Source organism: Parasteatoda tepidariorum, chromosome 5 (genome assembly GCF_043381705.1).
Source record: "Parasteatoda tepidariorum isolate YZ-2023 chromosome 5, CAS_Ptep_4.0, whole genome shotgun sequence".
Classification (NCBI taxonomy): domain Eukaryota; kingdom Metazoa; phylum Arthropoda; class Arachnida; order Araneae; family Theridiidae; genus Parasteatoda; species Parasteatoda tepidariorum.
In genome coordinates this window covers 43,573,384-43,633,164 of record NC_092208.1, presented here as the reverse complement: position 1 = coordinate 43,633,164, position 59,781 = coordinate 43,573,384, and the positions used below count along the sequence as shown (strand labels likewise).

Genomic DNA, 59,781 nt, shown 5'->3' with positions numbered 1-59,781 from the left:
TTGTCGAATTACTTAGAATTCAATCTTAACAGTTCAAACAGTTCAATCTTAACAGTTCAAACAGTTCAATCTTAACAGTTAACAGGCTAATCTGAAATGTGATAATTAAATTACGAAATCAGACACAGAAATGCACTTTCTCTGAATGAACAAACCTTTTTTTCGACGGATTCACATTTCTGACCCCTAAAACGTGAGATGGGGAGGTAGCCGCAATCTAGGAGATCTGGTCAGTAAAATGATCAGAAGTTTTGACCTCTTTATGTAAATTTTACAATTTGGCATATAATAATAACTGAATAAAAAATCTTTTGCACACAATTATAAAATTCGTTTATCTAAAGATTATTCCATGCAAAAAATAACTCATCGTAAATATTGTTTTAGTTTTTATTACTTTATTTAATAATAATCGAAATTTTTTTGAATTGTAAGCCATACATTTTTTTTACATCGTTCTAAAGAATGTAATTTTACATGGCTAAATACAAAGTTTGAGCGAAATCGGTCGAATAGTTCTTGCGAATTACATTCTTTCGAATAATTTTTGAGATATAGCGAAATACGCAAAAAGTAAAATTAACATTAAGAGTCCAAATCTTGGATCGTTCACCTGATTAAACTATTGAGACAATGTTTCACAAACTGCGGCAAACCCCTATATCTAGGAGGTTATAAATCCGAATCCGAAAGTGTGCCTTTGTATCTGATTTCGTAACTAAAAATACCCCGTCTGAACTAATCAATCCATATATTTGAGATCCTCCCATTGGAACATTCAGATTGATTTTTAGAACGAGAAGATCCGATAATTAGATCAAAGGTTATTCAGGGTGATATATTTATGCTTTTTGGTCACAATGCATTAATTTTGAAATTTTTATTTCCTTGCACAGAGCGAAAATGGAGATGTGGCGATTTCTTGTAATCTGCTGCGTCATTTTAAGCATGAGCCTCATCGGAACTTCAAAAAGCATACAACGCCACAGAAGAGATCTGTCTCAGCAACTTCCAGTTACTCACAAACAACTTGGTGGAGGACTCAGTGCTCTGGGAACATTGGTGTCCCCTTTACTATTTCTAATGGGTATGGGATCTTTCATCTCTATGTTGCCCCAAATGTTCCAGAATGTGCTCAGTGGAGTTGGTTCAAATCTTATCCAGTCATTTACAGGTGGTAATAGCAACAGCAACAGTGGCGCTGGCGGTGCATCGACTCGTCTTAAAAGAGATACCCTGGATAAAAGAAATTTGCAAGAGGAATTAGAAAAAAGAGTCAACATGGCGGTACTCAAATATGAAGGATTGCGAGGGATCTAATTTTAAAAAATTTAAATAAAACTATATTTATGAACTGTAAATGTAAGGAAGGGTATTTTACTGAATCGAGTATAAAAAATATAATAGACATATTTTATTAAATTAGTTGATTTTTTTGTAGAAAATAATAATTTTATGTATATTTTTAAGCTTAACTAAAAAAATGACTACTTGGTAGTAGTCATCATCCTTTAGCAATGCGCCAGACTGATTAAAAAAAACTATTCATTATTTTCTAATTAATTATCTTCCAATCACTATCAATTACTCTAATTACTACTAACTATTAATTATTTTCTAATTATCCTGACACTTTTTGGACTTATAGGAATGATCACAGATTTGATAACCAACTAGTAGAGCTCACGTGCGCGAATTATAAAATTTATTTTTAATGCTTATTTATTGCTAAATCAGCCCGATTTTTTTCAAATGATTTGCAATAGACACAGAAAAGTGAGGCTTTAAAAAAAGTGATCTAATTAATAATTCATTGCAATATATCTATGCAAAATAAGTATGATTGAGTCTTTACTGTGTTCTTAATTAACCTAAAGAATAAAAACTGATTATAATAAGCCTAAATATATCAGGCTCATTAAAAAATGCTGAAGGCTCTTTCAATCAGCCATACATAATTTAAAACAAGTTTTTTTTTTTAATGTCTACGAGTTTTTGATATCTCTAAAAACTCCTCCTGCTGACGAGTGTATAAATTAAGAAGAAATTAGAAGAAAAAAATATTGTATCTACTAAGGGAAATTATTAAGTATGTTATACGTGAAAGTTTATTTTGCATCAATTAGTCACAAGATTCGATTTCAAAAATTATATTTATTATTTTTAACAAAAATATAAAATATTTCAATTTTAAAGTGAACTTACTTTTTTATTTTCATTTTTATTTTTGATGTGCAGGATATTTTATGGGGAAAAGATTTTTTAATAGCAACGTTAGACAAAATTTTTAACTTATTCTTATTTTACTCTTCATATTACAAAACACGCATTAGTTTTTAAATTTAAAAATTTGATTTATGTAAGAGTAAAACCATGTTAAATTATAAAAGCATAAAAAAAATTTCCAGCAAAATCTTAAACAATAATTATTTTAGTTAGAAAAAGAAGAATATTTATTTTTATTCATTAGCAAGATTTATTTCTAGATATATATTGCTAATAATATTTTAATGCCTTTAAATATAACCTTTTTTATAAGTCCTGGCACATTAATAACTAATATCAATAAACTGCGCCTACAATTTGAAATTTAGATAAAATATTTTAAACTATATAACGTTTAATTTTTATTATTAACTCTTTATTGTTTTATCCGTTCTGAAAAACGTTATTCATAACTCAGTTTAATACTTGATCAGTAAATATGCTCTTCTTGATTTAAAAAAATGCCATAGCATTTCATTCAACATTTGGATTTGGCTGGCCAGTCTAAGCGCACATTTGGGAGATAATTTTTGATTTTCATCAACTTTTAAGCTTTGTCGAAATATTATGAATGGATTTAAAACTTATCAATATATATTAAAATGAGTTAAAATTCGTCAAAATGTAATGAATAGATTCAAAATGCATCAAAATATAATTAATGGATTCAAAATGCGTCAAAATATAATGAATGGATTTAAAATTTATCAAAATATAATAAATAGATTCAAAATTCGTCACAATATGATGAATGAATTCAAAATTCGTCCAAATGTACTAAATAGAAATGAATTACATGCCAAACATTAATTAATTATCAAGTTTTTCTTTATCTATACTGTTAGTTTAAACTATAGGTAGAAATTCAGATTTTTAAATTAGACGAATGTCTTATAGATTAAAAGAAAATTTAGAATGAAGAGATTTATTATTAGCATTCGATAATAACAGACAATTATATTTTATGTATTTGATTAACAAAGCCAATTTATTAACAATTGTCGAATTACCAATTTCTTTAGATGGCTCATATTTGAAAATGAAATTAAGAGATTTCTTAAGTAAGGTCTCTGAATTTACAATTGAATTTTGTGCTATTCATCATTTTGAATTTTCATGTTCTACAATATTTTACATATGAGCTTTTATGTTTAAAATGTTTTCTTTATGTTAGTGCAATGTTTTTATAAAAATGTTAATGTTTCTTTGTAAAATGAACAAATGATTTTACATATCTTGTTTTGATGACATTTATTGTTTATGTTACATATCTATAGATTTTTTGTTTTGTTTACTTTATGTCTTTGAATCTTAATATTTGCAATAAAAACATTTATTACAGCATTTATTTTATTTTATTAATTTAATATGTTAAAAATCTAATATTTTACTTTACAATTTTCTCAATTTTTAATTATACTATACAAACATTTTTTACCTTGAATTTGTATTTTTTTAAATTTAAAATTTTTAATAAAAGTAACTGCAACAAAACATGCAATTTTCTTAAAGTGATATTAAAGAAAACTTTTATATTAAGCTTTCTACAATTGTATCACATAAGCTATTCGAATAATTTTGCATGTTACAATAACTTGTAATTGAAACTCACGGAAAATTTACTATTAAACTTTTAAATCCGGTTATCCCACAAATGATACAGTGTAAATAATTCTGGTTAAAAGTACGCTATTAAGTAGTGACACTTTAGGTGCATCATCCGTAAAAAGTCCGTTTTTACAGTAAAATATTATACCATAATTTTTACAGCAATATTTATTTAAATAAAAAATTTAGTGATTTTATGGTAATTATTGTAGAAATTACGACTTGTCAGATATTTTGTTCCGTAACATATAACGGTAAAAATAGATTTTGTGGTAAAAAATACCAGCACCCTAAGTACCAATACTATTTACTGTATTTTGATCCCGAGGTTTCTACTGTGCAGACAACTTAAAAACGACATGAAGATATGGCTTATTTACACTTTTATTTGTCATGTAGGTACTTTTCATATTATTCCATGCATAAAATGTTTGAATAAGTCGGATTTAGGAAAGGTTATTTATGAAACACCTTTAAGAGGAAGTTAAACTCTTTATAATTTTTGATTCGAAGTTGTAGTGAACAAAAGAATTCATTAAACCATGTTACCCATTACGAGAATTCTAAGAGAATTTTTCATATCTGAAACAGGACTGTTTTCACATCAAGCAGATGTTTTTTATTCTTTTCAAAAACCAAATGGTAGCTAACAGAAGAAAATATTTATTTCTTTGCAAAATATAAAATTTTTCTAATTGGAGCATTTTTCTTTTTTGCTTCACAGCATGTAAAAGATTCAGGCGGTAATGGGTTTTAAAATGTAGCTATCTTGCTTTATGCAGTTATATGACTCTGAGCATGCTTTCCAGCTGCGATGGAATTTTCGTCTCACATACCGAAAAAAGAGCCATGGTGGCTCAGGGGATAGAGCGATCACCTCTCAATGAAGTGAACCAAATTCGAATCCCAGCGCTGCCTGGTTAATTCGACTCTTGGATTATACCGGCCACAGTGCTGACGTAAAATATCCTCAGTGGTAGACGGATCATGGGTTAGAGTCCCCTTGCAGTCAGGCTAATCGTATAAGGTTTTCGTGGTTTTTACTAATGTAATGGCCCTAAATGTAACGCAAAAGCGGGTTTGTTTCATCAAAAAGTCCTCCTAGTTTGCACCAAAGCTTGATCCAGAAGTTTCCTTGTCTTCTGGATAGGGTTCAAAATTACAAGGCTACAGAGTTGAATATTGACAGTCTTAAACTCAAAATTGGGTCAGCAGTTAAATCTGAAAAAAAAAACACTTTCCGAAACATTTTCCTTGTAGTCTGGAACGTTAGAAATGTTTATTCGGTTTAAATGCTAGAATTTTAAAATACTTTAAAGATTTGTAAAATACCAGAAAAATGAAGAAGCAAAATAAACTACCAAAATACTAGTTCTTAAATACCATAAGAATGTTTATCAAGAGCAGTCTGACGGAATCGAAAAGCAATCTGAAAAGGATCTGACTGACCAGTCTGTCAGATCTTTTTCAGATTGCCTTTTCAGACCGTCAGTCAGATCAGTACACGAATTATAACTTTTGAAAAGGTATAGGTAATGGTAACAAACAAAATTTTCATTTAATTAATAAATCAAGAATTACGTTAAAGCATACATTTTTCTATCATTTGAAAGAATTTTCCACAAAATGAAGCAACTTGGTATTCAGGTTAATGGATTATGTCAATCTACAGTAAGGATTGTAAGGGTTTGGAAATATAATTACTAATATGAATATTAAACATCTTCCTTTCAGTGCCAGCAGTGTTCTAATAAAAAAAATGATTTAAGAGAATTATGTCATTTTCTTGAATTAATTGATTTAAGTTATCATATTTATTTTTAAAACCTTAAATTGAAGTGAAAAATGAAATTTAATTATTTTGTTATGCTAAAACATAAAATTGCCATAATTTTTCAATTTTAGATAGGACTTTATAACAACTGAAATTTTGGACGATTTATATGAACCAACACTTCTGATCAAATTATACTCAAATTATTTAAGCTTAGGAAAAATAAATAATGTGTTCTATTATTGATAATTGGTTAGTGTTATTTTATGCCGCAATTATAAAAAAAAACTATTTAATAAATTTTAATGAAAGTAATATTCGATATCCGTAAGAAATGTGCTAATTGTTTAAATTTATTTAAAAATAAAAGTAGATTATTTTATATTAATATTTCCAAAAAATTCAATTTTATAATTAATAAATGGTAAAATGACTGTTTACGTGAATTTATTAGGCCTTAGAATTTACTAATTTAAAATGCGATTTTTAAATCAAATAATTATCTTTAGAAACGTTCAAAATTAACATATTGAATCCTGATATAAAATAATTTATTTAATATTAATTTTAAATTTGTTTTATTAAAATGTTACAATTTTTTTTTAAAATTTAGAGTCGAAATATTTTTAATCAGAAATATAGCAACCGAATTTATAGTACTCATTATCTGTATTAAAAAAACGCAAAATATTATGTAACCATGATAGAAGTGCTCATCAGTTATTCAGATTACAATTGTATGTCTTTTTCCAATCAGTAATTTCTTATTTTGTGATATTTTTAATTAGTTGAGCAAGATACTCATTCCACCGCCAAGAGATGGCGCAACGAAACAATGCTTAACAACAAAAACTTAAGCATCTAAATTAGCTTATCGTATAATAATTGAATTTTGTTTGCCATCTTATCTTTCTTTCCTATCTTTTCCTAGGTGATGCTATGCTAGGTGGATTTATTAACGCAAAATATGATAAATAGTATTTAATTGCACTGATTCTCGTATAATAATAAGTAATAGCACTTTCCAATAACTATTTTATTAGGTTTTATTTGTATCAACAATTTGAAATATCAGTGAAATATACAACAAATACAGAACGTCTATTCAATGGTGTCGAAATATCCTTATTTCTTAGGTAATGATTTCCAGAAGCATCCTATAAAAATATAATAGACGACAATCCATTCGTAATTTTTGTAAAAAATGGACAAAAACCGTTTTTCCTCCTTGATTTTCAATGATGAATGAAAAACAACTATAGGAATTATACTAGGAGCGAAAGGTACAGGTGGCGAGGATTCCTTCTTGTAAAATGAATATGAAAGGATATAAATGACATTTAATACTTATGCTTTACTACAAATTTTAAAAAACATCGAAACCATGCACTGTTTTCATTAAAAAAAATAATAAGCAGTGTTACAAATTAGATTAATTAATTATGCTTCACTACAACTACTAATTATGCTCCAATAAAAAAATGTTACGAATCACATTTTATGCTTATCTTCCAACATTTGAGGTTTGTATTAAATTTATTTTCTATTGGTACTGAATTAAAGCAGAAAATGTTACAGCAAATAAAATTTCAACAAAACTTTTATCAGATCTTGTGAGTATGACCTTTGTTTATATGTACTTTTATATAAATATTTAAAAATTATTTATACATATTGAAGGTAAAAACTATTTTAATCATATTTAATTAATATATTAATAATTTACTTTAAACATTAGGACACAAATTTTCTGAAACTACGGAAATTTCGTAGTAATTGGAGAGTATGTCTAAGCTTTTTTACAAAGAGACATCTTAACAAATTCACCATTTTTATTTTTAAAAAAAGTAAATGATGATACAAATTAAATTTGACAACTATACTTTATTACATCTCTTATGAATATTATACTAATTGTCAGAATAAATCAAGATATTAGTTGTTCAGTTCAATATAACATTCCTGAAAAGTGATAAGCTTGCATACATTGTTCTCATCCCACTTTCTGGTCGTACCTTACCCTTCCCTGCATTAAAAGAGTGTTAATTATTACTTAAATGTTACGCTATTATAAGATGTGAAAGGACTACGACTTCTGTCAGCATTTTATATTCGGTTCAAATTTATTTCAGAAAATGAACTGTGAAATAGAGTTTAGTAAAATTTTTAATCCCCCAAAAAATTTTTAAACTAAAAAATTTTCTCGGTCATGTTTTGTAGATTCAAGTTATCAGAAGAAACGTATATCATAAAAACGTATTTTCAAATTGAATCTCTGTATAAATTAAGTTGTATTTGGATTTTTATACTTTAAATGAGGACCTAAATGACCTTTAAGGTCATTTAGATCTTCATTTAAAAAATTATCACTAGAGAGAGAAAAGGAGCTCAATTTCACCCCTGTCATTTTTTGTTCTTCTCTAATTCGAAAAATAACTTACTAAAACCCTTTAAAAATGTATATATACAAACTTAAACCTAGAATGACAAGAGGGGCTAGACTGCCTCTTTAGGCATTTTGGTTAATATTCTATAACCCCAGGTAGTTTTGTATAAAACTTACCTTTTGGCATATATAAGGAACCCCTGTTGCATTAAAAAATCTATCAATATATCAATGTGTTTTAATTGTTATTTTGTAACCGCCGTTGCTCATCCGACCCAATTTTAAGTTTATGACTACCAATGCTCAACTTAGTAGTTTTGTAATTTTGAACGAAATATAGATGACAAGGGAACTCCTGGATTAAGTATTGGGTGAAATTTGCTTCCGTGGAAGACATTTTTGATAGAACTAACCCGCAACAGCGTTACAGGATGAGGCAAAACCTCTTACTGCTAACCTGGCAGCAAGGGTGCTCCAACCCATGATACGTCTACCATCGAGGAGATTTTACTTCGGCACTGTGGTCGTTGCGTGCCGGGTGCGAAATTCGTATCTCCAAGTCATCACTGGGATTGATGCCCGGGTCACCTAGGAGGGAGGCAAGCGCTCTATCCCCTGAGCCACCACGACTCTTTAATTCTTATTTATAGAGAAAAGATAACTGAATTATCTAAGAAATTAATGTATATGTTTAATTGAAAAGCCAGTGCTTCGTTTAATCAAATATTTTGCAAATCGAATAAATACCATAGAATTTACATGATCAAGTTTACAATATGTTTTAAGTTAATTAAGATTTTGGATGTCTACACGCAAACAATCTGGGAAGAACCAAAGTGGCTCCATCCGTCTATCTAGGCATATAGCATTGCTCTGTCTTTTTAGTCTTAAACTATTAATTTTTAAAATAAGGAATATTACATTAAGCAATATGTTCCACAAAAGCTTCTAAGGAAGACAGTTGCTAATATTTTTAAAGCTCACAAAAGCTCGTTTCTTCACGTTCAATATTAATCTCGTAAAAAACTTTAAGCTATAATCTTTAAACTTAGTTATAAAGTTATTATAAAGGAGTTGTGCTCCAAAGCAAAGAGCTTTTTTCAGCATCTAAATTTTAAACGTGATTTTAAAAAAATGTATGAAAATAAATTAAATATTAAATAGTAACGTTTGCTGCTATTTTAAGTATTCAAGAAAAATCTCTTCCCAAAACTAGAAGTAGGAATTTATAAGTGTATTAGGCTTGATAATTAATCATTATAAAAAAATTTAGGTTATGAATTCACGACTGTATTTTTAGACAAATATCCATTTTGATGTTATTTGCTTTTTTATAATTTAAGAATAAATTTGAATAGCATGTTTCACATTCACAAGACGTATTAACATTAGCCCCTGAGATAAAGAATTTTTTTTTACAAAAGAAATGGTTATTAAAAAACTATCCATCCAAATTTGTCTCTCTATAATTCAAAATGAAGATAAACGTTCAAATTTTAATGAAAAAAAGTGCAAGATATCTGCAAAATAATGATTAGCAAGCTTTTGAGAAATTTGTAAAAAATGTTTCCGCTACTATAAAAGCAAAATTTTTTCGGTATAGAAAATCTAAATCATAACTTTTATATTCTGACGAAATAAAAAACATTGCTTAAGGTTTAAGGTTAGGTTAAGTTATTTAACGTTTTATTTTTAAAATATTGTGGAAAACTAGAAGTTTAGGGTTGATTACCGAAACCGAGAAAACGTCAATAAACTAAGTCTATTGAAATTATAAAAGCAGTTAGTGTCAATCAATCAGATAAATCAAGAGAAACAAGTAAAATTTTTTTGGATCAGTGTTTATATAAGTTGAAAAAGATGATCATTAAGTAAAAGATGATGAAGATATATAAAATTTAAAAAAACTTATTTTGTAAAATTTGTATAAAATAAGTAAATAAATTTAAAAAAAACTGAAATTAATAAAAACTTTTTAACTTTTCTCGAAACTGAAAAGTTCCTTGATTTGATTTAAGCTACAGATAACCCCAGGACTGCCAAAAACTACACTTTTTGCCAACTACTACGCTTATAGAGTGGTCGACAATTAAAACTAAAGCTTTTGGAATTTTAGGAAGTTTTGCCAATATTTTATAAGTCTCACCATGAGAAGAAAGAAACAAAGAGCCTTTTTTATATGAACTTTTGAATTATTTAAATATAGTAATGTGGAATGTAACTTTAAATCAAATATGCGAACCAAACAATTATGCATTAAAAAACAAACCTAGCAAAGATAGAAGAAATTTCCCCCCAAAGCGTAGAAAGAAGGTAGCCCTAGAAAATCCTTTATAAACATTGTAAAAAAATTCCGGATAAAATTACAGTCAAAAATGCGGTCACACAGGGTTTCTTATAGATAAGTCTGTTAAATAATGCGGATTGCAGAATATTTCTTGAAAATGTACAAGAATTTTTTTTTAAAAAAATTATTTTTTCCTAATATGGTCAATATGAAAGAGTAATCGAATTTTTTTTCCATTAGTCCAGAATGCTTCCTTTATAAAGAATTTATTAAAAAATTACTTGTATTTGATTAAAATGCAGCAGATTTTAAAAAGTTATACTGGTAATTTAGAAAAATTTCTAGAATTAGAAAAAAGTTTAATAAGACACAGAACAATTGATACTGTTTCTAAGAATCCCACGAAAGAAAATACTTCTTTTAAATTATAGAGTGTATATTACTTTGTCAAATTGCGCAATAAGGATAATTTCCTTTAATTTGTACAGTAGAGATTACTTCTAAAAACGGTGCAGTAGAGGATATTTTGTACAAATTACTAATTTTTTCTTTAAACTGGAAAATAAAATATTTCCTTCATATTGAAAAATAGAGAAAATTCCTTAAAAAAATTCTTAGATTCTTAGAAAATTTCTTAAGGATAACCTATTGAAATGGAGGAGATACAATATACAATAAAGATAACTTACTGAAATTATTCAGTATAGAATATTTCTTTTACACTGTATGATAAAAGCTATTGGTGAAAGTTGTTCAATGGAGAAAATTTCTTTAAAATTATAAACTAAATTATACGATGGAGAATATATCATGAAATTTAAATACATATTGCTTCCTAAAATTGTACAATAGAGACTATTTCGTAAAAATTGTAAAATAGATATCGTTTCTTAAAATTGTACTTCAGAATATGTTTCTCAAAGTTATATAATAGAATTAGTTTTTTTTTAAATTGAATAATGAAAAATATTACTTAAGCATTATACAATAGTGATAAATTCTCGAAATCGTACAGTAAAAACTATTTCCTTAAAATTATATGATAGAAATTGCTGAAAGTTATTCAATCGAGAAAATTTCTTTAAAACTATAAACTACAGATTTCTTCTTAAAATTGCACAGTGGAGAATATTTCTTAAGAATTGCAAAATAGATATCGTTTCTTAAAATTGCAAAAAAGGAATATTTCTGTAAATTTGTACATTTAAGATCACTTCTTAAATCTGGGCAATTTTAAAAATTATGCAATTGATATGATTTCTTAAAATTTTTAATTTCTAAAAAATCATTTCAATTGCTCAAAATTTCTTAAAAATTATATAATAAATATTTTCAATTAAAAAAGGATAAATTTTCGTGGTAAATTCAAAACACGGAATGTTAAAAATCTTCAAAATATTAATATTTTTTTAAAGATAAGTACAAAAATACTTAAGTGCAATTCATTATTAAATAAAGTTCACAAGCAAGTGTAGCTAAATTTATTTTTCCATCAAACCATGTTTTATTCTTATAGTATGAATGATAAGAGGGGAAAAAAGCATACATTTCATTAAAGCACTTTCTTCACATGTGGGTGTAATTTTCTGCTTCCTAAGGTCAAATTGATAAAATAAAAATTCTTTAAGAGCCATTACACAGTCATTTTCAACGAAATTCGGGCATTTTAGCAATGTATTTAGAATGTAAACAAAACTGACCGGTTCCATGTTACGCAAAACTCCTTTAGGCGTGGTGATGACCCGTTTTTCCAGAAGATGTTATTTGATCTATCTTTGCTTCCGTGCCTATGTCATGATAAATATATTCTACATGAACCACTTTTAGAACAACGGGTGTCAGGCAATCATTCCAATGAGGTGAAGCACGCGGGCGAACACTGGTGTTCTAATGAAAACCCATCACTTCTATTTCGATAGAGAACATTTCATACTTTAATGCTTTTGAAATATGTGGAAAATTACAGCAAAAAAAAAAAGAAAGTAAATAGAATGATTGTTCGAATTATTAAATATTGCAGAGGAGATGGTAGATCACACTGAGAAAAAAAGTATTATTAAAACTACCAGAATATGGTAAAATCTGGCTCGACAAAAAGACAAAAAAGCTCTATAATTTTCACTGAATTGTTAGGTAATAATTTTGGTAAATTTAATAATAAATATGGATTTATAACACGCGATAGAATTAGAAAAATGTAGTGAAAGTGGTAATTTTTATCATGATATTTCAGAGCAAAGCATAAAAATATTTATTTGGGTAATAAGAACGATAATTTTAAAAACCAGAATTTTTAGCAAATAGTTTTCATATGAACCAAAAAATTACCAAATGAATGCATTAAACAAAGTATATTTTGGCTTTATTACCCAGAATTATGCTTTCTTTATCAGAATTATCATTACTATTACCATACAGTATGATATTTTAACCAAATTACTTTTCTCCGTGCAACAAGTGTTAATAAATTACTTCTTGTTTTGCTTTTGAGAGCAAATACCTTTCATAAACATGTACTGATTTTAAGAAATAACATTTTCATTCACCTGATATTAATTCAAAGCAATAAGCTATTTAAACACTCATTTAAGTCATAGAATTCACCAAATTTTATGTAAGTTACTTCTTTTCGTAGGGTAACAAATCAAAACGAAACAATTAAATCTATCTATTCATAATCAAAACAAAGCAATAAAATCAAAGCTCGCAGCCGAAATTTCGAACAGCTTTCGAACTACCTAAAGCATTCAAGATATCAGACTGAGATTGGTGCCTTATACCAATACGAGCTTTAATCATTTCGTGACTAATGCAAGCACAATTTAAAGCAAAACAGAATTTTTTGCCGATTTAAATTAAAAAGACTAATATATACTATGCAAAAAATATATATAATATATTGTTTTCTTCAAATGAGAAAACAATTAATAAAAAAAAAATTTAAAGCCCATTTTCTAGAATGAATTAAAAACGAGCTACAGAATTATATCTTTCATATCTAAAGCAAAAAACGGGCTTTGGTGTTTGCAACAACGTTTATCGCTACCTACATTGAGAAAAAGTATGAACAAAACTACTAAAATATGATAAAATTAACCATGTTTCTAACTAAATTAATCATGTTTGGAAAAAAAATCTTCTGAAATTTTTACAGATGAGCATTGATAATGATTTTTGGAAAAATAACTAGAAAATAAGGATTTATATAAGGTATGATATATTTGGGAAATATAGTAAAATTTGATAGTTTTATTATATTACCTTATAGCATGGTATTATAATCATTCATAGGGTTGCATTTACTTCCCAGTTTTGTATATTTTACGAAATGTGTGAAAATAAAAATTATAATTTTGAAAACCAGAATTACCGGTAAACTATTACCATATGAGCAGAAAAAATTACCAAATGAATGGTTCAAATATCCTATATTTCAGATATTTTAACCAGAATTTTGTTGTTTTTTTTAAGCAGAAATGCCATTACCATACAGTACGATATTTCCATAACTTTTTTTCCGTGTAAAATTTTCCCCTCCCCTTTCAAAAATCACGCACTTCACGTGTTTCGATTTTACGTAAATTATAGACTTATAGAATTATTTTCTGATTTCTTAGTCTCTTAAAAAACGTGGGCTTTTTTTTTCTTCTTTTGTTTAATCTAAATTTTGTGCCCCCAAAAATGTTCAGAAAGCATTTTATTAAGAATTATTATTACAAGAAATTTTTAATACAAATTCCTATTTTCAAGGTTGGAAATGTACGCAAAACGAATGTCTCAAAATTAACCAAACATTTAAAAAATCAATGAAATAAAAAGGAGATAAAAATGTAAAAATTAAAGACTTAAATACGAATCAGACATGTTTTGCTCATTAAGTAATAATTAATTTGAACTACCATTGCGAAAAATATTGAACTAATTAAATATAAGTTTCTCTTTACCTGATTTCTTTATTTTTTTAAAATTTTGCATATTATTTGATTAAAAAAAACACACACAAATATAAAACCTTCTGTAACAACTTTGGAAACAGCCTATATTTATTTTTAAAATAGTCTTATAAAATTGAATCCAAACAAAAGATAAGTCGAGGCTTAAAAAGCAACCGAAGAATGTTTTTTTTTATTTAATTGTAAACTGATTTTTTCATTCACCCATATAAGTTTTTAATGGTTTGTTAATTCAGTTATTTTCTTATTCATAATCATTGCAAACTTTTAAATTTGATAATTAACTGACTCTGTGATTCATTCATTCACTTCCTTTCTCTTTTGGATCAGACTGGTGCAGCATATATCTTGTGCCATAAAACTTCTACATTCAATCAATCAATCAATCCTTTGGATCAGATTTCCTTATTCCCGTTCTGTATCAGAAATAATTAACATCAATGGCTGCTACAGAGTTATTTATTCAAAAAAAATATTAAGCTTTTAAAAATGAGGATTAGCATTCTTAAAATTAGTTAAATCTAAAAATTGTTTACAAAGCAAATACAAACCTTGCATAAACACGCAAAAACAAAAACCTTCCATAAACACGCACATTAGCATACCTACTAACTTTTGCTCGAACCGTGAATGATTATTCCAAGCAGTAGTAAAATGAAAATTAATGACAATTGTAGGCAAAAATATTTTTTTTCATTTTTTCCGGAAACTAAACACTCTATCGTTTAATTATCATGCCTTCATGTATATGTTTAATTTATTCATATATATTGGTGATCCAAATTATTTTAAATTAAATTTAGTGATAAAAATTATAAAAAGAAAACATAAATTTTGAAACTACTTTAAATTTTAAATAAATAAAGTTTAATTAATTAATTTGACTAAAAATTCGCAAAACTTGGCAGCTATGCATTAGGAACAACAATAAACAGTCATCATAGTAAAATAAAATATCTGATGACTCTCCTTGTAAAATGGCCTTTGCACTTACATAAATGATGTTTCTAACAAAATTCAAACATTTCATAATAACATAGATTTATCAGCAGACAAAATTTATTTCAGTTTTCTGAGTAGAACTTAAAAGTGCTCTACAGTTTCCCTTGTTATGTCATCAATGTGCTGCGTGTAAGTAATTAACATAATTTTTGAACCATGAAGCGGAACCTTACTGAATACGAGTTATACAAAAATGCGTTCTGACTAATGACTATTTTTAAGCACAGCTGTTATCATTTATAAAATTCTTATGAGTGAAAACTGCAACATTTCAGGACGATTTCGTGTTCCTGATTGTTGTGAGTTCGTAAACTTGAACTGTAATAATAATACTTATTTGGTCTTTTTTATCCATAGGAACACGCTTATTTTTTTCGTACGTTTAAAGGTAAGATTTTTTGACATGACTTCGAGAATTCTATTTCAATGTTATATTTTATTTTAAAGCAACCTATTGAAGACAAGGAATAGAAAAGAATGAAGTTTTGCGTAGTTTTGTGATTTTTTTTATAGTAGGCAAGAATATTTCATACTACTTTATAATCAGATGCAAAAATAATTGTCACTACGCTTAGAGCGAATAAAATATACGTTAGTAAATATATGTATTATCGATTTAGGGTTAGTTCAAAAGCTTGTACACTTTTGTTCAAATCATGATAACATGATTAACTTTTTATTTATCTATGGAACTTAGGAATAAAGCAGATGTAGTTCTAAAAGTCATTTTGGGTGGTTCAGTTTTTTTTTTCACAATGTAAGTTAAATGTTGTACAAATAAATGCTGAATTCTAACAGGTTCAAGAACTAAAGAAAAGTATTGAAGATTAAAATTGCTCTATAAAGCTTCGTATACAATAAAAATATAATAAAAATATATGCAGTAAAAACACAGATAATTAATTTATTTATAATAATATAAAAATATCTAATTGTTCAATCTTTAAAATTAATATAAAAAACTAAATTTCGAAAAATTTAAATCTAAACTCATTGCAATTATTATAAATATCTTAATTAAGATGAAACTTTTATCTTGAATTTCATACGAAATGATTTTTATTGTTAAGCTATACCTTTTCTGACTCTTGTGATAAAAGGAGTTCTTTAAACTGTAAAGGAATGCTAAGGACAAAAGTACGAAAAAATTAAGAAGTTAATCATGAATAAATAAGGATTTTTTAGTTTTAATTTTGTCTCCTGTCATTTTTACTGTATTTTATTTTTTGCTGAACTCTCAGGAGGAACTTACATGTCTTACTTTAAGCAGATGCTGCAGATTCTGTGATATCACAAATTTTTTTTATAATATTAGTTTCTGAGATTTTCACAAGAAAAAAGAAAAACTTCAAAATTAGTAGATAGATATTCCGAATTCAAAACTTTCGCTATAAAAACCTTATTCAACTATCAGTCTACTTAACATTTTAAGAATATATGCTTTGATATCATTAGCATCATAAACAAGTAAAATGTTAAAAGCTAATGTCCTAAATTAATGGTATTCCGTTGTTATTGTTATAAATCTGATTAAGTCATCTTAAATGTATGGCAGTGTGTTAATCTTTGTTTAATTATCAGATATATTTTATAGCTTAAAATTTTATCGACGAAATAAAGTTTAAAGAAAAAAACGGCAACATTATCAAATATGGTGAACATCACTTACTTAAATCACCGCATTTTGTGCATTATTTACTTATCAAAGTAATCATCCTTTTTTTCAACTCTTCTTTATTACTCATTATCCATACATTTGAAATACATTCCTTTTTTTTAAATTTTCGTAACTGGTAGCACAAAAATATACTTTTTTAATTAGCTTTTATTATGTCGCAATAAAAGAAAACAAAAAGTATGGTCGAGTATTGTAAAATTTACCTTGCTTCTGGTGCTATGGGAACACCAAAAAGCACGGTTATTTTTACCGAAGTACTTTGGTAATGATTTTGGTAAAATTGACAATAAAATATGTTTTTATAATGTGTGACAAAATTTGGGAATTGCGGTAAAATTTGGTAATTTTATCGTGATACCTTAAGCGAAGGCATATAAGCCATTTATTAGAGTAAATTTATTTGTAATTTTTAAAAAAAAATTTTATTAAATGTTTTTATTGAAAACCAGAATTTTTAGTAAACTGTCACCATATGAACAAAAAATTACCATATAAATGGTTTAAGTATCTTATAGTTTGATTTTAATAAGCAAAATAATTTTTTTAACCAGAAATGTTATTACCATACAGTATGAAAATATTACCAGAACATTTTTCTTCGCGTAAGTTACATAATTGCAATGTTTTTATAAAATGAGTTGATAATCATAAAATTGGGATATTTTATACTTAGTTGGTTCACTATAAGAAGTTGCTGAATAAAGTACATGCACTTTGGGTGCATCATCCGTAAAATCCGTTTTTTACGTAAAATAATAGACCGTAAGTTTAACGGTAATATTTATTTACTTTGAGTGATTCATTGATTTTACGTTAATTATTACTGTAAATATTATGGCACATGTTACAGTGTATTTCTTTTTCCGTAACATGTTACAGTAAAAAATGAATTTTACGGTAAAAAGTACCGGAGCCTTGAGGGTTGGTGCTTCTTACTGCAATTTGATCTGGAATTTTATCAGAATAGCTAATACTATAATGTATCCACTTAATTTAATCAATCATTAATGCATTACAGATCTTAACATAATAAACTTCATTCACATCTTTGCAGGGGTGAGCTCAGGGTTTTTGATGCCCTGGGAGAAACATTAAGGCATTTAATAGTGGTTAATAAAAATCATTTTTTGTTTAACAAAGTATAAAAAAACGTTAAAATTATTATTTAATTATTGCAAACTGGTTACTGAATAAATAAAGTCAGTCATTATTAATTTGTCAAGCTAAAAATATTAATAAATTGCAAAGACAAAGATCCAGCTTTTCGAATGAAGAGTAAATTAATTTAGATCAGAAAAGCATTTTCAAAAATACGTTATTCTTAGCAGAATAAGCCTTTATTTTTTATTTACAAGTGAATACTTAATGAGTTTTAAAATTACTTGTATTAAAATAAATGTATGCAAAATTAAAAGGGCATAATTGAAACACATTTATTGATAATAAAACAGCAAATTATTTTACATTGAGCACATTAAAATATGAAAATGATATAAAAAATATAATGAAAAAATATAATTTTAAAGTTACATACTTATCTACATTTAAGCTCTTAAAAAAAGATTTATTTTGAATCTTAAATTATAACTTATTTCTTAATTTTAGGAACAACACAGTTATTATCAATGATATTTAATATCAATGGTTTATTACCACAGCCTTAAGTATAATATACTAGTTAATGGAGTACAGTATAAATAATAATTTTTCAATAAATCTGTGATTTATAAAAAAGAATGTGATTCAAATCAATGATTTCTTAATAAAATATTTTTAAATCATTCCAACCCTGCAACCCCCAATTTTATTTTTCTTGAAAATTTCCGCAGCAGTTTTTAAGGGAATGCTCTCAACACACTCACCAATAAGAAATAGTTGAAAATTTTAATACAGTTAATTTCTATGGCATTAAAGTTAAAAGTTGACAAAAAGTCCCATGTTGCTATTTTAAAAATTACACTCGCAATGTAAAGGAATATAAACTGAAATTAAATTCACATTTGGAAATACAAATTATAAAAACTCGTATGAATTATATATCAAAGGAATAGTAAAAATGTACCCAAGATATAGCAATTGTTAGGAAAAACTTGTATTAAAACCATCAATCAGTCCGGAATTTTCGCGGCCCTGAGAGGTCGCCCTGCTCGCCCACCGTTATTCACGGCCCGGCATTTTAATAACGTAAAAATTTAGAGTTTATTTAGTTATAATAAAATAATATACGCAGTAACCCCTCTTTCCTACATGCTCAAGCAATTTTCTTGTTTTCTTAAAGGCTAAGAAATGCTTCGAGACAATAACAAAAGCTCATTATTTTTTTTATTTAATAATCCCATCACGTGATTTGCCACTTCCAAAAATTGCACTTAAATAAAACTTGAGATTTTTACATTTTTGACAACTGATAAAACGTTTGCAAAACTATTTTTTTTTCAGCGAAGTTATTTTTCTAACTATCAATAACAAACTTATGATAGTCAAAAATACTTTTAATAACTTCAAAATGAATTTTAATCCTGGTTTATTAAATTATAATGTATTTTGTTATTATGTTCAAGTTGTAAGTTATGTAAGTCAAGTTATGTTTTGTCATTATGTAAGTTAGTCTAATTTACGTTATGTTAGTTAGTCATGCTGTTAATTATTTATATTAGTTACATTGTCATTATGTTAGTTATATTATTAAGTTGTTTCAACTTAGTTGCAAAAAAATGACAACCACTATTTTTAATAACATATTAAAGCAAAACTTTCATTCAAAATAAAATTTACTTATTACTTAAAATTAACTTACACGCATTTTTTATATTTTATCTACGTTTAATCAAAACTATTTTATTTAATCAAATTTGTGAAAGAAATTTGAGCTTTAGTGTCTAATGACAATTAATAATCAATGTTTACTTTTAATATATTTTTTGCTTGTATGAATTTTCTTTTCCTTTCTCTTGAAAATTTAGACGAAGATGAAGTATTTTCATATATTTTTACAAGGACAACACTGATAAAGAAACAAATAAAATTCTTTTTACAATAAACATCAAATATTATTTACAAAAAAAATTCTTTAGAAGACGTTTATAAGCTTAATGTTTCTGAAAAACTTAAAAATTATAGTTAATAAGGTTTTGTTTTACAATTAGCTTATTTCTAAGTAAAACTATTGTGTGTAAAATACTTAAAAAACAGTGCTGTGGTTTCTTATGACATTTGATATCCCTGTTTATTTTTTAAAAAATCACATATTGTTTGTTTATATAGCTTTTCTTACTTTTAAGTATTAAAAAATGAAAAAAATAATAGTTTTCATACTTTTTCGCAATTATGAATTAGCAAAGTAAGAAACAAAGCACTAATCTACAAAAATATTTTTTGCATGCAATTCCTACAAAAATACAAAAAAAAAAAATATTTACTATAAACAATTATTAATTTAGTGTAAAAACGATTTTCTTAGACTCCAGCAACTTCTTGTATTTCCGTAATTCTTTTATAACAGTTGTGCTCTTATAACATATAAGTTCATTTATTTTTTTCCCCGCTTTTTTTAGGTTAAAATAGTTAGATTTCGAATTAAAATATTCAAAAAAAAAATTAACCCTCTTGTTTCTAACACACTTGCACATTTTTTAAATATATTCTTACTTTGTTTAGTTTCTCTTTCTAGTTGTGTGTTAATCACTCTAGTTGTGGAATGAATAAAATTGAATTATCTACAGAAAAATATTTATGTGTCATTCCTACAAAAATGCAGACGAAATATTTTGCAGTGAACAATAACAGCTTTTGATTTTTAAAAAAAAAATGCAGAAAAGGAGTAGTTTTTGCATCTGTGTCAGACCTGAAATAACTGTATGATTAAACTAAACCTGATAACAAGCAAATAATTTTTTGATATAATATTTTTTTTAAATAAATCCATCTCGCATCAAAACAATTTTAAAAAAATAAGTGCTCTGATTTTTCAAAGCATTCAGTAACCCAGTTTTTTAATATATTTCAAGTAAGTATATGTTTTCATTAAATAAAATGAATTAAAAAAATAAATACAAAAATAAAATTAAATTAAAAATAAAATAAATTTTTCATATTTATTTTACAAAAGTAACTTTAGTGAACAAAAAAATACATAATTGAGAAGAAAGCATGTGAAAAAGTTAATATACAAAAAAAACTTTTTTGAAAAGCAAATAGTTCCTGCTTCTTAGGAAATAAACTTTTTTCCTCTTTCATTTCGAAATTTAATAATTGAATATGTTCTGTTTTCAGTTTTTAGTTTAGTTTAAAATTTATTTTCCTACTTTTAAACTTACTTCACAATACTGAATAGTTATATTCCAAATCTTTATACACAAAAATTCCTCATTTGTGGATATTAGATTTTTCATTTTTTTTTCTTTATAGAAATGTCAGTTATTTAAACAGGTTGAGGTCATTTTGAAATACATTCATCTTTTTCAAACGAACTTCTCAAGCTGATTTTATTTTCCAAGGCGAGTGTTTTGAACTATATCCATATTTTAAATCCGTATTTCATGATTAGTGAAGTCTTTAATGTACTGTTTCTGAGGTACGTTCGAAATAGATGGTTTCCTATGACTTATATTGTTCTATTTTTTTTTATCCTTGATAGTGTTAATTTTTAAAAAAGAGTTTTTTTAAAGGAGTCTTTTACAAGATCAACATTGGATCACGTACCACGAATTAATTTATCACTAATTTAAAAAAAAACAATTACTCATTAAAAAAGATGCGAAGTCATTTAAGGAATTTGACTTGAACTAACTCATGAACTAAAAAAACTTTAGGTTCCATCAAATTGAAATTGACCATTAGCTTGATGAATATATGATAAAACACCGAATAAACGTATATTTCGTAAGCCAACTCATAATATTATTTCATCAAATACTCAATAAGCATCGAAGTTGTTTATCGACATCATGAGCTAAAAACAAAAGGAAGAACTGACCGGATTATTTGTGAATTGTGGCATCATAACTTGACCTTTCCTTTTATTTCCTTCAACAACTTCTTTTCTTTCACCGTTGAAACAAATTTATAACAAGATTCAAATTTGTTTATTTTTAAAACTTCCTAAATAATTTTATGTAAATAAAAATTTTCTTAATATTATTTAATTTCATTTCTTTACTAGTTTCATTTTTTTCTAATTTGATGGATTTTGGTAACTTCTTAAGCCAATTAGAGTAAATACGCTCCAAAAGCTGTTGTGAAATTCCTTGCTCGGTAAAACTTCGGATAAACTTTTTTCATTGTGTGTGTTTAGGTTTGTTTTCATCCTTTAAATTGTATATGGAAGTTAGATTTGGTGTTAGCTTGAAATAAAGTGTTCCTTCATACACTTCTCTGAGTTATTTGACATCGAATTTTAAGAGATATAACACCAAAATTTTTACTATGTACTGAGGATATTAATTCACGTTTTTCTAAAAATTTGGCTCGGTTCCTTGCATTACTTAAAAATCAACTCCGTTAAACATTTTAAATATGAATGCAGGCGTAATCCTGATGAGAATTCCAAATTAATTCGAGTTCTATATAATAGTAAAAAGTTTTTGAGTAATCAGAAGATTCTATGCAATGCGACCTGAACGAAGAGCTACACCAAGTTTATCATTATAGGCCAAGACTACTTATATCATGATGAGCTTATTTAATAACATAAATTAATAAATTTGATTAGTTTGTTGATTTACTTAAAGAAAACCTTTAAAGAGAAGTAGTAGATCATTCATTGTATCAAAACATGCATAATTTTGAATTATTTTTGTAAAAAGAACATTTTATATAAGCATTTTGTATCTAGTATACATGAATAAACATAAAACACATCACATAAATATTTTTAGAATCAACATGTATATAATCAATATGTATATTTTTAATAAGAGATAAATGTACAGCAAAGTTAGTTTTTGCTATAAGACTTTCATAATTTTTAGAGTTTCTGAGTAATTTTGAAATAAAAGGTGAATTGATATAATAGCTCGAGATATAGGTACGTACAAGAGAATTAATTTTTATTACATAATTTTTTGCGCTTTTAGAATGTACAAATATTTAATGTTTCTTAACACTATTAAATAAACGTGAAGCAAAATTAATTTTTATTTTAATAATTTTATATGTTTAGAGATTTTTTTAGCATTTTTAAAATGAAAGTGAAATTTTCTTTTTATAATTTCAGAAATACTCGTTATAAAATAAGTGTTTGATTAAAAATATTACCATTTAATTGTAAAAACTCTAAATGAACTCAAAATTGAAGGCTACTAATAATCCTTTTAATTGTAAAGGTATAATTCTTCATGCGTAGCAATGTCTCCTTCAAACAATAAGAAAATTGATGATCCATACGTTTTAGAAATCAACACTTCTTTTGGAATGTCACTGGTAAAGAAAAACAATTAAATAATTTCTAAAAGTGTTTCAAATGTTTAGCAAACATTATTTGAAAAAATCTTTTTTTTAATACCAAAAAATGATTTTTTATAAATTCAGAAAAGGAATTACGAAACTATTTTTCATGTTAAGCAATTAAATTTAGCATTTTATAATTTGAAATTAGTATTTTGGCTTTAACAAAGTAAAAAGAAAAATGTTCTCAAATATTGAAGAGAAGTGTTGAAGAATGTTTATTTATTGCAATAGAATCACTTTATTTTAAATAAAAATGATTTCTTTATTCACTAAGTTATACAACTGTAAAGCTAATCAAGAGGTAATTACGCTGTTAAATTGCACTGTCAACTTATTAAATGATTATCGTCAATTTTATAATTCTTAAAAATTAAAGTTCCTCCAGGGGTGCCACAGTTGATAGGGTGTCCTATTGTATTGAGAAATGTCCAAGTTACTAACCCTTCCTCTCCTGAAATTTACTTATTTTTGCTTAACTTATATTTTGTGATGCAAAAATCATTTCATTTTTAGATTATTAAGATAATTACTTAATTAATGTAACTCCGGCTGTTTCACAAAAGTGCGATGAAAACCACAAATAGTAAATACCTAGTTTAAAGAACAATTTACAAGGATAAAACGCACCTCCGTAAGAAATTTTGGATCAAGTTACGATAAAAAGTACCAGCACTCAGGTTGCCGGTACTTTTTATCATAAGATTCATTTTTATCGGAACATATTACAGAACAAAAAGTCTGATATACCACAATTTTTATAGTAATAACTACCGTAAAATCACTGAATCACTCTAATTAAATGAATATTTATGTATAAATTACGGTAAAACATATTTTACGGATGATGTACCCAAAGTAACGGTACTTTATGGCGTCATTTGATCAGGAATTTTTATTATAGAGTATAACGAAATAATCATGATTGTTATTGCATGATAACTGGTATTTAAAATGGTAAGATAATTTAAATTACCTAAAAACAAACTGTTCAAACTTGTTCAACGAACAACACACTTGATACAAAGCCATCAAAACATCATATTTTTTTCTGCCCCTTCTTAGACACGATTGTTTTATTTTTTGATCATACTTATCGCATTTTAACTTGTCTTTGAATAAATGCCGACTAATCACTTTAATGATTTATCCAATTTCATGCACTCAAGAAGTAGGATTCGAATTTCTTTAATAATAGCTTCTTGGTATATAAAAAATGTTGATAACAAGGAATACCTGTCAATGGTGTAACAAAACTACAATTATTTCTTTAGCTATTATGAATCTAGTTCCAGTCAACATTTATCTGGTAGAAATAAATAAGAAGCCTTGTTCAAATATCAACTCTTGGCATTTTTGATTGACAAGCCCTGCACCATTTACATATTATTTTCTCAGCGTTGTCAGTTGGTTTATTCGATCAATTACTTGTTTTGACTGTAAGTATGTCTTGATGGATGTGTAAATAATGTAGTAATTAACTTTAAGCGTAAAAAAAATTTATTTTTATTTCCAAAGACACAGTGAGTATCTGTTATACTAAAGATGACAAATTAGCATTCAAAATAAATTATTCTAGCGCATGATGTTGTTCAATTTTTTTTCTTTTTACGTCACAGAAACTATTCTTTTTAAAAACAATATTCAGTATTTAAAAAAAAATGTTTATCTCTTTTGTACGACAGTATGTAAAACTCTTAATGTATACGAAATATTGACTCTCTTTGTCACAAGGATGTGTGCAAGCAGGGCTGGTAGCAAAATGGTAGTAAAAGATGAAAAATAGTAATATGAACATTTCAAAGCCTACCTTTCCATCGGGGAAAGAAAATGCTTCCTGGTTACCACTACTTATTAACGGGTATAATTTACTGTATATGAGTTAAAACTGTGAGCAAGAAGTAGTAGTTCTAGCTAATTTACTTCTCTCGAAAGAAAGGTTCAAGCGAAATGTTTTTCCTACCAGTTTTTTATAATCATTTCTGGATACGTAGCAGCGCAATACACTGTAAAGAATTCCGAATCTAATTACAATAAAAACTACCGGCACTAATACCAGTATTTCTTACCATAAAATCCATTTTTTCCGAAGCATGTTAAGGAACAAAAGATTTGATATACCGTTATTTTAACAGTAATAATTACTATAAAATCACTGAATCACTTTAATTAAATAAAAATTGTGATATAATATTTTACGGCAAAAATGGATTTTGAGGATGATAACGGTAATTCATATCGTAATTTGATTTGAATTGTTTTACAGTATGCTAGCTGTTGTCATTAGCTCTAAATATTATTATTTAAAATATAATTAATTTGTTGAAAATGTGTGTTACCCTCAAAAATTGAAATTAATTACTTACTATCACTGAAAAATTAGGATATTAAGTAAAATTAATTGTTATTTTGTTACAAACAATTGTGTAATGATTTTTTTTTAAACTTTTTAGTTATGAAAAAAATATAATTACCATTCTTAAAAAAGAAAGTTTTGTTTCATTTTGGAATACAGTCTTGTGTTATTCCGGAAACATAACTGCCAAATACTTATCATACTTCCTTTTAATAAGATAATTTTTACAATTTCAAGCTACAATTATCTTTCATTTGTATAACAAATTTCACATATTTGAAACCAATTAATAGCAGTGCTCAAATGCATCTACAAATATTTATAACGCATAAATGCATACTATAGTATATTTAATGCTTATGCAATGTATTATATAAATATATTATTTGTGTCATTATAATTAAGTTAATAAATATTTTACTGCTTTCTCTACAATTTTCAATATTGATTATATTAATGCACATTTTTTATTCAAGATAATATATTTTAATTAGATTATTTTTTTGTATTCTGCTTTGAAAGAATAATGATATATAATTTTAATTAATTATATGCAAAAAATTCGTTTAAATAATTTTCTGCTTGTTTTTATAAGTACTTATATGTATGAGGTGAAAATAAATTATAGAAATGTAAATTAAGTGAAAGCAAAAGCATAATTATGAATGCTTAAATATGGTAATTTTCAAGTAAGTGTTTTGGATAATTATAAAATAGGTAAGCCGACAGAAATAGTCATTAATTTAGAAAAAGAAGTGTGAAATGTTTTCCTTAGAGAAAAGAATCACGGAAGTTAATTTTCTATTATTGGCCTATTCTGCTCTGTTTCACACTGTAAAAATTAATCGTTCGAAAAATAATCTATTCTCACGCTGTAAATTAAACGCGTTCCAATCTCGCACAGAAATTCAGTAGAGCGATTCAGAGAATGGAAAGACAAGAGATCTTGATTTAATGATTTGATACAGCTTAGCAAAGCAAACGAACGACCTTGACCATGAACACCGGACCCGCTAATCCCAATTGGCTTTGAAATAGGCGCCGAATGTGAAATAATTTCGCCAAACTAAAGAAAGTTTGCGCCAATCGGAGGACAAGCTAAAATACCTTTTTGAGAGCCCCAGAATGCAAGGTAACTAAATAGTAGTTTGTTTCTTCAAGTGCAAAGGGGCCTACATAGGTAGGTTGGTGTAATGTGTTTTTACTTATTAATTTTAGGAGTGCATTTGTTTTTGCTATAAAATATTAGCATTTTTTTTATAAATATACTTCTAAAAAATAATTTCTGTATTACATCACCAAGTTAAAAAGATGGTTACAATATTTTGTGAATTAATATTAAATGTAACTCAAATGAAAAAATACAACAAATATATATATTTTTTATTGTTTGTTCTTTTTGTTGCTTATCTGCTTATTTGTTTATAATTTTTATTGTTTATCCGTTAATTTAAAATCCTTTAAAAATTGCAGGCACAATATAAGTAATTAAATGAATAAAATATACCAAATTTGTGGTATTTCAACAATTGAAAATTGTTGTTTACGTTTTGTCTTTTTTAGTGTTGAATATTTCCAAAAATTTGGAGGACAAGTTTTGTGAGTTTTGGCACCTGAAAACTAATTAAATGTTAATGATTTTTATTCATTTAAATATTTGTTGATTGCAAATCAATTTTCATTTGCAAATCATGAACAAACTTAGATTTTTTCCCTGCAATACGAAAAGTTACTTTCGATTCAGTTATGAAAAAAAAAACATTATCAACCGAATGCTTGCGACATGATGCTATAGGTAAAATTTAAACGAAATTAATAGGTAAAAATAAGTTAAAATGAGTTAAAATATATATTCTTTTAAAAATGAGTTAAAAAATATATTCTTTTAAAACTATAATTCATTTTTGACGTTAAGCTTTGAAACTGCTGACTAACCAAATGAATTGCACGAAGCTGATAAATTTTGAAAGCATGCATATTAACTATTGCAAAACTTCTGAACAAAGTTGTACACATTCTGAAGTTTATTTAATGAAAATAAATTTTTAATGGCTACCATGCATTATTACACGCTTAATAAATTGTAAGCAATAATCTTCACGTAGTAAATTTCCTATTTTAAATATTCAAATAAATTTAGCATTATTTATTTTAATAACAGTCACAATTTCACTAAAATTAGCATTTGCGTAGATAATTATCGTTTATTAAATACCTGGTTTTAATTACATTCTTTTGAAATTTATTTAATTACATACGTTGGGGAAAAGTTGCACAAATTCAGAAGTGTATTTGGTGAAAATAAGTTTATAATGACAACCATGCATCCTTTCACGCTTAATAAATTGTAAGCAATAAACTTCATATAGTAACTTAACAAATTTCATATTTAAAATATTCAAATAAATTTACCATTATTTAGTTTGATAACAGTCACAATTTTACTAAAATAAACTTTCATAATAAGTTTCAATTAGAAAATGAAAACTTTTTAAAATATAATTTCAAAAGTAAGAAATTGCTTAATTGATTTAAGTTTTTTTAATAATTTTTTAAAATAAAAAAGTCAATAAAAGCTAATGGAATACTAAATTAATTATAAAAGCTTATGGAATAATGAAGAAAAAATCGATGCTACTATAAAAAATGCTTGAAATATTGCAGCTAATTAAAAATAAGATGGAGTTTACACACATTTTGAGAGAAAAAACATATGAAGCAATTTAAATTTTTTTTTAAAAAAATTCAAAAATTCAAAAAAATTTTGCTGTAAGTAACTTTCACAAACCTTGTGGTTAAACTACAAATCTTATGTTGAAAAACCCTTAAATTCTGATTCAAATAAATATGTTTAACGAAATACTTAAAAAGAATTAATAATTGTTTTTAAACAATAAAACTTAGTTGTATATTGCATTACGAAAATAATGAAAATGATTCTTGTTGCAATATTTCCTGTTGCATAAATTATAGACTCTTAAGGTCGGTGACTAATACCATACAGTGGCTTAGATAAAACACACTTTTAATATTTTTATTAAAAGGAATTTCAGACATTTGAAATACATTATATATTGACAAAACAAAGTAGGTACAGACAAAACAAGAATTAATAATTTATTAATTTAAAAAGATTAAAAATGTACGCAGCAATAATAATCGCGAGTTAAGATTTTTGTTTCACAATCACTTTGATTAACTCTAACTATTAAAAAAACTACTAAAAAAGGTGCCTGAAAAAGAAATAATGCATCGTCACTTGGATAAGTTATTGAAAATCTTATAAATCTCGTTTGAAGAGACATTTTTTTCTAAAATTTTTTCTGTTCTCAAAATTAATTTTTTTTTCTTTGGGGGGGGGGGTTATTATTTATCATTTTGAAGTATCAAAAATTGCATAATTATCTTTAAAATGCTTATCTTTCAAAGCTAATAAAAATAAAGATTATTTTTTTCTGTTAATTCAATTCTGTAAAAATAAACTTAAGTTTTACCATTTTTAGATATTTAACATTTATAACAGTATAGGATAAATTTAAAATAATTATAAACAAATGTACTAATGGTTGGAAATAATTTTAAACAAAAAGTACAAACGACTGAAAATAATTCATTATTTAATATTTATTATTTAAATAATAAATTACTTATTTAAATATTTATCTTTTAAATAATAAATTGCTTAAATATTTATTATTTAAACAGTAAATTAATTATTTAAATGTTTATTATTTAAATACTAAATTAATTATTTCAATATTTATTATTCTATTAACAGTGAAGATATTATTATACGAGGTATTAAGGCGTAGGAATTTAATGCTCTACTTAATCAGGGTGATTGGAACATTAATATATTAAAGCAGTTAAATCTTAAAACATTTTAAAACGTTCAACTGATTTAGCGTTGTAACCGACTTTAGATAAGGAACTGAAAGTTTTCCCTCTTCCAAAGAAGAATACCTTCGTTCGAAATAATGAGTTATTGTCCGTTCTTGGCCCTTTTGAACTTAGATATGTGACCGGACATTGTCCGCACGAGAAACTGTATTGATAAACAATCTGAAATTTAAACTAATAAAATTGATCTAAACAAACATTATCTAAACAACATTTAATTAGCGGATTCGGTGATTTGCATCACAAATGAGGATACATCAATCAGAATTCCTGTTTTCCTTTAACGAATTTCAGAGGATTAACACGGACACGTTGCACCCAAGGGAGATCATAAAAATGTTATTGTTTATTGGCGAAAAGAACATGAAAGCAATTTAAATTAGGGAAAAGGACATTTATTTTTATCTTGTATGCGGGCATTCATAAAAGATCTCTTGTTTATGTGTTTTGCGTGAAGTAAATAAATAGAAAAATGCTTTCATAAATGCGGATTGAAATTCCTTGACTTTTTTTATTGCACGTAGCATCGCATTGGCAATTGCCGCTGTTGTTGTTGTTGTTTACAAGGATGACACAATTTCTTTTTTACCTTTACTACATAAGTTTCTGAAGAAAATGTAGTGGAAAAATGACGGATTTTCTACTGTTCTACACTAATGGCTTATGTAGTGGAAAAACCATAAGCCATTAGTGTAGAACAGTGGAAACTAAAGAAATGCAAAACAAAACTTATATATTGATTTATTGTCTCTACCAATAAAATTAAATATTCAAATGAAGAGTGTACAAAATTAAAAAAGTTAACATCCAGGATAACTTTTGATTTAAACGGATTTTCAATCCTTGAAACTCAATCTCAACGGTTTGAGGATTACCTAAACTTAAATATGCTAATTGATTAGAGAAAACGATATTTTAGGTCACGAAATCGGGCACAAAAACGTTCTCCTCTGAATAAACTTAAATTTTTTTTTTTGCTGGATTCAGATTTTTGATCCAGTGTAGATTTTTTATTTGAGTTGAATTGTGTAGATTTTAGATTTAAAAGCCTAGCCGCAATCTGGAAAATATGATTCTTTACTTTATTAAGAAGGGCAGTCGAAGGAGTTTCGACTTAGTATTATATTTTACGTAATATGTTCCGAAATTTATTTAAATGAATCGAAAAAACTGCACGCACGTTTTTTCCAGATTCGCTAAACAAAGCTTCATTGAACACTGGGAAATACTCAAAAAAGGAAATTAATCTTTAGAGGTCCAAGTTTTTGATTGCTCTCGTTCCTGATCTATTGCGACCATATTTTCCAGATTGTTACTTATTCCCGTTATTTGGAAGTCATAAATCTGAATCCGTCTTAAAGAAAGTTGTTTGATTAGTTAAACCAATAAAATGTTCTCTTAGTACGTGTAGTCATTAAATCAAAAGTTATTTAGGGTGATTCTTTTTCTTCGAGCCCTATACATTAAAAGTTGTACAAATAAATGCCATCTTCAAGAATTAAAGAAAAATACTGGTCTAAAGTTAAAGTTCTATTATTACAGTTCTAAAGTTAAGGTTCTTTTCATGCTGGGTTTACAACGTAAATCACGTGTGTTAAGCTATAATTTTATTCAAATTGGTTACAAAATTAATGTAAGTGCTAAGTTGAAACATATTTTCGTTCTTCATAAACTAGATTAGATGATAATATGATATTACATTACGATATTACATTCAGCACATTACTAAAACTGTAGCACATTCGCACTGTAATATTATTTGATGATGAATCAATTTTTTTGAGTTTATTTATGTGTCATCCATTTCTTTAAAAAATTTACCGTTAAGGATTCATCAGTTAAATGTAAGTATTTTTTTCTGCAATTAATTATTATTATTATAGTAACTAAATTTTGGAGAGAAAAATAATTTGCCCATATACTTAACATTCAGACTTTATCTTGTATGATATAAAATAGAAATTATGTTTATTGATGTAAGGTAAGGTGCACTGATTTTTATTTTAGAATTTAAGAAATAAACATTTATTAGTATTGCTCTAACAAGTTTAAAAAATGCTATATCTTTTATATTTTAGTCTTCTTTATGGTCTGACAAAATATCAGAAATTACTGCGATTAAGGTTGATGGCTCATTATCCATTAATTATAGAATCGAGAGAAATAAAAGAGAATAAATTACATTTTTCAGATAATTTCCAGTAATTATATTTTTTATCATACATGTATATATTTGAGTAAGAGGTAACTACTTATAATAACTAGGAACTTAGTGATTAAAGATTTAAAAAAAGATATTAATGAATTTTGAATCATTGATTTTTAAAATCAGCTGTATAAAGGTGTTTGCAAACTCAATTTCCAACATACATCAATTAAGATCTATGTTTTTAATTTAACATACAGAGAATAATTATGCTGTATAGATCCAGTTCATCATATAGTGATTTGAAAACAATCTTTTCATATATCGCTAGGTACCTTCTTACGCTACGTTCCTTAAATATTTAAGTTAAAAGTATATTTATTTAAAACGAAATAAACCCTAAATCATAAATAGATAAATATTTTAAAAGCGTTTCATATAAGCTGTGACGTTTGTAAATACGTTTGCAAAAATAAAATAAAATTTTATTAATTTTTTTCAATTGTCATAATGAGAAATTATTACAGATTCTCGAAATAGTTCGCCATCTTAAAGAATTTATGTAAAATCCTTTGCATTTTTAAGTTGCATAAATTATTATTTATAATAAATATATCAATATCTAACGTTCATGTTACTAATATGAAGATGTTAAATGGACGATATCTAATACAATTAAGGACAATAAGTAATTTGTCATTTCATCGATTGTCAAAAATAAGTAATATTTAAACTATTGATTCGGAAGATAAGAGGTAGTGCTCTTATGTAGGACTGTAGGTAACGTCTCTTTTGTTTTTAATTGACTCTTCATTTCCTTCAATTGTTTTCTTTTATTATTATTATTATTTTTGAATTTGTGCCAAGTACACTCGATACATTTGAGAGCATTTCCTTATCTAATACATTCCTGAGTATTTAAAAGGTATATTTCATCATTTGAAAATTTATTCTCAAGAAAAATCCTATTGATTTCTTATACTTCTGCAGTTAAAAATAATCTCTAGTTTTTTTTTTCAATTTCTATTATTATTATTTTTTTAAAAAGATTTCGTTTTGCGTTTTAGAACAAAAAGATTTATTTAAAGCTAAATTTAGCGAATTTTAAACAAAAGTATTTTCATGATTGAAAAAGTATATTATGAGAAGTATATTAGTATGATTAAAGCTTATTTTAATATGAAACCCAACTAAAACGCTTATTGAATCATTTTTGAAGAGGTGAGATTGCGATTTAAACATTTAAAAGTTCTTGAAATTAATTTAAAATTCATTAATTAAACTTAAAATTAATTAATTAAACCTAAAATTAAAAATTCTAAACATTTTTGTCTTAATTTTTAATCTGTGCATAAATTTTGTCTTTTTATATCTAAATGCAACTCTATAATCATACTTTTTATACTAGATTCTATAAGCAGCAAAATATTTAGAATGCACTGTCATATTAAAAATATCTTTTTGAAAAAAAAAGTTAGGCATTAAATGTTTGCACTCATGCTTACTACCAGAGAAAGAAAAAAAATTTATTTTTAAAAAAGAATTAAAAATTTATTTAAGTAATTTTTAATATTTACGAATTTATTTATTTCCCTTTAGTCATAAGTTAAAATAATACTATATTTTTCCGAAAGTTAAACTTAATACCAGAATTTTTTTATCATTAATTTTTAACTATGTGAAATATCAAGAACAGGAAAGAGTAATTTAAAAAAGATATTATGAGATTTTCTTATCTCTCTTAATAATATTACTATTATTACTAGCATAGTTAACATAAACATTCCGATTGTTAAAAAAAATTTAATCAACACATCAGAACAAGGTTGAACTATATTCCAGAATATTTTTGTTAAATCATTCATAAAATATTTATGTGAAAATTAAAATACTTATATGTTTACACTTTTCCTTTGATATTATCAGCGATGATAACTGATAAAAAATTGATGCATGTTTATGGCAAATACGCGTTTTCATGTTCATTAAATGTTGATCTTTAAATAATTATTCCTCTTTTATTGCCTTACAAAGGAGATGGAAGGAAGTAAATGGAAATTTCTTGCTTATGTCAATCTTGATATCAGTTTTGATCATAGTATATAAATATTGAACAAATAAAAAGAGGCAAACATTTAAAAAAACCATTTGATGCAACTGATAACAACTGGTTTCAGAAATTGCTGTTTTTTTTATATTTTTTTATAGATTTTTTAGCGTTTTTAGTACTCGTGTTATCAATACATAAAATATTGATCTATATTAATTTACAATAAATGCTCTTACGGCAGTTAAACCAGTAATTAGTTTTGTTTAATTGTATACTGAGATTGTGTTAAAGCAGTATATATACATATATATACTGTTGTTTTTCGTTATTGCGCAAAAATAAAACATGTTTTATTTTTGTTTTAATGACAAATCACACGCAACGCGAATAATGCCCATAAAGAAATGAATTTGATTTGTCCTATTTTATGCATTTATAAAGTCTTAAAAAACTATTATAATCACTACAATCGTCCAAACTTAAAATACTGTCAAATTTTGGAAATGATTTTTTTTTTACGCAATTTTAATGATCAAATATTTTTCGTAACTATTATTTCCATTTGTAAAAAATAAATAAATAAATTTGAAACTCTAAATGAATGCAAATATACTGCATTAAATGAGTACAATTATTAATTTAAAGCGTAAATATCGAGTACATTATAAATGAAAATTATAATTTAAAATATTGTCATAAACATACTATTTTCATTTGTTAAAAGGTTGAATATTCATTTTCTGTCTTTACGAATTAGGCAAAGTCTTTGAACTAATAAATATTGGTAACGTTTCGCTCACTTTTCAAGTTTTCTATATTAATCAAATGTTTTTAAAATATCACCATGAAGCGGAAAATTATATAATGGGTTTGAACGTTTTAACTTTACAGTTGAAAAAAATGTAATGCATCATTAATGAATTAGAACATGGCAAAAAATAAATTAATTTAAATTAATAAAGAAAATTAAAAAAAAATTTCCCTACTTTTATACTATTGGTGAAAAATATTTTCCGCTTATAAAAAATAAAAGAATTGAAAAAAACCTTTAACCGAAACGTTTCTCTTAAAATTATTTTTTGATATCTATGAGAATGTAAAACGTAAATTCGTTTAAAAAGTAGTCTACAAAGACAATCTTTTTTCTGTACTTTTAAAAGTATTGTAGAAAATAGGGTGGAAAAATTATATAAATAAAGATTGCAAATTATTATTAACTGGAGTAAAGGTAAATTCGAATCTGACGAATCACAGCTGAGAAAGATAGATGTACGAAACTCAAATCTTGTTTGATTACCAATTGAAATTCAATGATGTTTCGTATAATCGCTTTTCTGCTCTGAATTGTTTCATCATGCAATCTAACAGGTTTTGGTTTCAATAGTGTTTAAACTTTTTCCTGCCTTAAATATTAATTTTTTATCCCTCATTTGTATACTTTTCAGACTGTATTCTAAAAATATATATCAAAGGCAAACCTTGATATGAATTATGAAAATCTTGAATATACTTCACTTATGAACTTATAGCCATATTCAAGTAGTTTTGACCATATTTATTTTCTTAGTGCACGATAAATTTTATAAATTTTATTTTCATAAGCAATTTTATCCAATTCTGTTTTTAATTATCATATTGCGTAAAGAATAAGATTTTTTATTCATTATGCGTGCTTTGCATTATTTATGAGGTATTTATTAGCATCTTACTCAATTTCACACTTTTTTTAATTAATTTCAATTTTATTAAAATTTATCAATTTTGAAAGTACGTACCGTACTCGTAGTTCCTTGTTATTTATTAACAACACTAAAAATATAATATGTACATTCTAGAACATTGTGTAATTTAATTTTCTCAAAAAGTGTAACTATAAAATGCATTACAAAAAATGTTTTTTTTTTTTATTTTAAATTTAATGTTTCAATAACTATCAATATTTTTTCATAAAAACTTTTTTATTCAAAGTACTAAGTGTTATCACGTAATGACTGAAGATTTGTTTTTCACAATTTTTAGGCAGTTCAAGTAATGTTCTTCATTAAACAATGTTTAATTCGTATTTTTTATGTAAAATGTTATTTTTTTTTAAACACCGATGCTCTCAAATTCAATACTAAAATAGTTTTCTTTTACTTAACCACCGTTTCATCATTTACAAGTTCGTTCGTTCTAAAAAAATCTTTTTATTGATTTGACAGTCTGACTGTTAATTTCAAAAATGTACCTAAGTGTGTTAGTGTGTTAATGTGTGTTAATAAATGTATACAACTTATTGAGCAACATTCCTCATGCAATTCATTTAATATGCTTTTGAAATAATATCGAAAATGCAGAAATAAAATTGAAAACTGATTTTTATATGTTATTTATTGAGTTTCCTCAAATTCTTTGCAGGTTTCTAGGAGAAAATAAAAAAGCTTCAGGGTGAGGATTGAAAATCAAGACCGCTACATTCTATTTATTTCACGAAGCATTTTTGATTGGTCAAAATTGTTCAGTCAAGATACAAAAGATATACAATACATACAGGTAAAAACATATTTATCTATTTATTCTATAGAATTTTATCAAAGAAGTTGAAATCTTTTCCCTTAAAAAAATTATAAACAATAATTACTTTTTATTTGACATAATATAATTCTACCATTGTAGAAAAAATTAGTAGCAAAGCGTTTATGAAAATAAGTTGTTTTAATTATTTTAAAAATTGTGAGATAAAGGGAATAAATTAATTTCACGCAATATAAAATTTNTATAAATTCGGGAGTTTCCCTTCGGGACTTCCCCTTCTGGTCTGGCTGGCGCCTCTCAATGTCAAGAGGATGATGCAACTTCCTTTAATATTACAAGATGGTGGATGACGTAATGTTCGAAGTTGTTACACTATGGTATTGAAACCTACATATATATATAAACTTAAAAATAAGAAAAATGATGAGATTTCAAAATATTTTAACTTAATTTAATATTTAACGTTTAAACTTGTCTACATTAACACACAGAATTCCTAAAGAATTAACTTCTAAGGATTTTATGGTTCTAAAATGAAGCAAATAACCGAACGACTTTTGATAAATTCATGAAGTTTATTAATAATAATAATAATAAAAAACAATAAGGACATCCATCTAAGTAGCAGTTAAACTTTTTACCGTAGCATGGCGCTGAAACCGTCTTGATTACCCTTCGCGAAACCTATTACGTAGTCTAACATTAGAATGGAAACTTTTTATACATTTCTTTGTGCTATGTTATGTAGAGATAAGGTTTTTGTTGAGTTTCTTTTGCTTAAATTATAGAACGAAGCATTGAAATAAAATAAAGTTTTAAAAAAAACTAACAAAAAATTACGCTTGTTTAATCATTGAAATCTAACAATTTCAAATTACAAAATCTAAATATTTTTAACATTTAATACAAGTGACCCTTAAAATTCAAGTTGAATTCCGACCGAGAAAATGTACGCTATTTTAAACAAATCATTAACCTACTTTTTTTAATTGAATATATAAATCTGGTGCTTATTGTAGCAACATGACTTCTTCCAAGGAAATAAAAAACAAACACAATAGATTTTCTTAAAGAATGGCGTGTATAAAGACATCAATTTCGGAATCTGTGATACCATAAGGTTACACTAAAAGATATCATCAAAAGAGTTACGATTAAGTTAAGTAGACATTACCTGATCCGAGACAGGTAGTAAAGTATGTGCTTCTCGCAATGATATGGCATTTTAATGATGAAAAAAATTTTCTCGTTATTTTTATTTTTATTAAGTTTAGAAATTTTTTTTGCCTCGAAAAATTGAGGTCGTAAGTTTTTTTTAGCAAATCATTACCAGTATCAAAACTAAGTAAGAATCTTGTATGCAGCTACCTTTGTTCTCGAATTGTTTTACATAGTATTTTAATTAGTATACTTTTTTTTTTTGATTAAGTCATAAAATTTTTTGCGTGATGGATTTGTTCAAAATTTACATTTTCCGCATGCGTTTATTATGAATATCTTGCCTATGATTTTTAATGAAGAAACATTTAATATTATTATTACATAAAACATTTTAAGTTTAATTTTTTTAATAATTTAAACAAATAATGATAACGATCATTTTAAGTTTCAAAAGTTATTTAAGTTATAAAGTATGTTATAAAGTTATAAGAGTTATAAAGTTATGCTAAGTTATATAAGTTTTTAAAGTAGAAACAAACACTAAAATGAGGATGCAAAATATACACTGCAAAAAAAACAAGCTTTTTCCGAATTAAACAAAAATGCGTCAAAATAGCTTCGAAATAATATCGCCGAATGTAAAAGCCTATTTTACTCGTTGTCGAGTACGTCCTCAAAACAGCATATACTCATTTTTCAGTGCCTACCTTCTTTTAACGACACAAATTAATCAAACTGTGTATATGATGTTTCTTTTTTATACTAGGCATTTTGCACGAAAATGAGTATATGCTGTTTTGAGCCCGTCACTACACTCAATAATGAATACATAATGTTTTCCGATTCTACACTATGTTGCTTATATATTTTGACACATTTTTGCTCAATTTTAAAATACTCTTTTTTGTGTATCGTATATACACAAATCAACATGTATACAACGTGTATACAACGAAGTATGTATCGTATATACAACGAAGAGGAGAACGTACATAGTGGACACCCTAAAGTTAGGTGCAGTGTTATACTTTCAGAAAAATCAGCTCAACGTTAAACCATACTATCGACTTCGTGAATCATTGATAATGAAACATTTACAGCAAATTTAATTATGCTTTAATATAACCTTGTTTTCTCTTAAATTTAACCACACTGTAAAAAAAAGTGTTTCTCAAAATGTGTTAAATTAGCTCGAAATAAATATAGCCGAACATGAAAGCCCTATGTGTTCTTCATTGAGTATAGTGGCATGCTCAAAATTGAAGCAGCGCTGAAAATCCATCTCCATGTGTAAATAAACATGGAGGGATTGTAAGAAAGTGTGGATTATATAAAAACTTTATTTATTCGTGAAATAAATTTAGAATGAAGGTAAGTGCTGCAAGCTTTTATCTAATTAGATTTACTTTTCGAAAGTTCGATCATAATAAACTAATAAATGTTGAACTTGGTCCCTTTCGAGGATGAAGTATCATTTTGAACATGTCAATATGCTCAACAATGAGTAAATGGGTTTCCAAATTCGACCATATGTATCGCAGAGCTATTTTAACACATTTTTGCTGAATTAAGAGAAACCCTTTTTTACAGTGGAATTGTTGTATTTATTAGACAGACTGTTGTATTTATTAGAAACTGTTGTATTTATTAGAAAACCACTAAAAGACTGGAATTCTACTAGTTTTTTTAGTAATACCTACAGTTTCTTTTTAAGTTGTATAACAGGATCATACTTAGAAAGACTCATCGACTTCCTAAGTAACCATACCAAGAAACTGTTAGTAGCATTATAGACATTTCTCTTGTATGCTTAGCAAGAAGCATTTAGTACGTTTACTAAGGAACGTTGTGTAAATATACAAGAAAAAACATTTGTAACACAATTAAGAAATCTTTAATTCTCCAATCAAAAACAGTGCTAAGCAAATATATTTTATTTATTAGTACACATACATATGCAGGCTTGTGTACTCAATTACATAAATACGGTTTATAATCCTTAGTTAAGTAGAAGAACAGATGGAACAATTCAAAGAACAGCGAGAAGGTACATCAAGGGTTACGGCGTGATTTAAACCCGCTACCTTCACGCGTTAGCGCTATTATCGGCGTGTTTGGCGGTCCCCGTAGTATGCAAAATTTATGCTAACATGATTTTTCAAATCTCTTTCGCCAAGAAAAATAAAAAAGCCGCGTTTTAAATGCCTTACACGAAAAACAAAGCTTTCATTTTACACTATGTATAACATCTGGCATTGAAGAAGTATCTGGGCTTAAGAATGGATAAACTTAAATTGTTTAAAAGTTATTGAAAATTTTTTAAAATTTACCAAGTTGGCGGCATTTATTTACCAAAATGAAAATTATCAAATTAATGGCCTTTTTCTCAGTTTTTGCAAATTTTTTTGAACCCAGATAATACATCATTGGAATAAATTTTTAAGTATTAAAAAATTAGTCCTCAAATGCTTTTCCTTTTTTAATTGTAGCCTTTCTCCCTATTGACGTTCTGAGCCTTTTTCAAAAGAAAGCATAAGTAGCGCTCACTATAGGTGAGCTAAACTTGATCTAATAGTCATAAGTAACTGTTGCAAACTCATATCAGTTATGAAAATGGCATATTATTCGCAAAAAATCAACATTTTACACGACGACGCAGCCTTAATTCAATAGCGCCAACCTTAATTTAATCTCAAGTATTTCGAAGTAAACATTAACTCACGTTTATTTTCTGGAACATTCCATTCTTATAGTTTGATCTTTTATTCAAAATGTTCCCCATAATTTTAGTTTGATTCAAATTCTTAACCAGAGGAAACCAAAACTTTTTACTTTTTTATGAACTTAGTAAAAATGTTTTTCAATCCTTTGAATAATAAATATAGAGAGTCCATGATGTGACGTTTTCTAACGTGTAGATCATTTAAATTGCTAGAGAATTTAGTAAATTTTAAGATAAAATATCTCAGTTAAATATAATTTCGTGTTATAGTATTTATTTTTTTCAAATCAATGCATATTTTCAAGTTTTGGCTAAATTCAATTTTTTTTAACTTTCTTTTTGAATTCCAATAGCTAAAAGCTCACTATATCAAAAAAATTGAGACAAAATATGATAACAATTTTAATTTCAAAACGCTTCAACTTGAGACTGGCGGTTCCAGGTTCTTCCCGGTTCGTTCAACTTCGTACATACGCATCTTTTCAATCACTACACATGCTTTTTTCCACTTTGTATTCATTATACACCTTGTTCTTTTTTTTTCCAGATAACTAAGAAGAATGTCTTGTTTACCATCTTCCGTTGAAACCGTGTCTTCTGATGACAAACGTCTTATACAGATACGACATAACAGAACATTCAGCTACATTTACAACACTTTGTTTCGCAGTACAGATTCGTGGATTTTTCCTGCATTGTTCGTTATAGCTTCAGGAAGTCTATGTCGGATGTTGCTCAATGGAATCCATATGTACGTCAACTCAAAGACGTAATAACTTTTCATCTAAATGACTTTGAACTTTGAAGAGGAGCTAGCGGTAAAATGTAAATATGAAGCGCTTGGTTTTAAAAGCAGCTCAATTATTTTAAAAGAAAACATAAATAATTAAAACTAGTTTTTGAAAATCGCCATTTTTTAATGGAATATTAAACAAAATTTAAACTCAAAATATTCTATTTTCTAGAGAAAGTGCAAGTCAATCGAAAAAAAATTATATTTTTTACTAGACATTATTTATTATTAACTGCTTTTTGCAATGAATTCTACGTGGAGTTACAGATTTTTATATAGATTGCCATATCGAAAGGATACAAACCAATTTTTTGCTTTAATTTTACTTAATTTCTCTAAAAATACTTTACGAATTTTGCTTTTAACGTATAACGAAACAGCGAATACAAATCAGAAATACAAAATAGGGAATGTAATCGAATAAAGATGTCTAAAATGATGTCCTTTACCCATGCACTGGTCATTCAGTTACAGAGCAGCCAATAGGAAAGCGTTTTCTATTTATATAGGAATACGAATAGTCTAATGAGAATAATGCAAACAACTAGTTGTCATTCACAACTACAAAATGGCGACGTATAATTGATTTGATCCACTCAGTGATACAGTTCAGCCTCTGTCTCGGATTTCTCTACAACCAATTTTTCATAATAACTTGAACATAATAACTGAACCCTAAAATCAGCAAAATAATTTTGTTGTGTGTTAAATCATGATCTTTCAAAATACAATTTTCTTTTTTCTCTCAATTTACAAGAAAATTTTTTTTCTTTTTCCGGCGACAACCAAAAAAAAATTTGAAAATGAATTGAGCTGATTTTATAACCAAGCGTTTCATATGTGTTGTCATATGTGTTCAGCCTATGTGTTCACCCTATGTGTTGTCTGAGCACTACGTCGTATTCAAAACTGCAATACTAAGAATAAATTTATTGTAAAAAAATGGAAGTAACTGACTGAACGTTACTGCAATGATGCATTTACTGAGTTTTTACAATCTGAGTACTCCGGCTCTGACTGCGATTACAAATGTAATCCATTACTATTTTTTTAATAATACATGATCTACGATTATACTTTGTGTAATGCTACGCAATTACTAACAGTTTTCTTTACTTTTATTCGATGTATAGTTAGTATAATAAAGATATATTTTGTATTTACATTTCAAGGTTTTTCAATGCTTCAAAAAAGATATTTTACATGAACTTTAGTAAAAAATCTATTCAATAAATAATGCTTAAAAACAAAAGAATATTACTTTTAATTTTAATTAAAAAAAATTAATTAACGAAGAATGCATTTTTTTGCTTACTTATTTGGAGTTCTTTATTACACTAAAAACAGAAAAAAATAAAAATAAAAAAGAAATGTATGAGAAAATATTTTATTATTTTATGTGTTACCGATTAACCTCGTATGCCATTAATATCGCATTTCCTAGCCAATCTGCAAATTAACTAAGGAGATCCATTGAAGTGTAAAATTTAGAGTTTCCGCGATTGACCCAGGAAATGTGCACATTATGGTCCTCGTATATCGTTAAAGTTCAAAAATTAAAAAATTTTAATTAACGAAGAATGCATTTTTTTGCTTACCTATTTTGAGTTATTTATTACACTAAAAACAAAAAAATATAAAAATAAAAAAGAACTGTATAAGAAAATATTTTATTATTTTATGTGTTTCCGATTAACCTCGTAAGACATTAATATCGCATTTCCTAGCCAATCTGCAAATTAACTAAGGAGATCCGTTAAAGTGCAAAATTTAGAGTTTCCGCGATTGACCCAGGAAATGTGCACATTATGGTCACCGTATATCGTTAAAGTTCAAAAATTTATTTCTCTTATTCTAATAGCTAATTTATTGATTGTTTGTATCGACTTCATTCCTTTAAACTCTTTATGATTCTTCATGATTTTTCATACTTATAAATATAGAAAAATAAATGAAGTTATGTTAATTCTCTTGCCTGTATCCTCTTGATCTCCATTTGATTCTTTGTATTATGTTTGTAAAGGGAATGATAATTGATTGATTGATTCTATCAACTATTGCATTGATAGTTTGAGAATAATAACTTGATGATCTAAACAGCGAAAAATAAATAAACTACAGTATGCTAATTTGAGCTCAAAATTAGGCTGGCTGTTTACCAACAGTTATAAAATTAAATAAAACTATTGAGTCTGGTGAAAATAATAACAAGAAANTATTTATTTCCAATAAATAATGCACAATTTATTTAATACTGTCCTTATTTAATTGAACTTTGTTGTGTCAATTGCGAAGGAAAAAAAATGTAGCAAAATTTTAAATTTATTTATTTCAATAACAATATATTTCATGAATTATGAAAAGGTTACGCATTTATAAGAATCGAATAAATATTTGTCATTGAGCTTGTTAATTCGAGAAATAAAGTAACTAAATTCAAGATTAAATAATTACGTTATTCTGATAGCTAATTCTCATCTCTTATATCAGTCTTTCTTCTCTTTTTTTTAAACCATAATTTAATTCAAACATATTTCAAACCTTCAAACCAAAAACCACAAGTTTTATTCATTTTCAGCATCTGCATACACCAGAAAAAATCATAACATTGAATATTTAATTCTACAAATTAAAAATATTCGAAAATAATTGAAAGTCTTTTATATTGATAGTATACTCACAGCTCCTAATGAACTTTTTTTATATAATGCTGGGGGTTTCGCCAAAATAAGTTCAATCATTTATGGTTCCTTATCCATATAATGTTCCATATCAACATATCCTTATAACCGCAGGAATAATGCATTTTTTATATCGTAGAAATGGTTCAGTCGCTTAGAACAATGGAAAACAAATATTTACTAAGTTTTAACAATATTTATTTTTAAAATATTTTTAAGTAAATTTATATTATATAATATTTGTTATTAAAAAAAGTGCAAAACTTTTTGCTGTTGGGAAAGATATGACCAGTGTTCTTTAGTTTAAAAGTCATTTAAACGAAATGTAAGCTATAATTATTTCTATTTTGATTAATATTTTTGTTATTGCTTTTTAACCTTTTGAAGCAGATGTCGATTGTCTCTTTTTCTATATTTTTTTAAGATTTAACAAATTTTGGTACTTTTTAAGTATAAGAAACAGTCTAATAGTCACAAAAAAATCTATTAGATTATCGGAATTATATTGGTACTAAAATATAAAATTCAAATAAAGCAAATTTAAAAGAGAAAAATTATTGTTTAGAAGTGAGTTGTGTTTTGAAAATTTTACCCTTTGCGCAGAAAAAGAAGTATTTCATGCTGTATTTGGAAACCATTAATTATTAAAATGCTAAATATGATATTTTTCATTCATTTTGACTTAAATTATACAAAATAATAAAAAGAAGTATGAAAGAAAATATTTAACAAAAATTCTGAGTTAATTTATAAGGAAAAAATGAGAAAAAAATATCGACCAAATTACGGTAAAAAGTACCGACATTTAAGTGTATCATCCGTAAAATCCTTTTTTACCGTAAAATATTGTACCTTATTATTCAGTGATTTTCAAGTAATTATATTAGTGAATATCGTTTTTTTTTTTTTTTTTTTTTTTTTTTTTTTTTCATGAACCGGTAAAAATTATTTTACGGTAAAAGTAGCGGCACTCTGAGTACTAGTACTTTTTACCATAATTTGATCGATTCTTACGGTCCACAAAAAATACGAAACTGTAAAATGCTATATATTTTAAATAAAACATAAGAAAAAACATAAACATAAGAAAAAAGACTATTTTAAAAAATTTATAGTTCCAAATTAAAGAGACATTTATCTTTTTGAAAATAATTGTCGTCCTTTGATGGTGATATCTGAGTATATCCCTGCATAATTAAACAATTGCTACACAACCATAATTAAACAATTTAAACAAACAAAATTTTTGTTATAATACCATTTATTTGACTTTTAAATATTTTAAGTACATAAGCTTTAATATTCGTTTATTTACATGCTGCAAAATTAAGAAAAATAAAATAAAAATGGGAAACCTTCTTGTGGGGAGACTGAACAAAATTTCTAACGAAACAGTTTTACGAAAAAAATAATTTTAAAAAAAAGCTGTGATTTTTCAGCAGTAAAATTGCAGTAGGCTGTGGTAGGCATAGACATAGTTCCGCAAACTGAAGGAGTTTTTTTTTCAATTAAAATAATAACAAGTGTTTTTTTTTTTTTTTTTTTTTTTTTTTTTTTTTTTTTTTTNTTTTTTTTTTTTTTTTTTTCTCTCTCCTCTTTCAAATCTATTACTCATCTCAATAAGTCTAACTAAACTTCGGCAGTTTGCAAAAAGCCGGATTTTCCAATTCGCCTGCGACCTTTGCAACAAATATAATATTTTCAGATACTTGCTTTTAAACTTTACAGTGGTGCTGCCATCTGTTGTCTGTATTACGGTTTGAAACATATCGGCTCCACATATTTCGGTTATATAAGAAAAATTGCATTTCTTTTATTCTTTTTAAAAAATTTCACGTTTTTCTGTCACCTATTTAATACTAACTTAACAGTGATTATCAAGCTATCATATTTATTCATATATTAATAATACATATTATAGCTTTTACATGTATATTTAATTTTCTGCCTTTGAGAAATTATGAAATAAAATATAATAAACGATTACTTGTCGAAACACAAAATTTTTTAAAGTGTTTTGATAATTTTAAACTATTTGATCTGATATTGATTTTTACGTTTTTTTGCATTATTCCAAAAATTAAATAATTTCAATTTAGATTTTTATTCTTCTATCGAGATCATAATAATTTAAATAATAAGAGGCAATGTGCAATGAAACCATATGTTCATCAAACGCGGTTAAGCAATAAAAAAAAAAAAATAAAATAAAAAAAAATTATATGGTATAAATTATAAGTTATTATTTAAATTTACAAAAGGAAAGAAATTAGAGAGAAGTTATTGACTGACAGTTGTGCTTCCACCTGTTGAAGCGACAAAACACGTAGTCACTAGCTTGGCATATATTTAATAGAATTAGTTCCAGATCACTAGAATTTAAGAGTAATTGTCCTTAAAATTTTAAAATACTTCATTTCCTAACTTTCATATAAAATGTATTTATTTATTACATGAAACAAAATTTGAAATTTTAGAATAATTTTTAACAAAAAAAAAATTTTTTTAGAAGACAAGGGAAATTTTAATTACCATTAATAAAATATTAGCTAATATAGGCTCTGGTCTTCTATAGAAGACCAGAGCTATAGTGCGACCATGAGAAAATAAAAATCAACTCAGCGACAATCATTAAGTTTATGTTTTATGGTAAGCAATCTGAATACAGTGAAATAAATGTTAATTTTATAACAGTAAACAGTCATTAAATTATTCGTCAACGATGCCATTTTGAATTTTTTTACTTTTATCCCAGTAAGCGATTTTTTTTAAATACTAATTTTATAAAATCTATAATTTATTCCATAATGACCATTCTGCCCTATATTTCTATTGCTATAATAAGTTTTTTTTTTTTTTCATACATAATGATTCAAAAAAGATGTTTACTCACTTGGATCAATAATTTTTTAATTGTTGAAAGTGGGAGAAATTTTACAATAAGTCTTTTTTTTAAATTGTAACTATTTTAATGAAATGCTCAGATAAAAATATTAAAAAAATGTTTTGCGAATGTTTTTTTAAATAGTTAAAATTGAAATCAAAAATAATAGTAAAATTGTTTGTAATATGATAAAATTTAAATTATTTTTACAAAAATTGATATGCATTAAAACATTTTATACAACAATTTCTACTATTAATTTATAAAAAAAATTTCTAGATTAAATGATCACTGAATTCTTAAGAAAGAAAAGAGTAACAGCTTCTCCACTTCGCAATTTTACAAATCAGATGCACATTTTATTCTTGATTTTACTAAAAAATCTTATTTGTTATTTTGATTGAAAAATTTAATACATAAAATATAAATTTTAATATTTTTTTAAGTTTATAGTCATCAAACACATCGCACAGTTGAGCATGTATAATTCGAAGTGGATGTTAATACCCCTCCAAATCAAAGCATTATTAAAATTTGATCTTTTTTATGTTACGATCTGTTGTTCATATTACAATTTAAAACATATCGACAAGCCTTACTATATATTTTGGTTACTACTATATATTTTGGTTACATTGGTTTACATTGTATGCCCGGTCTGCGCAAGTTGAAGGATTTTTTTATTCAATTAAAATATTTTTAAGCCTATTTTCCTTATTATTATTATTATTACTATTATAATTATTTGATGATCTCTTTTAACTTTTTTATACACAACAGATACTTTTTCCAAATACCAGAAACATATTATAAAAGACAAACCACTACAGCCAAAATAACTAAAAAAATAATAATAAAAAAAACGATGAGCTATTGTTACACATTTGGGCCTTTACACCTTCTCCTATTACTAGCGTCACGACAGTTTCCCATTCTTATAAAAACAATTAAAGGCTCGTAGAGCTTAATTTCTTCATTTGAAATAAAAGTAAATAATATCTGAGCTGAATACTCGAGGCTCTCTTTTTAAAAGTCTGCTTTTCTAAATATACTAAAATAAATTCTATTTCTTGTAATGAAAATAAAGGATGAACATTTACTTCTTAAAAATATCACTAGATGGTAGCACTAATTACTGTAGTTAATAGTTTCAGAAGTTTTTAACTCATAGAAATCAAAGATATCGATTTACTATACTATAAAATTTTCGTTTCTATAAAGTGGGCTCTCTACTCTCCCTTTTGCGATGATATAGGATGAAAACTATTTTATGACTCGTGTATAGCAGGAAAAAGCAAGTTTTGTACATTTTATTCTTGAATGCAATAATGAAAATCTTCTTTTTTAATCATTGTCACTAGATAGCAGCATCATTAGAAGAAGGCGACTCGTATGGAATTTTATATACGTATTTAAAGGTCGAGTGGTGCCTCTTATTTTTTCCCCTTTTCCAAATTCTTATCTTAAATTATTGTGCTGCCATTTATTTTTCATTTTATGATTTAAAAATATCGACGTGCCCATACCAACAGGATATTTTCGTTAAGCATCTACGTTTTTTGAATACTTTTAATCTTTACTCAAAGTTCTATCACTTATTTAACTTGCGGTTGATTATCTAATTATTCACATTTGATGGCTTTTACGTTCACATTACTTTTTGTAATTTAAGAACATTGAAATAATATACATTAATTCTTGTTTTGTGAAAATGTTTTGTTAGCTGTAAGCTATTCACACAGTAAGTTGCATCTTTAAAAAAATTCCTCCTAGCATTAGCATTAATTTAATATCACTAAAAAATTCTGTTAATATTGTGTCCATACTAGTCACATGGAGTCATGAGTTCATTTAAACTAATTATTAGTTAATTAAGAAGAAGAGAATCAAACGTGACTTATAAATTAATCAATAATATAACTTTTCCTATTTGAAATAACTAAGAAAAAAATAGTCTAAAGATGCAATTAAAGTAAAAATTAAAAAACTACTTTTCCACAGTAAAAAAAAAAATTTTTTTTTTGTTGTTATTTGTTACTTGACAACATGGAATAACATATGAGATAGTAATACAATTTTGCCATTTCACCAAAATGTACAGGAAATTTTTGAATGATGAATAACAGCGTTTTTGTCAAGATGAAAAAAAAAGTTGGAAAAATAGATAAATGAAATGATAAAAAGAAAAAAAAATGAAAAAAATTGAAAATTTAAAAATTACAAATCTAACAATATCTAAAAAATAGATTAATAAATCTTATTGATATTTTCGAATAATTTTAATAAAATGAATATCAACAGTGAATGTGACAGCAATCATCGTCTAGTAAATATTTTAAATTGAAAATGTACTTAACCGAAAAGAAACTACTTACTTTAATCATAGTTTACTAATATTTGTTTCTTACATTGATTCAGAGCTTGCATTACATTAACCGTTTTCCAACTGGAATATTTAATTGACTAAATATTAAGAGTTAAAAATGGTATTAAACCGAGGAGAGACTACTTAAATTAAACATAGCTTACTACCATTTCTTTTCTCGCACAAACTCACACCATAATAACCCCTTGGGGACGGGTGATTCTTAAAAGCACTCGTACAAAATCAGAATCAGGATGTAAGTAAATAAGAAACGGTAGCTTAAATGTAGGCGTTGCAAATTTGACAGACTTACTTTGCTTTTACTTTAATTATTGTTAGTTTAATCATATATATAATCATGGTTAGTTCAAAGTATAACTAAATAATTTTATTTTGAACTAAAGTAATGGTGAATTAAATAAATCAAACAATTATAAACTGCCCACAAATAAACTGCTAAAGAACTACTTTGGTTACCAGTTTTATCTTTTTACCCTGATTGATACGGTCTTATGCTGGCACGTATTTGTGACAGTCGGCGCGAAAGGGTTAATAAGAATACCAACTGCTCCACATTCTGAAAAAATTTTGAAAAATAAATCGAAAGCTAATTAGTTAAACTTGTGGAATAAAGATAATTACGTTCACTCTTTAAAAATGAAACCACGAGAAACCTGCTCGCTTTATTTAAATAAACTGGACACCTGGGCCGCGAAGCGACCCCTATCCCATTCATCAAATTACATACAGTAAGGTAAAGTACATTGATTTGGCAAACATTGTGGTAGCCATAGAAAATCAAACCGTTTGCTTGAGAAATAATAAAAAAATGAAAAAATTCAATGTGAAAAATTGACGTTTTTACATAACATTAGAAATATTGATTGTAGACTTAAATTAAAAATACAGATAAAACATGATTTTATAAGTACAATAATTGATTTTTGTAAAATGAAAGACATAATTGATGAATGAGAAACCAGCAAGGAGCTTAAATTTCATATGATGCTTTAAATTTTTGATATGCTGTGGTAGCAATATTGCTTAAAATGAAAAATACTAAACTAAAAATAACTTCAATTTCATTACCAAGAGAAGATATTTTTTTACAAAGCGGAGCAAGTTGGCATCTTTGTAATAACCGCTTTGCCCCTAAAATAAGGTTTTGCAACAGCGTAACATAAGCGTTTTAATGAAAAAATGGTAGCTCATTTATGAGTAAATTAAGTTAATATTTTATTCATTTTCCTGGCAATAGTGTGGTTTCAAAATCAAATATAAATTTCTTAGTATTAGTAGCATATTCTGGTGCAACCAATTTCGTTACCAATCTTTGTTATTTTGAAAAAGGGATATGCTTAAAAAAAAAAAATGGAACGAGCCGTTTATCCATTTGGCTTCACCCTTTTACTGCACCCTTTAGCAAATATTTTTCAAAGTTAATGCATTTTATAAATGAGAATTAAAAGAGTTTTGTAGACCACTATATATAAATAATTAGAACAGATCCAGCCTGCAAACTTTCACTCATTTCAACAATGACTTTTCGAAATGGTAGTAAAATACGAATTATTAATTTAAAGTAAGACATTTTTATATTTTGCTGGGGCGCTAAATAACACCAGTTAAGGGGCCGTTCAAAAAGTACGTACACAAAAATGGAGAAATTTTAACCCCCCCCCCTTCGTACATAACCGCACACAAGGTCTTACTCCCTCCCCCTTAGAGTACGTACATTTTATTAGTCTACCCCCCTTTTTCATAAAAATTAAAATAATTATGTTTTAAATAAAATTTAATATTTATTTAATATAATTTATTAATTTAAATTATTTAAACAATAACACCCAACTTTATGTACGTACTTTGTATAATACCTCCCCCCCTCCCCATCATACAAAACCGTACAAAATAGCAAATCCCCTCCNATGAATATCAACAGTGAATGTGACAGCAATCATCGTCTAGTAAATATTTTAAATTGAAAATGTACTTAACCGAAAAGAAACTACTTACTTTAATCATAGTTTACTAATATTTGTTTCTTACATTGATTCAGAGCTTGCATTACATTAACCGTTTTCCAACTGGAATATTTAATTGACTAAATATTAAGAGTTAAAAATGGTATTAAACCGAGGAGAGACTACTTAAATTAAACATAGCTTACTACCATTTCTTTTCTCGCACAAACTCACACCATAATAACCCCTTGGGGACGGGTGATTCTTAAAAGCACTCGTACAAAATCAGAATCAGGATGTAAGTAAATAAGAAACGGTAGCTTAAATGTAGGCGTTGCAAATTTGACAGACTTACTTTGCTTTTACTTTAATTATTGTTAGTTTAATCATATATATAATCATGGTTAGTTCAAAGTATAACTAAATAATTTTATTTTGAACTAAAGTAATGGTGAATTAAATAAATCAAACAATCATAACCCCGCCCACAAATAAACTGCTAAAGAACTACTTTGGTTACCAGTTTTATCTTTTTACCCTGATTGATACGGTCTTATGCTGGCACGTATTTGTGACAGTCGGCGCGAAAGGGTTAATAAGAATACCAACTGCTCCGCATTCTGAAAAAATTTTAAAAAATAAATCGAAAGCTAATTATTTAAACTTGTGGAATAAAGATAATTACGTTCACTCTTTAAAAATGAAACCATGAGAAACCTGCTCGCTTTATTTAAATAAACTGGGCGCCTGGGCCACGAAGCGACCCCTATCCCATTCATCATTAAATTACATACAGTAAGGTAAAGTACATTGATTTGGCAAACATTGTGGTAGCCATAATAAATCAAACCGTTTACTTGAGAAATAATAAAAAAATGAAAAAATCCGATGTGACAAATTGACGTTTTTACATAACATTAGAAATATTGATTGTAGACTTAAATTAAAAATAAAGATAAAACATGATTTTATAAGTACAATAATTGATTTTTGAAAAATGAAAGACATAATTGATGAATGAGAAACCTGCAAGGAGCTTAAATTTCATATGATGCTTTAAATTTTTGATATGCTGTGGTAGCAATATTGCTTAAAATGAAAAATACTAAACTAAAAATAACTTCAATTTCATTACCAAGAGAAGATATTTTTTTACAAAGCGGAGAAAGTTGGCATCTTTGTAATAACCATTTTGCCCCTAAACTAAGGTTTTGCAACAGTAGGATAAACGTTTTAATGAAAAAATGGTAGCTCATTTATGAGTAAACTAAGTTAATATTTTATTCATTTTCCTGACAATAGTGTGGTTTCAAAATCAAATATAAATTTCTTACTATTAGTAAAATATTCTGGTGCAACCAATTTTGTTACCAATCTTTATTATTTTGAAAAAGGGATATGCTTAAAAAAAAAAAAATGGAACAAGCCGTTTATCCATTTTTCTTCACCCTTTTACTGCTACGAAATTTCCGTAGTTTTAGCAAATATTTTTCAAAGTTAATACATTTTATAAATGAGAATTAAAAGAATTTTGTAGACCACTATATATAATTAATTAGAACAGATCAAGCCTGCAGACTTTCACTCATTTCAACAATGACTTTTCGAAGTGGTAGTAAAATACGAATTATTCATTTAAAGTAAGACATTTCTATATTTTGCTGGGGCGCTTAATAACACCAGTTAAAGATTATTATGCATTTATGTTTAATTTATTCATTTTTAGCACTAAGTTAAAATCATTTTCAATTTAATTTATACTTTTGAGAATGAAATAGAAAAACAAAAGGTTTACTATTACTTTAAATATAAACCTTCTATAAAATCCGAATGATTTAGCAAGTATGCTATATAGGTATATAGCCGCCAACTTGTACGGCCGTTCAGAAATAATTATCTTAGTGGTAGCAACATTAGTTTTTTGACGTAATAAATCCAGAAGTTTAAAGTTTCAAAAAAATTTAAACTATCACGACCAAACAATATTTTTAAAAAAATATGTAAATAAGACCTATTTGTTGGCGAATTATGCTTATAAGTTTTAATCGTTATAGTTTTTCTTTAAGAAAATTCTTCCAAACATAACTGTTGTTTTACGACTCTTTTGTCAAATCCTTTTCAACTACCCTACAAGTTAGCAGTTATGCATGTACTTAAGATTAGATAAAAGTTTTATAAAAATTCTATTTGTATTAAAAATTTTAGCTTCATCTCTTCACAACTGTGAAAATCTCAAATGTTGTAAAATATGCCTTATGTGCCATACACCTGTATGTATGAATTTTACCACCACATAATATAAAAATGAAGTAATTCGGAATATCAGTAATAATTGACAGATGTGTTCCGAGGTCTTAGTTTCCTTTTTTCGAAAAGAAAGGAAAGATCATTGGGTTTAAGCATCCCCTCTTACATCATAAAGCGTCCACACGGAATTTTATAAGTAGTCTGCGCAGATTATTTAAAAAGCAAACCAGTTGTGCGCATGAACCCAATTTCTACTTTAAAGTTAATCTGCAGTGTTTGACAAGTAAATAAGACAAACCACTAAGATTCATAAGTTAAACAAATTTTTAGACATATTTTTGCTACCACTTTCTAATTTTTAATACATTTTCTATTAAATGGCTCTCTCGTAAACTGGTTTAACTACATAGTGGTCTGATCAGACTACCTATAAAAAAAACTGTGTGGAGGCTTTCAGATACAAGAGGCGTTGGTTTTACGTTCACTTTTCAAAAAACATAAGAAGTGGAAAACTAATTGTTTCGTTCTTAACGTTTAATTTGTAAAGTTATAAGACACTTGTGTCCCAATAATATCNTTTTAGCAAAGCGGAGTAAGTCGTCATCTCTGTATATTAGTAAAACATCATTATATTGAGCTGAAATCATTCGGTGGAGATTTTTTAAAACTAAAGGCAGTAATTAATTTCAGAAAGCGGTCACTTTCCTTAAACTCAAAAGTAATACTCCATTTTAAATAAAGGAGGTATTCTTATTTATTAAATTTACTAAAAAATGTTGAATCATCAGGGAATTAGCTATCTCTGTAAATAAAAATTTAGTCATTTATTAAAATTTCCATCTTAGATAATAAAACGTCAAAGGTATTTTTTTCCGATGACGTGGCTTTTATAAATTTAGGTTTAATTGTTACACTTACACTTTATTGAACAGGATGCGGATGCTCGATGATTCTGGATACTATAGACGTTAAATTGTTTTGTTTTTTTCCTCAACTATGGGTTTGTCCGCGGAAATAATGACCAAATAGAAATTAGAAAATATAGTTCGACAGAAAGTTTTTCAGGAAGTAGAAAGTAGGTCCATTCATTGAATCTTGCGTAATAATAAAGTTTAGTTTTTAAGCAACAGAATGATGCTTAGTCATTGGAAATAACTATTGCATCTTGCATTAAAGAAATTCTGCAATTATTTTTTATTAATTTGAAGATAAAATATAAAGTAGGATATATTTAAGAGTATTTTAGGAAAATTATTTAAAATAAATATTTTTATCATTTTCAAACATTTTTCTAATAAGATATTTGCTTTGAGGTAAATGATGAAAAACCTTAAGAATTTTTAATGTATTTTTAGAGTGTTAAATTCAAAAACTAATTTTCTTAGTAGGACTAATTTTCTTAGTACTAATCATGACTCTTAACTTATCTAGCAATACTTTTATTAAAATTTTAACTTTAATCTTCACTTTGAGCAATGAGTATAATTTTTATTGTATGTATAATTTTTTTTTTAAATCTTCAAATCAGAAAACTTATTATTTAATCTGGGAGTTAAAAACAAAATGTAACTAATTTTAGTCTGCAGGGAGAAAAAAAAATTCTGGTAAAATTACCGCACTGTGTTTCTGGTAAAAAAAAACAACAACCCATAATTCTGGTTAATAAAACCAAAATTACGGTATTTAAACTATTAATTTGGTAATTTTTTCTTTTATATGGTAGCGGATATTTTTGTTTTCAGAATTATAGTTCTTATTATCAGATATTTAGTAAAATATACAAAACTAAAAAGTAAATCTAACTGAATAAATGGTTTATATACCATACTCTAAAGCATCATGATAAAACTTCCAAATTTTATCACAGATTATAAAATCATATTTTATCGTTAATTTTATCAAAATCATTAACAAAGAGCATCGGTAAAAATTTATAAGCTTTTTAGTGTTCCCATAGAGCCAGAAACACGGTAAATTTTATCATATTCTGGTAGTTTTGACAATACTTTTTTTCTCAATGGAAAAATATTGTTTTTGTCAAGATTAGCCCCTTGAAATATCGCGAAACTAATTATTTAATATAGTGATACTTATAAGAAAAAAGTAAAATCAAAATGTAACTAATTTTGGTTTTAAAAATGTCTAGAGTTAACTAAAAATGTTTATTTCAATTGATGTTTTAGCTTGATGAAAGCGTAATTGATTACTAAAAAAAGTGTAACCTTCACCCTCTTTAGAGGGGAATTTGTTTTTGAATCTATAAAGTGGTAACAAATGTTACTCTTTACTATTTGATATTTTATTTAATAAATTTGGCCTACAATGATTTAAAAGACAACGACTTACAAGCAATATAAACAAATAGATTATGTCTGATAGTCATGAGAAGAAGATTTTCAATGTTAGCAGAATTAAGCAAGAGCAGATCCCTGTATCCCCTTAGACCCCCGAAGGCTCCGCTGCTATGGAAACAAGAAATAGAGCATTTCAAAGAGGGGAGCTTGACATGTGAGCTGGAGATGTGACAGGCTTTGTTTGTGAATCTTATGGTGGCTAATTTTCTTCTATTATCTAAGGGGGTTAGGCCACACTCAATTTCTATACTTTAACGTTGTTTGTAGATGAAACAGCTCCAATACTGATTTTGGAAGCTCTGTGCTGGACATTATCTATCCTATCTTTTGCAGAAGAAAAAGAAGCTGGATGCCAAATCGGAGAGGCATATTCTAGAATTGGTCTAACAAAGGGTATATGCATTCATATGGGGTATATGTATTGAGTAGGGTTTTGGGGATTTAGCCCCAAGACGCCCCACACAATCTTTGTAAGTATTTAGTCTTTTTAAGGCTTTATTGAAGATTTGTGAGTTGTGTTGTGAAAATCTCAGTTCTGCATCAAGAATTAAGTAAGGTACTTTGAGTGTGTGATTTGTTTAATTATAGAGCCAAATAGTATTTGACAGGACAGAAAGAATTCTATCAGGATTTAAAGTAAGCTTAAGATCTTTTGCCCAGGTATCAATGCTTTTCATGCAGCTGTTGAGAATCCCTTGTAAAACATGAATGCTTGAGTGCGTATGACAGACAGATATGTCGTCAGCATAACACGCTACTTTAGCTTCCCTGCTGTTGTGCTTATAACAGTTATGTCTAGAACAGACTCTGTACCATTAGTTTTGGTGACGTACGTGTTATCGCCTGAGTTAAGCATAACTAGGTTTAGGTTGGCAACTAGATTTTCAAACTGAGCTCCCTGAGTATCGAGTAGCTGGCCTCCTAAAGAAAGGCTTTCTGCGTTGAGGTCTCCAAGAATGACTTTTTGTCTCGTACGTGGTGTTAGAGAGATTTTGAAGAAGTTCGACATTTATTCGGAAATTATCAGGACAATAAGCATTTACAACTGTAATAGTATGCTTAGAGAGAAATACATTTATTGTTTTACCTTCGGTGCCGCTGTCTGCAGAAGAAGACTCCAAATCTGCTGTCCAGGTGATCCTGAGGGGCAACTCCCAGCTGACCCAATAAATAATTGCACTTGTAAACAGAATAGCTGCAGCCCACAAAGCAGCACTTTGCAATGAATACCGGCCCACGTGAACATCTTCGGCAATGAGTAGGCTCATAACCTAACCAAAAAAAACCTCAATTCCCCTCAACTCTCTAATAGCCTAATACTTACTGATGCTGATGCAATATCCTGACGTAAATTCGCTTCCCTATCACCTAAGAAGTATTTTATTCCAGAACTTAATTGCAACTGGGTAATTTCAACTACCATAGCCAGACTACTCACAGGACACTTCAAAGGAATTAAAATATCCCCTGATGGCCAGAGAAATTACAATACTTGTCCTCACTGTCCTGAGATCCGACTTACTCCTGGTCACATTTTTATTTGTCCTTCTACACTGGCTAAACTCTACAATATAGACTCAAGTCCCACAAACAATCAACCGCTCTATTCGCCAAGGGTCTTCAACATTGTCAAGATTGATTTAACGGCTTCGGTACTATTTGATATGTTTTTCCCGTCATTTTTATCTATGTTTTTTTTTCAGAGTTTTATAAATTTTTAAAATAGGTTTTATCCGTAATTTTTATCTACTATTAAAACTTAACTTTTTTACGTTTTTAAAATAAGTTGTATCCGCCATTTTCATCGATAATTGTTTACATATTTAAAATAAGTTTTATCCGCCATTTTTATCGATAGTTGTTTACATATTTAAAATAAGTTTTATCCACCATTTTTAACTATAATTGTTTACATACTTAAAATAAGTGTTATCCGCCAATTTTATCTATGATTGTTTACATATTTGAAATATGTTTCATCCTTCAATTTATATATCATTTATATTTATCATTTTTTTTAATTTTTAAAATATGTCTTATCCGTTACTTCTATTTATAATTTTTAACTTTAATTACATTTTAAATATATTTTTTATCCGTCATTTTTATCTATCATTTTTATTTAATACTTTTCAAAAAATGCTTTATCCGTTATTTTTATCTATTATTTTTATTTAATTATTTTGCATTTTTAAAATATGTTTTATTCGTCATTTCCATGTATCATTTTTATTTATTTGTGCATATTTGCTTTGCATTTTAAAAAAAGTTTCATCCGTCTTTTTCTTCTATTATTTTTATTTAACTGTTTTACAGTTTTAAAATATGTTTCATCCGTCATTTTCATTCCTAGTTTTTATTTAACTTTTTTACATTTTTAAATTACGTTTTATAAGTCATTTTTATCTATTAATATAGTAACTTTCATTCATTTTCTGCCAAACAATCAACGCGCGCTAACGTAAAATTGTGGTCCATGTAATAAGCAATTAATAAAAATGTTACCTGTGGAGATGAAAGATTCAGCATCTCGAGAATAGTTCATTCAACTTGAAAGCAAGGAAAACGATTAAAAACTGTGGTTTCACAATTTAAAAACATTGTGTTGATACCAACTTTTCATGTTTTCATTTCCACCGTTGATTAGCATGCACCAATTACTATTTTAAGTTAACGTATTTTCGTTGTGCAAATATTGATGCTTTTCTAACTCCAAAATATTTATAATACTTTCAACTACGAAAGTTCATAAGCAATTCAAACAATAAATATTTAAAAAAAATATATTTTACCCAATAGAGTGCACCTTTTCATACTGCAGTGATGTGAAAGTGCTCCTTTTTAAAAGGTGGTAATATGTTTACACTATTATAAGTATTTTTATCCTTTTATCTAGAGCATTAGATTAAACGCAAAAATTTTTTATTCATAATACATTGTAATGGATGCAAATATATTAATTAACAGGGTACATAATATACATCCATAATATACATTACTAGTATAATTAATATGATGAACCAATAAAATTGTTTGCGGTAAGGCGCTTACTCTGTAACTTAGTGGAGATATTTTAGTGTTAGTTGCTATTTTAGTTTATTAAAAAAAAGTTGATATAAATGAATTCAGACGAACATAAAAGTATTTAAATAATGATAGATGCTAAGTACGAGTTTCTTGTTTTTTAAAAAATAAACTTTTTTATAATTAAATAATAAAACTATCGGGGTTTTTTTTCAAAGAAATGACGTGTTTTTGCAATGGTTACTTAAAAAATTAAACATAATGGTAGAAACTATGCATATGCGATTTAGATTTAAAGCTTTTTGAGAAATTCATAAAAATTCAAGCGAACAGTCAATAATGTGTTATGATATGAAAGTTAGTGATACGTCATAAAAAGTTTTCATTTAGAAACTATGATAAATTAAAAACTGAACAAGAGTAACTCTTTTTAAAGCAAGCAATATATATATATAAGTTTCTTGTTTTAATTTAATTTGTTTATTCAATTCTTGTTTTAATTCAATGCTTCAATTTATTTATTATTAAAAAGCCATATTAGGAGAAAATCATAGAGTAAACCAACCTGCGAAGGAACACTCCCCAGTGAAGGAACATTTCATATATATTGATTAAAAATAAGAATTTGAAAGTTTTTCTTTAGATTGATTGGTAACAATAGCTTACTGCCAAGCAATAGGAAGTCATCTAACAATGTTTTGGATTACCTGGTTAAATATACTTCTCTGGAAAAAATTTTGAATTTATTATTATCTCTGCAACACCTTGTTTCTTTGAAAAATTATAAGGTGAGTGTTTGTATTTATATGTTTGAAGTGGAATTAATTGCATGTAATAGTTTTATTTTTCTCACTGTGAGAAAGAGAATTCAAAACATAGTTATTGAAGCTACGTTTTATTTTTTTAAGCATCATAGCATAATGAAGTACTGAGATAAGGGGGTGCTTATTCACTGGATCACCAAACGATGAAAAACCAGCGAAGGAACAAATGTTCCTTTACTGGTTTTTTTTTTCTAAGTTAATGAAAATAAAAGATGAACTTCAATTTTCTTGTACCTTTAGTGATGTTCCGCATCAAAAGTGTGTTAAAAATACGAAAAATAACTTCTAACCAGTAAGGGAACAGGCATGTTCCTTTACTGGGCATAGATTTCCCAGTGAATGAACAGTATGTGTTAATATGTTGACACTTTAATTTTCAATTCATGATTACAAAAAAAA

The 59,781-nt window shown here is 26.7% G+C and overlaps 1 long non-coding RNA gene across 1 annotated transcript; it reads left to right on the top strand.

The window, feature by feature from the left end:
• The first annotated feature begins 26,828 nt into the window (after window positions 1-26,828).
• Window positions 26,829-42,204, top strand: LOC107452248 (uncharacterized). The gene is made up of 3 exons (XR_006224810.2): window positions 26,829-26,933; window positions 36,247-36,381; window positions 40,794-42,204. It is a non-coding gene; the product is annotated as an uncharacterized lncRNA (long non-coding RNA).
• Window positions 42,205-59,781: the final 17,577 nt, after the last annotated feature.